Here is a 71,269-nt window from a genome sequence, read left to right as displayed (position 1 = left end):
GGATAGGTTATGATTGAAAATGCAAATATGGGTAACGTTTCTCAGCCTTGTAACGTGACCTGACTGGTCAGCAATGTTAACGTAGCTTGTTTTGGCTTTACTGTTGTGGAAGTGTGTTCTGTCATAGGCATAAATTACATTCTCTGACACAGAACACTCCTTGTAACTTTGTGATGGCCAATATGCATGTGTTATTCTTATGTCAGTAGTGGGCAGATAAAGTTTACAAACTATGGTTAATTTCATTGGTGATAAATTATGATAGCACAAGCCTACTTAAATAAAGTATCTTCATGCACTTTGCTTAGGCTAAGATATTTATAGTTATTATAGATACAGGTCTGGAAAAAATAGCACATTTTCTGTAAAATTCCCTTTAATGTAAACATGTCTAGGGTAAAACCTCTCAGTATTGACAACAAAATATACTTCTTTTCTTTCCTAGTAACATGTCACTGACAAGAGTGATGCTGCTGAAGACGGCGCAAGGGGGCAGGCGCTTAATAAGGTGGCTACAACGCGAGAAACTGTTAGCAAGAAAAAAACGATGCCCAGTGTGCCAGAACCACATGAAATTAAAAAAAAACAACACAACTAAGGATGGATACAGGTGGTAAGGGATTCATTTTGGATCTTCTGAAATAGTGATGTTATTTCCAGTGAAAATGTACACTGTAATAGTGAGGAACAAAATACTACTTGTTAGATCTGTCATTATGTCAATTTGTTATCGAACACTAAAATGGGATTTTCCATGAGATATCCCTTGAGATTTCTGCATGTTGGAACAGGAATGGGCCATCTCCAACTATTCCGACAAAGTACTTCAACAGCAACAGCTTTATTTATTTATTTGTCCCCATATATTAGCCAAAATGTAGTATTAAGAACTAAATACCACAAAATAGACAATTTTGGACAATTTATGCTCCCAAGCTAAGTCTATAAAGACATGAATGAGCAAGTTTGGTGTTGGTGTACACCTGAGGAATGAATTGAAGTGATCCAGGCCTGCTCATCTAATATCAGTGTCTGACCTCACAAATGCCTTTATTGAAGAATGGTCAAAAATTCTCATTAACACATTCATAAACGTGGGGAAAGCCCTCCTAAATGAGTTGAAGTTGTTATAGTTGCAAAGTTTGGACCAACATCATATTACTGTAAATCATAGTTTATGAAAGGGATGCCACTTAAGTTCATATGTGTGGGAAGGCAGGTGGCTCATAACTTTTGGCAATATATCCAAAATGGCCCTGATATGTATTGGATATTTATACTGTTGATGATTTAATATTTTGCAGGATCTGTAGAAGGGCAACCCATCGTGGAAGGGGAATTACAAGGACAATCAGAGAGGGATCGATATTTTCCCGATCTCACATTCCATTAGGGTCATGGATGGCGATTATGCACAGGTTAGATCCTCATACTTTATATTTCTATATTTTCAAATATGAATGAAAGGAAAAATTCAGTGTGAATCAATCCAGACCCCTGTTATATTTCTACTATGCCTATATATTGTAGTTCTAAAATCAGGCTGCATTAAAATCACATACTGACAATTGACATATTTCTTTATATGTTTGTGTGTTTTCTCAGCTTGTCTCAAGGTTTACGGAGGAGGCAAGTGGACATGATTGAGGATGGCATTTGTGGAAGCAGCAAGACGCTCACAAGGGTCACAACAAAGCTGCGGAATGTGTGCAATAGGGGGATAAAAAGACTCGAGAGGAGAGTACAAATGCGCATTGGAGGGAGGAGAGCATTTGTTGCAATCGACGAAAGTAAATTTCGCCACAAAAGAAAGGTATAGCAATTATAGCATTAGAAATGGCTCATCTTCATTTCACCTAAAGTTGTTTCTGCCATGCAAGCTCATATGCTCATAAAATTAAGGGAATACTTGAAAAAATCAGTTGGTAAAGTCATTACCTTGATAATATTTACTTATAATGAGGCTATGACCAATCGGCTGTGTATCAAAATACTTCTGCCCACAATTAGATAGCACACAAAGCTATACCAGATAGACTGATGTGACAAAATCATGCCATTTTAATGAATATATATAGAGCTTGAACGATTAGTTGCAGACACCACTGCAGAGCAAATGAAAATTTGACTGTCTCGATTTCCAGGCTAGGTTGCCACAATGTGATTGGCTGTAACTGTGTACATGAATGATAGGTCAAAATCAGGGTGGATGAATATGAGGGCTTCTATGAACTACCTACATACTGAAACCCCATGAGATTTGGCATTGGCCTGCCCTAGGAAAAAGACAAAGGTCAAAATCTCTTATGATTTGAGATGCAACAACGAGCTAAAGTAAGGATGGGATGGCCTCAAGGCAGGACTTTTGAAAATTGAGAGAGATGCTTGATTATCAAGCCATTCTGTAAGGCCTGTTACATAGCTGACTAGTCCTCATCAGTGACAAGTCTGTTACCAGACTGCCCTCTTTATTTATCTTAACTTCTCTGACTACAAGTCTGAATTACTAACACCTTAAACATTGTAATATTTTCAGTCATGACTGTGGGATGGGTTGTATTCAAATGTAATATTTATCGTTTTGTTTGTCAAGTATGGACGTGGTCGAAGAGGTCCCACCTGGAGGAGACGCTCATGGGTATTCGGCATGATAGAGGTGAAGAGATCTCGCCGCCGGCCCATCCTGAAATTGGTGGAAAATCGATCAAGGGAGCGACTTCTTCCGATTATCGAAAAATATGTCCGACCTGGAAGTAAGGTCATCAGCGATTCTTGGAGGGCCTATAACAACTTGTCGCATAATGGCTATATTCACTACCAAGTGAATCACCATCGGCATTATGTGCACCCAGATACAGGTGCACATACTCAGCATATTGAGAGGGCATGGAGGACCTATAAGGAGAATGTGTACAGATATAGGGGAAACTTGACGGAAAAATCTTTGAAAATGAACTTGCGGTTCATCGAATGGAACCACTGGTTGGCCAAAGACTACCGTAAGGGTACACTGGGGCGCATGTTTAAGGACATACGGGCGTGTTATAGGATGTAGTTATCAACCTTTTGTTCTGAAATAGGAATGTTAAGTAATGTGAGTTCTTTCACAGCACACCTTCTCTTATATACTTGAGAGATTTTATTTAATAGACATGTTTAACCTTGGTTACTTTTTTAGTTTGTCTTAATAAATTGAACTTTTTGATGTAATTCCTTGGTAAGAAATCTTTGTATAACAGCAGTTTGTTTTATTCTCTTGGTAAATAGACATGTTTTACCTGGTAACACTACAGAAAATACATGGTAATGTTGAGAGCGGTCAATATGTAAAACTGAACAGTCTTGGTTTAGTTACATAGTAAGAAACTGGTAATACTGTGGAAAGAAGCCACACTTTCTTTTACAGCACACTTTCATCTTATTTACTTGGTAAATAGACATGTTTTACCTGGTAACACTACAGAAAATACATGGTAATGTTGAGAATGGACAATATATAAAACTGAAGTCTTGGTTTAGTTACATAGTAAGAAACTGGTAATACTGTGGAAAGAAGCCACACTTTCTTTTACAGCACACTTTCATCTTATTTACTTGGTAAATAGACATGTTTTACCTGGTAACACTACAGAAAATACATGGTAATGTTGAGAATGGACAATATATAAAACTGAAGTCTTGGTTTAGTTACATAGTAAGAAACTGGTAATACTGTGGAAAGAAGCCACACTTTCTTTTACAGCACACTTTCATCTTATTTACTTGGTAAATAGACATGTTTTACCTGGTAACACTACAGAAAATACATGGTAATGTTGAGAATGGACAATATATAAAACTGAAGTCTTGGTTTAGTTACATAGTAAGAAACTGGTAATACTGTGGAAAGAAGCCACACTTTCTTTTACGGCACACTTTGATCTTATTTACTTGGTAAATAGACATGTTTTACCTGGTAACACTACAGAAAATACATGGTAATGTTGAGAGGGGTCAATATGTAAAACTGAAGTCTTGGTTTAGTTACATAGTAAGAAACTGGTAATACTGTGGAAAGAAGCCACACTTTCTTTTACAGCACACTTTCATCTTATTTACTTGGTAAATAGACATGTTTTACCTGGTAACACTACAGAAAATACATGGTAATGTTGAGAGGGGTCAATATGTAAAACTGAAGTCTTGGTTTAGTTACATAGTAAGAAACTGGTAATACTGTGGAAAGAAGCCACACTTTCTTTTACGGCACACTTTCATCTTATTTACTTGGTAAATAGACATGTTTTACCTGGTAACACTACAGAAAATACATGGTAGTGTTGAGAATGGACAATATATAAAACTGAAGTCTTGGTTTAGTTACATAGTAAGAAACTGGTAATACTGTGGAAAGAAGCCACGCTTTCTTTTACGGTACACTTTCATCTTGTTTACTTGGTAAATAGACATGTTTTACCTGGTAACACTACAGAAAATACATGGTAGTGTTGAGAATGGACAATATATAAAACTGAAGTCTTGGTTTAGTTACATAGTAAGAAACTGGTAATACTGTGGAAAGAAGCCACGCTTTCTTTTACGGCACACTTTCATCTTATTTACTTGGTAAATAGACATGTTTTACCTGGTAACACTACAGAAAGTTTAAATAACAAGAGGATCCTGATGTCATATTTGCCAGGTAAGTACTGAATAAAACCAGGCATGATAAATGAATGAGCAAAGTAATTACCAGCCAAAACGGCCCTATAACCTAGTAACTAGATGGACAGGTGATATATTGGATTATACTACCAGGTAAATGTGTTGTAATTTCTCTCTTTTTACATAGTAATTGTGTTAGTATTTTACTGTAGTTACCTTCATAATACCGGTTGTAATTACCCATTAATGCAGAGTTGTTTTTTAGTAATAGTTGAGATATTACAAGGCAATTAGTTAGTATTTACTCTATAGTTACCATCATTTTACCAGTGTTAGTTACCTTGTAATTCTGTCTTTTTACCGTGTAATTACACAGTAAATACACAGTAATTAGGGGACTGTAAAAGAAAGGGTTACCTTTTATTGTATTTCTAATATTTCTGCTCCTCTATAAAGTTATATAAATGCTGGAGAAAAAATATTAACACATAACTACAAAACCAGCACAAAGTCGAGGCTCAATATGAACAAACAAAAAATAATTCAGTCAAACATCACACAGGTGTTTTTTCTGATCACTCAGTGTGATTTACAGTACCAACAAAACTAAATTATCTTGGTATTTCAGCAGTGCATTTAACAGAGCAACAGAACACATCACTACCAGCACCATCTCTACTGTTATCAGATCAGTTTAACTCACGCTGACACAAACAGGATGAAAACTGTTGTTACGTTACCTTCTGATGGTGAAAATAATCTACATCACGCTGACGAGTGAAGGTGAAATAAATTCAAACCAACCAGAGAAAGAGCAAACATGTAACTGACAGCAGGAGGTTTTCAAAGGTCTATGGTCTATGTTAAGGAAATATTATCACAGAGCAGCGCTGAACTTTGGAGTGAACTCAAGTTAAACATTAACAGTATAAAACATTATCACAAAGGTCTCATGATATGGTTTTATACTCAGTGACTTATTTCTAACAAAACAATAAAAAGTGGCAGAAAGGTACCAGGGACCGGATTCCTACAGTTTATGAGGACAGTGTCTCTTCCATGTGTTTAGAGCAGATTTATCTACATCTCTATATCTATGAAGGAAACAGAAGGATTTTCATGCAAATATTACTTATCTTTTATGTTAATGTAATTGGTGTGTTAAATGATTCCCCCCTACTGGCTGTGATCTGTAAATGCATTTTAATTATAGTTTTTGTGCTCTTTCTCCCCCAGATGTTTTTGGTTCTGGCCTGATTAAGGCAGAGGATAGTTGAGGACAGTGGATTTGACAACAGGGTTTCTAGAAGACAGTGTGATTGTCTGCAGTGTTCTACAGTAACAGTCGTCCATATGGGTACCGTGGTGTCCTACAGTGTATTTGAGGACAGTGTGATTATCTACAGTGTGTATAAGAACAGTGATCTGTATGGGGATGAACATTTTTTCCATTAAAAGGTGTGGAAAAAAACTAAGAGGACAGTGTTTGTAATTACATGATGTTTGTGAGGACTGTGTGTGTTTAAGTACAAAACATTTGAGAATGGTGGATTTGACAATCGTGTTTCTGAGGAACGTGTGTGTATGAAGGCAATGTGATGGTCTACAGCAGGAATGGGCAACTGGAGGCCTGGGAGCCACATACGGCCCGCACCCTCACTGGAAGTGGCCCTCAGTACAACTACATGCATTTGAGCATGAAATCTTGAAAGTGCAGGGTAAAAATGCACAAAATTACTTCTTGCAATTAATGTTGGTCAACTGTTCTTGCACTGAAAAAAAAAGAAATCACAGTAAGTGGTTATTTTTTATTTGCTTCAAACCTTTTGTATTCCTATTTATACTGTTAAACATGCATTTGAGCATGAAATATGTTAAGTTACTGCACTGGTAACATATTTAAAATTGCAGTTTCATCATATCAAGTGCACGGTCCGAGATGTGGCCCTGTGGTAGTGTCGATGAAAAATTGTGGCCCCCTCCAGCATTTAAGTTGCCCATCCCTGGTCTACAGTGTGTGTAAGGACTCAAGCCTGTATGATGAACATAGTTTCAAAAAGCGTTCATGAGGACAGTGTGTGTGTGAGAGAACAAGTTTGTACTTAAGTAGAAGATATTTGAAGAAGTAGATAAAACAACAATATTGTACTACAAGAACAGTGATCTATATGGGGACTGGGGTTTTATAAGTGTTTATAAGGACATTGTCTTTGCCATTCATTTAGAGTTTAAAAATATATATCTCTATATATAGTGAGGAAACAGAAAGATTTTCATGGTAATGCTACTTATTTTTTTATGTTCATGTTATTGGTGTGTTACATGATCCCCCTACTGGCTGTGATCCCTAAATGCATTTGCCTTATAATTTTAGGGCTCTTTCTGTCATAGGTTTCGTGAGTTTTGGCCTGATTAAGAGAGAGGATATTTGAGGATATGTGTGTTTCGTTAACCTCATTAACTTGTGCACTGCTAATCTTCCTGGGGTTCACATAAAATTATAAGAATACTTAATCAAAGCAGACAGACATACGATAGAAATACAAATACGAGTACAAGTACAAACTAATTTAATATACAGTGTTTTTAAAACTGAAATAGATTTACATTTGTTAAACAAATGGAGTTCAACACAGTTCATACACAACAAGTTCAGGAGATAATTTCACCATTTCTTGGAAAATAACATCTTTAACAACAACATTAAAGGAACAATTACTGAGGTAAGCATTAATCAAAGTGAAGACTTGTCCAACATTTAGACCACAGGACTGGACGTTGTCTCCGTCTTACAGAGGATATTTTTTAAATCATCTCAGAATTTCTTTTTACCCTAAATGTTACAAGTTTGACGACTAACCTACTGTATTTAACATTGTCAAAGTGTTGGGTTGTTATTGCCAGTGTAGAGTTTTGTGAACCTGACTGTTCTTCTTTGTTTTAGGAAGGTCTTAATTAACTCCTCCCATCCAATCAGTTTGTTGTTTAATATGTTTTTTTAATTTAACTATTAAGATGACTTCAGATGAGATGGTTTAATCCATCTTTCTTTTTTCTTTTGTACGTTGCTCCCACACCTAAAAAAAGGAAACTGCAATGTTTACACTTTAAATTGGATACAATCCTGAAAAAATGTAAACCAAATGTATTGTTTGCAATAATAAAAGCCCTGAACTGTTGAACTTTTGTAACATCACAAAATGTATTTTAGGGATAGATGGGCGCAGAGAAAACAAGATCTGTGTCTTTAAATCTTTACGTTATAACAAAACGTGAGACACAAAATTCTACAATTCTACAATTCTACACTGTCATTTATCTGACGCTTTTATCCAAAGCAACGTACCAATAAGAGAATACAACACAAGCAAGGATGAAGTCAAGAAACATAGCAAGAGTAAGTGCCGTGGGTTCAGTTTGAGTCCATTAGGACACAAGTGCTTAATAGGTCGCAAGAGCGGTCAGTGAGATACTTGTCATAGTAGTCAGTGTAGATCAAGAGTGAAGGTGTTCAGTAAAGAGTCGGTCTTCAGTCTCTTCTTAAAGATTGAGAAGGACTCAACGGAACGGATGGAGTTTGGAAGTTGGTTCCACCACCTATCGGGGCTCTACAGAGGAGAAGAGTCTGGTTTGAGACGGAGGAGCATAGTGGACGGGAGGGTTTGTGAATCTGAACAAAGGAGTTCAGATGAGAAGGGGCTGTGCCCGTTGCTATTTTGTAGGCAAGAGACAAGGCTTTGAATTTGATGCTGCTGTGACCAGGAGCCAGTGCAGAGAGATGAGGAGTGGAGTGACATGTGCTCTCCTGGGCTGGTTGAAGACCAGACGGATCATCTGCACTTGGTGGTGCAGCAGAAAGACCTGCCAGTAGTGACTTGCAGTAGTCTAAACGGGATGACACAAGGGCCTGAACCAGGAGTTGTGTCGATTGCTGGGTCAGATAGGGTCTGATCTTCCTGATGTTGTACAGGGCGAATCGACAAGATCTGGCAATTGAGGACACATGAACCTTGAAGACCAGTTGGTCATCAATGATGACACCCAATGTTGCGGCGATCTGGGTAAGGAGCGTCTGTGTGCATGCTGCTGCCTGTATGTGTCGGCGGGCACGCTCTGTGTGCGCGCGTCGGCAGCGCGCATTGGTGCGCTGCTGTGGCGCACCTCACCAGGTGGGCACAATTACCGCAATCAGCGGCACACGCCGGAGTCACACACGCCAGAGACACACATGTCGGTTGGCAGGAGGAGAACGGCAGAGACAGCAGAGACAAAGAGAAAAAGGAAAAGAAGTAAACTCACTTCACAAAACTCAGAACGCATTGGGAAAAGGACTCAAATCAAAAGGGCTACCGGTAAGCTTGTCTCCACTGGACTGTTTGAGTGTTATTGGTCTATGTTGTGTATGGATGACTGATAAGTTGATTATTTATTTTATTAGTCGAGTATTTCTGTTAAAATGGTTGTTAAAATCTACAGTAAAATCAGTTTAAAATGTTTGATTTAATTTAAGGTAAAAAAGTATTAAAATGAGGAAAAAACTGGTTAATTTGAAAGTAAATGATTAAGTGTGTTTTAATTTCTAAGTCACACAGTACTTTAAGTCAATGTATGTTTAAATATACTTTTTATTTTGTATAATGCACTTGCATTGGAATGTACTTACCTTGGTTGATGCTGTATTTTATTTACATCTGTTTATTCTTGTTTGTTTAAAGGTTTTTCACCTTTCTTCATTGGTCATTGGAAAATAAACTAAGAACGAGTGAAATCCATGGTCTGACTGGTCCTTCCTTTTCAAGTGTGGGAAGCCACTGCGTGAAATACACTTGACACCCAAGTTTCGTGCAAAACAAGTTGCATGGATCCAAGCTGAAGATTGGCTGGTATAAGGTCGGACGGGGTGGGATGACAAGGAGCTCCGTCTTTGAAAGGTTAAGCTGGAGGTGGTGTTCTCTCATCCATGTGGAGATGTCCACAAGACAAGCTGAACAGAGACACACATAAAAGATGAGACACAATTTGAGTCATTTTCCAAGTGCCCACAAGGGCCCTGAATGTTGTAAAAACAGTTTTCTCCACATTTTGTACATATTATAATATCTCCTGTCCTCTCCACCCTGCTCTGTGTAAAACAGCCTCTCCTCTCCGCTCTGTACAGAAAGTTTCGTAACTTATGATCCATTCATAGACTGTCGGAAAGTTCAAACTCTGATGATAATGTCTGTTTTTACAGTTTCTTTCTACAATAAATTGTCTATTTTTGCTGAAAAACTAAAGTCACTAAAGTTTATAAATTGATATTGTTTTCATAGAGATCTGCAGGACTTTATATAGACTTTATATACATTTCATATACTGCAGTGAAAACAAGGACACAATAAGGAAACTGTGACACTGAAGGTGTTTGTTTGGTTCAGAGTGTCACCAGAAACCATATATTATATTCTATGAGAAAATATGAACCAGACCTGGACCAAGTCATGGAGAATGAAAAGAATCATCATCAGCTGCAGCAGGAAACACACATCTCTCTGACTGCACCACGCTCATTTATTCAGCATTTATTCACATCTACAATATACGGACAAACGTAATTGGCCACACCGGTTAATTACTGAAATCAGTTGTTTCAATCAGACCCCTTGCCACAGGGGTATAAAGGCAAACACCTAGCCATGCAGTCTCCATCTGCAAACATTAATCAATAATCAGTGAATTTAGAATCATTAAGGGAAACTGGAGGGAAAGTTTATTTCTTTATTTCTATATTCATAAGGGAGCAAAAGTTCTTTAACTTTTACTGAATATACAGTAATTTAGAAACATATTAGAAACATAAAGGCATAGAAACTGGAGGGGAAATTTAAATTATGTCTTCAATTTATGTTTTTAGAAGGGGGAGACTTTTTTCTATTATTTTATTGAAGATAATTCATTTAGAAAAATAAAGTTTATGAGTTTAAGTTTATTCATTTGAGAGTACAAAATAAAGGGGAAAAATAAATACATTTTGAAATAAACTGAAATAGATGTTTGTGATCGAATGTGTAAAAACAGACAGAACATTATTTACTTTTTTAAATTTTTTTATTGATGGTTCAATTTGCATGTTTTAAATGAGGCAATATATATTAATTTGGTGCAAAACAGACCCAAACTCCTTTATCTAAAAATGTGATGTCCAAGGTCAAAGTTTTGCCTCAGTTTCTTCACAAGAGTTCACCAGCAAGTCAGACATCTCAAACACATAGTTTTAACATTCAGTGTCTTAAAAACTGAAATAGATTCATAAAAACAAATGTTCAACACAGTTTGTACACAACAAGTTCAGGACATCGTTTCAACATTTTCCTGCACAATAAAATGTCTGATATTAAAGGAACAATCAGTGAATTATATATTAGCCAAAGTGAAGCCTCGTCCAACATTTAAACCACAGGACAGGAAGTTGTCTCTGTCCTACAGAGGACACAGAGACACTGAGGAGTCATAGTGCAACCCAAACCCAGGATAAAGAGGTTCAGTGAATGTGGTGTTGACGGTGTGGAGGTGGATCAGTGAGTCAGAGGAGACTCTGTAGAAGGACAGAGAGCCAGCAGGACAGTCCACATACACTCCTACTCTACCAGAGGAGGAGGAGGAGGAGGAGGAGGAGGAGGAGGAGAGGACTGTTCTAATGTTATTGTGCCAGACAGAGTAACCATCATCAGAGCAGCTCAGACTCCAGGACTGATCATTTCCTCCAAACACACAGGCATCAATGTCTCCTTTCCTGCTGATTCCTCTGTAACTCACTGCTATACTAACCCATCCTCTCCACTCGACCTCCCAGTAACAGCGACCAGTCAGACCATCTCTACACAGCAGCTGTTGCCAGTCGTCAAATCTCTCTGGATGATCAGGATATGGCTGATCCTCTACAACACATGTCACCTTCCTGTTGTTTTCAGACAGTTCGAGCTCTCTGTGTGCTGTGTTTGTGTCCAGTGTGAGTTGACAGAAATCTGATGGAGAGAAAAAGACACAACACAGCAGCAGTTTATCATCAGACACATCTGAAGGGTTTATTCTTTCTTGGTGTCCTGATGTTGTTCATTTCTATTAAGTTTAATGTTGACACATAAATATCACAACTATTAACTGTGTATTTAAAGCTGTTTTGTCTTTAGTCATTTAGACATCTTTTGTCATTAGTCAAATGTAATCCACACTTACACTTCCTCACACCAGGTGTTAACCTGTGCTCTCCACCATGGTCCACCCTGGAGGAAGAAACACAGTCACAATGATTTTCTATCTACATGAATGGAGTGGAACTGGAATGAAGAATGTATCATAAATACAGTGTTTACAATATTATGTCAACACAGCAATCTGACCGATATTGATATCCTTTAACATGAACTTGAAGTTGGATGAGTTAAATTAAAAAGAGCATCTTTTTATTAAGAAAAAAAAAGAATACTGACCCTGGGTTTTCCAGTGTACAGTTTTCACTCGTCAGTCCAGAAGACAGCTGCTTTACTCCTGGATCCTCCAGGTCGTTGTTACTCAGGTCCAGGTCTGTCAGACTAGAGGACTGGGAGCTGGGGACTGAGGACAGAGCTTCACAGCGTATTGATAATTTATTCATTAGTTCATTCTGTTTTATCCGCTCTAAAACTGTTCTGGCCACGTCAGTTGCATTGTCACTGTAGGTCTTAAACATCTCATCCACGGTTTCCCTCCGGTTTGCATTCTCCAGTTGACCCTTGGGGATGGCTGGGAAGCCTTCTGGCGCCCCTTGCTGCTGCAGGAAACACTTGAATTCTCCAAAGTCCTCATCTCCTAATTCTTTTAAAATTTGGAGGAGGACCCCTCGAGCTGTCGCCATTTTTCTCCCTGCAAAGATACAAAAGCAACATGGTCTCACAGGAATCTGTGAAAAAGACATGGATTCGCTTAACTCAAAATCCGTGGAATAGCCACGGAATCACTCAAATTTCCATGAAACTGACACGGATTTCGCTACAATGCAAGTTAATGACAACATACAAAGTGATTATGTACATTCACTGAGTGAATATTTAGAAAATAAAACATATATTTCTCGCTAGAAATGTGATCAAAATCCATTTTTATGCAGAAACTAAATCAAAATATTGATTTTTTTCACTATCCGCCATGTTTTTTGTTCTGACTGCCGTGACCTTAAAAGTCACGTGACTTGGAACAAACCAATAGGAAAAAATATCCATGGAATAGCCACGGGATATGACTGTCATTAACTTGTATTGTAGCGAAATCCGTGTCAGTTTCACAGAAATTCGAGTGATTCCGTGGCTATTCGCAGCATGACCCTTCTGAAGATGGCAGCCAAGCCAGCTCTTTGTTTGTGAGGTCTGAAATTGAGGTCTGTTTTAAGTCGTCAGATGTCTTCTATTTTATGAAAATTGGGTTTGAATCTGGGATGTTTTGCAAGTTTTTTTTTTATTTTCCCAGGCTGAGATTTCTGGAGCTTATTTTTTGGACACTGTAGTATTAATTTGGCTTTGGTTTTGTTTGAGGCCTAGTCTTCTTCATGGGCTTTTATAGCCTGGAGTTTTTTTGGAACAAACCTGGTGGTGCATGGCCATGCACTGGACTATTTGAACTGCCTGGACAGTTTTAAGCCTTGAGCCTCCACCAGCCCGGCAGCAGCTAGCCTTCACTAGCCTGCAACAGCAAGCCTCCACCAGCCCTTCAGCTGCTAGCCTCCACCAGCCCTGCAGCAGCTAGCCTCCACTAGCCTGCAGCAATTAGCCTCCACCAGCCCTGCAGCAGCTAGCCTCCACTAGCCTGCAGCAGCTAGCCTCCACTAGCCTGCAGTAGCTAGCCTCCACTAGCCTGCAGCAGCAAGCCTCCACTAGCCTGCAGCAACTAGCCTCAACTAGCCTGCAGCAACTAGCCTCCACTAGCCTGTAGCAGCTAGCCTCCACTAGCCTAGCTAGTAACAGCTGACAGTTCTCCAAACTTTCTCAAGCTTTGGATAATTATGTTTTACCAGTGTACCAGTGGGAAATAAGAGAGACACCCTGCATTTAACGAGTTTAAAGGGAGTGCAGTCCTACAACAGTCCCACGAACACAAGAAGGAGGACAGGAGTGATTCAACTGGTCTAACAAGACCGCAGAGACCCTCGCCTCAATCCTAAGATCCCGGAGGAAAAGATGCTGGTCCTCAGCGCCACCAAGAGCTAACTTGTTAGCCATTGACTCGGCTCGGAGCCTTAACACCTTTTGCCTTTGCGGAAAAGAAACTCTATCGAGAAATATTCTCCGCTATTTAAATCAATGACTACATAAATGTAATATTTGCTCTGGCGCTCCCAACATGGGAAGGTCGGAGCAAACGACCATTGAAAGTCTAGCAAAACCACACAATACGACTGGTTGCCCCAGCGTCACCTCTTCGGGGAGGTTGGGGCAATCAATCATCACAACTTCACCAGCCATTTCAAAATTTAAATTAGAATTCGTTCATAAAACACCGTTCGCAAAGAGTGAGTATCCAACATCACCCACACAGGTAATGTGCGTGCCACCTCTAGGTGACCGACTCGGCTCGAAGGAAATTGACACCTCTCCTCCCCCAGCGAATAGACAATCTCTCCCTGCAGAAACACGGTCTCCCCCACCGACAATGAACACTCCATCACCATCACATAACGAAGCGACCGGCCAAGACACAAAGACTGTCTCCCCCTCTGGCAACGAACACTCCATCACCATCACCAGGAGCGACGCTGCCAGCCGAGACAACAACATCGCAAGTGTTCAAACAGGTTATTCGGTCAAAGAATGTCCCATCACTACCGCCGGGATCTGAGCCACAGCCCGTGAGGATGACACTGCCCCCTGCTGGGGAAATGTCAACACAACATCAAATAAGTATTGTAATTAGTTCGGCTGGGACGCACCCTCCCATACGCCAAAGCACAATCACTCCTAAATCCCTCCAAAGAGAACACAAAATTTTTCAAACTGTTAACCACGCCAAAGTCCAAACCAAAAAGGTATCCTTGGAGGTCACCTTAATATTCGTAGCATCCTCCCCAAGCTAGTTCAAATTGAAGCCATGCTCTCAAATATCAATCTTGACTTTATTGCTCTATCAGAAACATGGCTTACCCCAACACTGGACAGTAACATAATCACCTTTCCTGGCTTCCACTTGTTCCGTAAGGATCGCCCTGACAAAAAAGGAGGTGGAATCGCACTCTATGTGAAAAACAACTATCATTGTGAACAAATTGCTCTCCCCGAAGGAATTATTGAATGTTTAGGCGTCAAACTCATCCTCCCCAACAAGATGTCCTTCAACATCATTGCTATTTATAAACCTCCTAAAGAAAATGACAATCAATTTATGCAACTTGCCTCCATCATCAAAACATATGGAGACAAAGAAACTATTATTCTTGGCGACTTCAACATAAATTGGCTCAATAAAAACGCCCGATCGAAACTGAAGCTAACATGCTCCAAAAAGGGGTTCTCTCAACTCATAAACGCCCCTACGAGAATTACTAAAACCTCCAGCACCATCATCGATTTAATCTTCACGAATAAACCGGAGAGAGTCACAAAGACATACAACCTAATCACAGGTCTCTCCGACCACAATATGACCCTAATAAATAGAAAATTAAAGAAGACCAAGAAAAAAGCCAAATTCACAAACACGAATAATACCTATGTACCCCTCAAAGATATTACTAAGATGGACAACTATTTTGAAGGAATTACTTGGGATGATATTGTATCCGAACCCAGCTGCGACTCTATCTGTGACACCATCATTGCCAAAACCACAAACATTATTAAAAAATATGCAAGAGCTCCAAGAATAAACAAAAATCAAAAAAACCTACCATGGTTCGACGACAACCTAAAGACTATTATGAAAAAACGAGACCAAGCTCTCAAGCAGTATATTAAAACTAAAAGACATTCCGATCACCTAGCATTCAAATCACTAAGGAGCAAAACAGTAAACGCCTTTAGATATGCCAAAGCAAATTATTTCCTAACGCTCATCCATGCAGCCAACGGAAACAGTAAAAAACTCTGGCAACAAATTGACTTGCTAATGGGAAAGCATTTCATTAACAAACCATTCCAATTATCTAATGGCAATGATTTAATCACAGATAGCGTCCAGATCGCGAACACATTCAACGCACACTTCCTAAACATTGTGCCACTACCCACCACAACCTACACCTTAGCCATCCCCATCAATCACGCCACCCCCTTTCAACTTAAACAAGTTACCCAATTAGAAATACTAAACACCATCTCATCCCTATCAAATTCCAAGGCAAAAGACATATATGGTCTGGACGCTGTCCTATTACAACAAAATCGTGTTCACCCCTCCCTTTACGACCCTCACCAACAAATCCATTGAAAACAATACCTTCCCCGTCTCGCTGAAAAAAGCAATTGTAACGCCAATATTAAAAGCTGGGAACCCCCAGGATGTCAACAATTACAGACCCATCAGCATTCTGCCAATTTTCTCTAAAATTATCGAGAAATCAGGAGCCAAACTACCAATTTCCTAGAAAAAAATAACCTGCTCCATAAATTGCAGTTTGGTTTCTGCCCGCACCACTCCACAGAGATGGCATGCTGCCATCTAGTGGAGCATATCAAAAACAACCTTGATAAAGGGCTAAAAGTAGGCGCCTTATTTATTGACCTTAGAAAGGCCTTTGACACTGTAAATCATAACTCTCTCATTGAAAAACTAAAATTATACAATTTCTCTGACAACACTAGAGATTGGCTCGCCTCCTACCTAAGAAACAGATCCCAATGTGTACTTATCAACGGCAGCACATCATCCCAAGGTGGCTGCCACATGGGGGTTCCGCAAGGCTCCACCCTGGCCCCCCTTTTATTTAGCATGTATATTAATGACCAACCATCCATTTGCCCTAACATCGCGATACAGATGTACGCTGATGATACAGTCCTTATCGCCCAAGACAAAAATATAAACAAAATATCAGAAACACTAAATATAGCCATGGACAAAATCGCAAATTGGCTCGAACTGAACCACCTCTCCCTCAACGTGAAAAAAACCATGGCCATGCTATTCTCTATAAAAAATCTGGCCCCCAACCAAAACCTAACTCTCGTGGTTAGAAATGAGACAATACAAAACGTAACTGAAACCAAATACCTAGGGCTGATTATTGACAGCCAACTAAAATTCCACAAACATGCTAAAAGTCTCTCCAATAAACTAAAACTTACTCTGAACACTTTTAAACAAATCAGAGACTCTCTCTCCACCACAGCGGCCAAAACATTTTACAACGTGCTAATTATCACCAGAATTACCTATTGTATTTCTACATGGGGCTTTGCAACCCTCGACTCCATCAATACAATTGAATCACTACACAAAAGAGCTCTCAAAATTCTTGATAAAAAAAACCTAACAAATCACCACTGCAAAATACTTGGAAAATATAATCTCTTATCCTTGAAAAACTTAACCGCACAACCTCACCCTAGCATACAGAATAACCCAAAAGGAAGCCCCGATCCCATTCCACACACCCTTAATAAAGCCAAATAATACTCTCTCCACTCTCCAACGGCAATTACTGTCTACCTAAGAAATGCACCGCTCACGGCCAAAACAGCTTCTCCTACCAAGGTGCCAAACTATGGAAAAACTCTTCCACCAATTATCAGGGCCTGCTCTTCTACCAAACAGTTCTCCACGGAGACCAAACACCATCTGCTGATGCAGCAAGCTTGCTTGCACCAGCACGATTTATCCTGACACCAGCCTTATAACATAACAATTTTAAACAACTTTATTATATCAAAAAGCATTTTGAAGTTAGCAAAATCTCTTACGAGTGGCCAGCTGCACCGGCGCTACCATGACGGTAAGGTCGGCGCAACCTACCATTGCTAAATTTGCTATTTTATAATCATTGACAATTTTACAAAAACAGTTACACAAGTGGCCAGTTGCACCGGTGCTACCATCAAGGTAGGGTCGGCCCAACCAACCACTGAACGCTGTTTTATAATATCAAAAAAGGCATTTTAAATTTAGCAAAAATTGCTATTTTAATAATATAACAAGATATTTTAATCTTACAAAAACATCTTGCCTACCCAGGTCTCTTCACGGACAGCTGGGTAAAATATAGCAATTCTGCTAAGCCTGTTTGTACAACCATCTTATCATGTCTCATGTTTCATGTTGCAATGTTTAATGGCTCTGTACTGTCTGTCCTAAAATAAAATTCATTCATTCATTCATTCCACGGATTTTGAGTTAAGCGAATACGTGGCTATTTCACGGATTCCTGTGAGACCAGGTTCTACAAAAGATACCAAGAGGAAATAGTTACTTTTAAAATATAGACTTTATTTTGGGAAAGATGGTTTCATTAGTTTTAAGCAGTGGCACATTGTCAGGAGAGACAAACAAACAAAGTCAAGAGACAGTTAGTAATAGGGTTGCCAACCGTTGCTTGAAAAACTGAATTGTCCCGTATTTAGAAACAAAAGCACCCGTCCCGTATTGAGCTGAAAAGGGACGCACTTTGTCCTGTAGGCGCTTTATATGATAACTTATGGTAAACTTGTTCCCAGGCCCCGTCCTGCTCTGTGAACAATGAGATGATCTGAAACGACATGCTTCCAGTACTGCGGTTACGCTATCTGCGCTTTAAATTCTAGTGCACAATTACATTGTACTTCACGGTAGCCGGTTTGCCACGCAGCTGCATGACTCCAAAATAGCCAGTCAATTGTATTAATTTTGCTCCAATAAAATAAGTAAATCAAATTGTTATCAGCAAACTGCAGTTGAAGACCAGGTCCCCATGTGTTCATGACATGAATTTCATGTCTTTTTACTGCAAAATTTGGAATTATGAGATGCCAAAATCCATGGCCATTCAATTGCACACATGCTGCATTTTAAAAGCCAATGAAAGGATTAAATCAAATTGTTATCAGCAAACTCCACTACATCTTTGAAGACCAGGTGCCCATTGTTATTTTGTATTAAAGTGAATTACTGGATAATAATTTGTTTTCCATGTATTCATGTCACACAAAAACATGCATCTAATTCAATTCAGGTTTGAGTCAAATTGTTAAAAAACTGTTTCACTCACAAAAAAGGGGCTAAAAAAATTCACCACGCCAGGAAGGGTGAAGGCAATCGGGTCGGCCGGCCCTGCCAATGAGGGGTCCCTTATTTATTTTTCAGGGAGTTGGCAACCCTAGTTAGTAAGGATGCTCAGCTACCTGTAACTGTCAGACAGATGTTTTGTTTGGGGCTCCCCAGAGTTGAGGATCACTTCTGGTTTTCAGTACAAGCTGATCAACATTGATGTGGAAATCTGTGCTCAACAAATGACTAATTTAGGAACATGGATAACTAAACCAAGATAACATGTTCTTAAAATATAGATTTGGTTAAACAATCCAGGCAAAGAAATTCAATGCAAAACATTTTTTTTCTTTTGTTTGTTTTCTTTCGTGTTAAATCAGAGTTGCAGCCATCAGTGGACTATTGCCAGCTATTGTGATAATTAATGAATGGTTAGGTAAATTGTTTTCATGCAAAATACATGAGTACTCTACTGCTAGCATGCTAACGTTAGCGGGCTAGTGTTAGCTTACAACAAAGTCCAACATTACAACTTATGTTCAGTGTTTATAATAATTTAATTGCCATCCATAGCAATCAAGATGTGCATCACAGATGTGTTGTACATGTCGTGTTTGGATGCCAACGTAGGCTCAAAGCCAGGAGCAACATTTGTAAAGGGAAGATGTAGTCTGTTGTTGTTGTTATTTACAAAAGTAAACAGTGACGTAATGACGTGGCTCCGGAGCCTGTGGAAAAGCTAGCAGGTTCAGAGCTGATTCACAAGTTGAACCAACCCATGAACTGCTTTGGTCAAAGAGGGGTGTTTGTTATAAAATCCCCAGACTCCCATTGTTCCCTCTCTTTCTCTGCTGGGACTTTCAGAGAACAGGGGTCGTAGCCACAGAGGGTCGCCCTTCCCTCTCTGGACCTCTCCTACCTGGACTGCTCCACTCTCTTTGATTTCTATGACCTACTCAGACAGTAGCCATGATGAAGCTGAAATTACCATTCTTGATAAGTTGATGGTTAGTTTACACACTGTTAGCTATGCTTGCTTTACACACACACACACACACACACACACACACACACACACATTCTTTGTTCTGACCTCAACACCTGAACAAACTTTCCCTCTTTCTGACATCTTTGTTTCATCCTCTTTTGTCTGTAAGCCTTGTGGCCATGTTGAGAACTCAGGTGGCAATACGGCATTTGTAGGAAAATCCGACAGTAGAAGACAATCAGCTAGAGAGAAAAAAGCAGAAGAGGAAGAGATTGATCTGAGAGAAATAAAAAAAGAGGAATAGAAACAGGCGTGAGCCAAGTGGATCCAAGCTGTAAGCAGAGAACAGGAAGCGACACACAAACTCTGTGACTGCACTGACAGAGCACACACACACACACACACACACACACTTAAAGTGAACGCACACACCTACAGGAATGACACACAAACAATATGACGGCAATCACAGAGCATGCACACACACACACACACCCGACCCTACAACTTCATGTCAACTGTTATGCAACGTTTTTTCTAAGGCAGAAGGTTAAGAGCTCACTATTAAAATATAGTTATACAATCATGGAATTTAATGAGCAGATAAACCTACAATAAGCATTTTAATCAAGTCCTAGAACGGTTTAGATTAATGCCAGGCTATGAACTGAATGCAAGCTGACAGACATCTGTTTAGTTAGAATGACAATGATGATTCTAACATCACATGAGATACTACTGGGTCCCTCTAAAGGACCCTCGCTGGAGCAGTCACAAGCTGAGATAACATGACAACAGCAAGCCAGAGATCAATCAGTCTAGAGGAAGAGAGAAGGGGAAGTTCTGGCAGTTAAACAGTGACGCAGCACGACAAACAACAACTGTAAAACATTTACAGATTCCTCTGGTAGGATTCTCACCTGCTGAACTCACTTCAGGTCCACTTACAGACACTTTCCACCTTCATGTGTCGAAGAAACTCTGGGAGAGAAGAAGCTGCTCGTTTCTTCTTCTTTCTTGTGTGTGTGAGCGTCTGAGCTGAGGAAGTCCCACCCTCAACACTTCACAGTGACGTGTTTCAGAGAGTAAACAGGATGTAGTTCTACTATCTGTCCACTAGATGGTGCTGACTAACCATCTAAGGAGATAAAGAAAGATGTAAAGGACAAACAGTCTCACCAATGAGACAGTTTGAGTCATTTTCCAAGTTCCAACAAGTGTCCTGAATGTTATAAAAGCTTTCTCCACACTTTGTACATGTTGAAGTATTGTCTCCTGTCCTCTCCTCTCTGCTCTGTGTAAATGTGACCGTTGGTCTCAGCAGAATCAATCATGTCTTCAGTGTGTCTGAGGAGCAGAATTTAATGTTTTTAACAGGATCTGATTTATTTTAAATGACACATGGAGAATAAAGACATTCTGACACAAATATCAACATTTAACACAAGTTTTGGTAATTTTTCATAACTGATGATCCATTCAAAGACTGTCAGAAAGTTCAAACTCTGATGATAATGTCTGTTTTTACAGTTTTCTTTCTACAATAAATTGTCTATTTCTGCTGATTTCTTAAGAAAAACATACTTTGAGGTTCAGAGAGTTAATCCAATAATATATTTGGAGTATTTTTACTTTTGATACTTTCAGTACATTTTGATGTTGATGCTTGTTTACTTTTACTTAAATAATAATAATGCAGGACTTTTACTTGTAGTGGAATCATTTCACAGTGTGGTAGTTTTTGGTGAAATAAGGGATGTGAATTCTTCTTGTAACTCATGAAATGTAATAATAATAAATGTTCAGCTGTTCATGTTGACGACTCTGAAACATAAAAATAAACCCTCATGAAACGTGTTCAGGACTCACATCCACTTGACTGAAAAACTAAAGTCATGTTGTTTATAAATTCATATTAGTTTCATAGAGAGCTGCAGGAACTTATATAGACTTTATATACATTTCATATACTGCAGTGAAAACAAGGACACAATGAGGAAACTGTGACCCTGAAGGTGATTGTTTGGTTCAGAGGGTCACCAGAAACCATCTATTATATTATATTATAACATATTATATTATATTATATTATATGTATTGAAGACTTTATTTTTTGTATTTTTAAAGGAGGTAAAAATTTTAATTGAAGATCATTTCGAAACATTTGAACATTTATTTATTTATAAGGGAGGAAACTTATTTTTAATTATTTATTTTTATTTTTATTGAAAGTTATTAATTTAGAAACATTAAGGGAAACATTTTAAATATGTATTTATATTTTGTTTTTATTTAAGGTAATTTCGAAACAAAGTCATAAAAACTTGAGGAAAAGTTTCTATTTATTAATTTTACTTTTGTTACTGAAGATAATTTAGAAACCTGAAGACATAGAAATAGAAATTTAATTAATTTATTGTTTTGCATTTTTATATTGAGGATAATTAAATTAGAAACAGGAACATAATAATAATAATAATAATAATAATTGTGAAATGCAGCTTTTCTCTTTTTTTCAAGAAAATTAATTTAGAAACATGAACATAACAATAATGATAATAACAAGAAAAATAATAATGATAACAACAACAATAATAATAATAATAATTATTATTATTATTATTATAACTGTGAGGTGCAGCGCTCCTCTGGGAACTGGAGCCTGGAACACACTGGGAAGCAGCATATATATATATATATATATATATATATATATATATATATATATATACATATATATATATATATGTATAGTGAAAACAAGGACACAATGAGGAAACTGTGACCCTGAAGGTGTTTGTGTGGTTCAGAGCGTCACCAGAAACCATCTATTATATTATATTATATTATATTATATTATATTATATTCCAGGAGTGGGCAACCTTTACTAACTAAAGAAAAAAAAGAAAAAAAATGAGAGAAAATCGCGGAATTGAGCCGCAAACCTTACATTTTGTCTAAAATGAAAATTAAACAGCCTAATAAGTCTAAATGAGCCTACCAACATTATTAATAGTCATACTGTGCATTTATTAATATGATTTTGAAAACTAGTCTATCTCTGGGAACTCAAAACTAAACTCAAAGTTGGCAGAACGTAAAGGTTAAGGCGCCGGGCCGGAGACTTCCGTAAGCTATGAAACACATTTTAGTTGACTCAAATGTCTAAACTTTTTTAATATGCTGTAAAAAGGCGATACAATTTTACAATTGAAGAATACAAATAGTTTTTGGTCTACACCATTGATAAATGAACATTTAATGTAAAAGTATACATATAATTTTTTTGTCTCAGCCACGGGGAGGCCCTTCTTATATATATATATATATATATATATATATATATATATATATATATATATATAAGAAGGGCCTATATAAATTTATATATTTATATATATATATATATATTTATATATTTGTGTCTCTCCCACACCATGTCAACTCTGTAGCCCTTCTAAATCAGATAAGATCATAAAGTTTTTCTAGTTTTAAAAATCTCTATTGTCTTTAGCATCCCAACAACTCTGCTTTAAAAAAATAAAAAATCACTCACTTTGACTTTGGTGTGAAATTATTAAAGAAAATAACATTTTGTCAAATTGTATTTAAAAAAGAAATTACTCTCTGGACTACAAGTTAGAAGCTTTAATAACCAAGACTTTGATCTTTTCAAATATATTTTTACAGGACAATCAAAGATTAAAAAAAAAAATTAAATAAATAAATGAAGTGATGCAGTTTATATATATTTTTGATGGTTTGTTGAGTTTTTATTATTTTTATTATTTGTTAATCATTTCTATAATTTCATATTTTTTACTTATGCTCCTGCACCTTATTTGTATCTATTTCATTTTTGTTTATATATGTGGCCATGAGTATGTAAATAAAACATATATAAATAACTTAAATTGTTATGTCACTGTTTTATTGTGAAAACATGTTTAAATAACTAAACATTTAAAAAAAGGAATAAAATGACAAATTTAAAAACAGGAAGTGGTTGGTTTGTAAAAAAGCGTCCAATTTCTAATAATAATAATAATAATAATAATAATAATAATAATAACAAAAATAATAAAAGTTAAATGCAGCTTTTCTCTTTTTTTGATAATAAATTTAGAAAAATAAACATAATAAAATCGTAATAATAATGATAACAATAATAATTATAGTAATAATAATAACAGTAATAATGATGATAATAATAATAATATCAATAAACAATAACAACAGTAATAATAATAATAATAATAGTTAAATGCAGCTTTTCTCTTTTTTTGAAAATTCATTTAGAAACATAAACATAATATCATAATAATAACAATAATATAAATAATACTAAAACTAACAATAATAACAGTTATAATAATAATAATAAAAATAATAATAATAATAGTAATAATAATAATAATAATAGTTAAATGCAGCTTCTCTTTTTTTTAAATTAATTTAGAAACATAAACATAATAATATCGTAATAATAACAATAATATAAATAATAATAATACTTACAATAATAACAGTTATAATAATAATAATAATAAAAATAATAATAATAATAACAATAATAATAATAATAATAGTTAAATGCAGCTTTTCTCTTTTTTTGAAAATTAATTTAGAAATATAAACATAATAATATCGTAATAATAACAATAATATAAATAATACTACTACTAACAATAATAAGTTATAATAATAATAATAATAATATCAATAATACTACTACTAACAATAATAACAGTTATAATAATAATAACAATAATAATACTAATCAGGCCAGCTGACAGTCTTGCCTGGGCCCTAGATTATCTTAGATGGGCCCCCCGCGCCCAGATCTCTCCTTTTCTCTTGTTGTTCCTCTCCTCTCCTCTTTCTTTATAAGCCATGACTAAATGTGCAGCTATTTACCCTGCAGATTATGAGTGTATATTTTGAAATAAGGGGCTAATTCCCATCTTTCAAGTATAATATCCCTGATTTACAAAAAGCTTTTTTGCAGATAGCCTATTTGTGCAATTAACTTTATGTATCTATTTTATTCTTTGAAATAAATTATTTTCTTCTTCTCGTCTTCTCTTTTCTTTCCGTTTCTGAGCACCGGACTTGTGTTTACCGGACATTTTGAGCGAACTTCAAATCAAACGGCAACATCAAAGTTTGATCAGTGGCCAAACCATTTTTGTGTTGGGGGGGGGGTTCTTGACCACTAGTTCAAGGACAATTAGGAAGAAAACAAATAAAAAGCTTTTAACTTAAATATTACATTTTTTTTCCACAAATAGGCCTATTTCATTTTATTTTTTTAATCATTCCATAATTTAATGAGGGCCAGTTCTGGGCCCCCCCCCTACCCTGGGCCCGGGACAGCAGACCCGTTCGTCCCCCCCTATCGGCGGCCGTGATACTAATACTAATAGTAATAATAACTAGAAAATTTCCTCTGGGGGAAATTTTGAAAGGGCCACGGGGGCTACTGCCGGTGTGTGTACACTATGATGAGATTCTTCAGAGATTTCAAACAATTAATACTAGTAATGTTATGATACTATTCCTCTTCAAGTATTTATTTATACAGCAACCTATGCCCTTTAACCTCAAAATGTGTGTGTGTGAAACATTTGTATCTGGAGGAGTGTGCGCGCTTACGCGCGCATATGTGTGTGTGTGTGTGTGTGTGTGCGTGCGTGCGTGTATCTTTAACTGTTATTACATTAAATGACCAGTGTGTGTGTGTGTGTGTGTGTGCGTGCGTGTATCTTTAACTGTTATTACATTAAATGACCAGTGTGTGTGTGTGTGTGTGTGTGCGTGTATCTTTAACTGATATTACATTAAATGACCATTGTGTGTGTGCGTGCGTGTATCTTTAACTGTTATTACATTAAATGACCAGTGTGTGTGTGTGCGTGCATGTATCTTTAACTGTTATTACATTAAATGACCAGTGTGTGTGTGTGTGTGTGCGTGCGTGTATCTTTAACTGATATTACATTAAATGACCAGTGTGTGTGTGCGTGCGTGTATCTTTAACTGTTATTACATTAAATGACCAGTGTGTGTGTGTGTGCGTGTATCTTTAACTGTTATTACATTAAATGACCAGTGTGTGTGTGTGTGTGTGTGTGTGTGTGTGTGTGTGTGCGTGTATCTTTAACTGTTATTACATTAAATGACCAGTGTGTGTGTGCGTGCACGTATCTGTAACTGTAATCACATCAAAGCATCAAAGCGTTGGGGTCGACCAATCAGAGCAGAGCAATCAACGGAATTAACAGCTGTGGAATCTTCTGGCAGAGTGAAAGCAGCCAGAGGTGGGCAGAGTGAAATTTCTGGCCTCGAACAGAAAGCATTTTTGGCAAAACCATAATACCTATCATTGATCCGACTTCACTTTGAGTGTCCTGAGTTCTTCCTGAACCTCTACATATGTTTTTTTTTTAAAGAAAAATGAAAAAATAGCTTTGTTAGAGCGATCTAAAAAAACAGTTAAATCTCACTTTTTCCGAAATCTTCCTGCGTTTTTAATATGGGACCCAATGAGGCTGTTGGTGGTTTTGGTGGCGCATCTTTGCGTCGTACGCCCAAATTATAACTCTGACAGCTTTACCAGAGGATTGTGAGTGAGAAGGCAAATTTTCCTACATTTCTATGTATAAATGATTTCTGTAGAGTGGAATTTGCGGCCTGGAGCGCAGTTTTCAAATTTATTTTTTGACAGTTTTACCTCTCCCTCTACACTCTGAGTGATGACATCACACACTCTGACATGAACATTCCGTGCAATACAAACCCATTATAATCTCAGAATTTCTCCAAAAATGATCATGGTGATTGAACAGGGATTGATAAAAAACTATATGACCTATCGAAACGCAAAGTAATGCACCAATACACAAGACTTGTGTCTACTGTTTAAAGTTTAAATGGAGTCTCTAGGTGAAATTATGCCGGAGAAGTAGACGTCTGAAAATCTTCAATTACTGTTCTTTTTTGCTCATTTTCTTTCGGCCGTCCCATTCATTTCAATGCAAAATTTTGGGCAGTTTTTCGCGACTTACGTCGCGAAAAATTCATATTCCATAGAGAAAAGTAATAGCACACCGATCCCGATCAAACCGCACGTTTTGATATATAATTTGTCCTGCAACTCGACGAAATTGCATCCGGAAGAGGAATAAGAAGAAATCCACAGTATAACAGTAGTGCTCGGGGCTCCTACAGCTATTGCTGTATGGGACCAGTGCTCGGTGCGATTGCCCCGAGGCCCTAATAACGGTGCGGTGCAGCTCTCCTCTGGGAACCGGAGCCTGGAACACACCGGGAAGCAGCAGACATGTCCAGCCGGCCCGCAGAGCCTGAGCCCGGGTTACCTGGACTCTCGCCGGGTCCCGGGGGAAGTTGAAGAACCTCTTCGGCGGCCGGTTGAAGACTCTCCGGCTCACCATGCGGTTCGGACACGCGGAAACGACACACTTCACCATGGTCCCGGTCCGGTCCGGTCTCTGCTCCGAGAAGACTCACCGCCAATAAAACACGTGCTCGGTTTGTTTATGTCACGTCTCAAGGTGTGCTCTCACACCGGAAAGAGAAGTGTGTGACCCGGATGTACAACCACGGAAGATTTTTATTATTATTATAATTTATTTTATTATTGAAGATCATTTAGAAACATTAAGGGAAAACGGAGGGAAAGTTTATTTATATATTTACAAGGTTTACAAATAAACTTTTTATTTATTTATCATTATAGTTTTCTTTATTTATTTATTAAGAAACATGAAGGTATAGAGATTTGAGGGAACGTTTATTTATTTTATTTATATTTGTTTATTCATTAATTGAATCTTTAAGGGAAACTGGAGGGCAAGTTTATTTCTAAATGTCAATATTTATAAGGAAGGAAACCGTTTCATTTATTATTATTATTATCATTATTATTATTATTATTATTATTATATATTTAATTATTGAAGATAATTTAGAAACATTAAGGGAAACTGAAGGGAAATTATTTATATATTTACAAGGTTTACAAATGAACTTTTTTATTTATTTATCATAATAGGTTTTTTTTTTTTTTTTTGCAGATCTAATCTTAATTTATTAAGAAACATAAAGGCATAGAAACTGGAGAGAAAGTGAAATGATGTCTTTAATTTATGTTTTTATATTATGATGATCATTAAATTAGAAAAATAAATCATTAAAACTGGAGGGAAAGTTTATTCATTTAAGAGTAAAAAATAAAGGGAAAAAACAAATAAATTATGAAATAAAATTGAAACTGAACTGTCAAAACTGTCATGTTTAAATATGCAAATGATGTGTGAACTTAAATATATGCAAATTATCTATTTCCAGGACATAAATCTTTTTTTTTTTTACTAATTCGATTCAAAATTTTTTACTTTTATCATTTCATGAATCAGAAAATCCTGAAGATAAACATAAGACTACATCTGGTTTTGAACATAAGAAAATGACTCTGGATTGTGAAGGTAATGTCTTTATTCCTCTTTAAAACAGAATCAGATTTACATTTGTTAGAAGCTGCTGTTCTCGTGAGTCTTTAAACCTTTATTGAGATCAATCACGACAGACATTAGCAGCTACAAGACGCTGCTCCAAAAAAAACTGGATTCAAGAGAAAATCAGAGTTCAGCCCTGAGATCATTTCACCATTTATAAGAAGAAAACATTTGAGACATTAAAGAAACAATCAGAGAATCAAATGTTAAACAAAGTGAAGCTTCATCCAACATTCAGACCACAGGACAGGAAGTCGTCTCCGTCCTACAGATCACACAGAGACACCGAGGAACCAAGGGACATGAACACAAACCCAGGATAAAGAGGTTCAGTGAATGTGGTGTTGAAGGTGTGGAGGTGGATCAGTGAGTCAGAGGAGACTCTGTAGAAGGACAGAGAGCCAGCAGTACAGTCCACATACACTCCTATTCTACCAGAGGAGGAGGAGAACAAGGAGGAGAACAAGGAGGAGAAGGAGGAGGAGGAGGAGGAGGAGAGGACTGTTTCTCTGTTATTGTGGCAATATACATAGTCACCATCATCACAGCACCACAGACTCCAGGACTGATCATTTCCTCCAAACACACAGTCCTTACTGTTTCCTTTCCTGCTGATTCCTCTGTAACTCACTGCTACAGCAACTCCTCCTCTCCACTCGACCTCCCAGTAACAGCGACCAGTCAGACCATCTCTACACAGCAGCTGTTCCCAGTGGTCAAATCTCTCTGGATGATCAGGATATGACTGATCCTGTTTAACATATGTCACCTTCCTGTTGTTCTCAGACAGTTTGAGCTCTCTTTGTACTGTGTTTGTGTCCAGTGTGAGTTGACAGAAATCTGATGGAGAGAAAAAGACACAACACAGCAGCAGTTTATCATCAGACACATCTGAAGGGTTTATTCTGTCTTTGTGTCCTGATGTTGTTCATTTCTATAAAGTTTAATGATGACACATGTTGATAAATATCACAACTATTAACTTTGTATTTAAAGCTGTTTTGTCTTCATTAGTCAAATGCAATCCACACTTACACTTCCTCAGACCAGGTGTTAACCTGTGCTCTCCACCATGGTCCACCCTGGAGGAAGAAACACAGACACAATGATTTTCTATCCAACATGAGTCCTAACTGTTGTTCAACATGAAGCAGAGCTCCTCAGTTTGTCAGTGTGACAGAGAAACAGGCTGAAACTCTTCTGAGTCAACTGTCTGCATGATTTCTGAGAGAAAAGACAAGAAAAGAAGAAGAAGAAGAAGAAGAAGATTTTATTTTTAAACAGCACTTTATTTACAGTTGGCACATAACAAAACAAACAGTTACTTATTCAAAAAATCAGTTATTGTTACTACCCAGGAGCGGACCAGCGCACCCTGTACTTTAGTGTCCAGCAGGTTGACTAACGCCATCTTTTTAGTCTTGAGGATTTCAAAATATCCTCAATTTCCTGTGGACTCACTTTTCACACTCGAGATCCACAATATCTGATAGATCTGCTGCTGACATAAAAGCTTAATTTGAAACTTTCCATGGTCCCACCACTGCCTCAGACTGACAAACTCGCTTTTCCTCTGTTTAAAATCGTCCCAAAAAAAACTTAAAGCCTCCTTGAAAGATTTATCAACAGTTAAAACTGAGTTAAAATGCCAATAGGCGCTTTTGGATAAAATATTTCTAATAAAAACACTACTTAAAACCAGAGAATGATCAGTAAAACCAACTTGTAAAATTCCACACATTTTCACAGCACTTATTCTGTGCTTAAAAACATAAAACCGATCTAGTCTAGCCGAGGAGATTCTGTTTTCACTAACGTGGGACCATCTATACTGTCTGCAGCCTGTGTGCATCCTTCTCCACACGTCCACCAGGCCATGGGAGGAGACCAGCTGCCTCAAGGCATGCTGGGATACTGGATGAGGCTCTGCATGGTAACCATCTAAAGTCTCATTTTCAGTACAATTAAAATCCCCACCCACGAATAAATAATCCTCCGAGCTAAGGCCATTTAAAATATCATTCAGACTCTCAAAGAAGTGCTTCCTCTCTGTACCTTTGTTTGGAGCATAAATATTGATAAAAACATAATTAAAATATTCAAAAACAGCCTTTACTAAAAGGCCCCTCCCCTCCACAACATGTCTGACCTCCAGGGAGGTTGGAGTAAAACCTTGCGAGAACAGGAAGCCCACTCCTCCACTGAGGGTGGAATTATGGCTTAAAATGAGTTCTCCTTCCCATTCTCCGCTCCAGTCTGCCTCATTACCAACATCACTGTGTGTTTCTTGTAAAAACAGGACATCCATATGTTTCATTTTGGTCATTTCAAACATTAATGCTCTTTTTCTTGTTTCTCTGGCATCATTGACATTCAGACTGCCTATTTTAAAACTACCCATTATAATGGAAATGCTAAAAAACAGGCAAAAAACAATCAAATAAATAAATAAAAATAAGATCTGTACATTCATCATCATTAAAAACCAAGTTGTTTCCTGACTTTAATCATCTGTTTTCTCAGTCTGAACACTTCTTGGTCCGTCAGGTCTGACTCTGATCTGTGTTTTATAATATGCCTGACTGAATTATAAAAACCCTGCAAATCAGGGAAGTGCTGTTCCAACATTAACCTCTTCATCCCTTTGGTCTGTTTTAAAAAGGACTTCAGTGTATCAGCAGGATACACCTGAGCAGCAGCCTGCTGAGTGTGAGACAGGTCACTGCTGTCAGACAGAACCCTTCTGTTCTCTGCAGCACTACGTTTACCTGCCAGACGTCCGGCCTTACCACCGGCCACCACAGTCAGCAAGTTTCTCCTCTTGCTGCGCCGTTTAAGAGGAGCAGACCCCCACTCAGCCTCACAGGCCTCCACCTCTCTAGCTTCAGTTACTGCGCTTCCCTCACACAGCTCACCTGATAAAAGTCTTTCACCTGACTCACCTGTCACCTCACCTACTTCTCCCTCTTTACCTGCTTCACACTGGATATCTGCAACCTCAAACTCTTCACAAGGCTCACCTGTTATTTTACCTGCCTCACTCACCTCGCCTACATCCTCACCTGGTTCACCTACCTCCTCTAGCTCACCTGATACTTTATTTTCTTTGCCTACTTTAATAGCAACCTCACCTGCTTCTCTCCCCTCACCCGTCTCACCCACATCCACCAACTCACCTTCCACTTTACCTGAAGGCTCACCTGTCACCTCCTCCCTCTCACCCCTCACCTCAGAGCTTCCTCCAGCCTGGCTCTGCATCTCTTCACCTGGCTGTTTCTCTGTAGCTCCTGTATCTTTTTCCCTCCACCCGCGACCGCAGCCGCATGCCGCGCTGCCGGAACCGGTTGGCTGCCTGCAGCGGGGGTGCAGCCGGAGCATCACGATTAGAACAGGCTTTAATCAAATGTCCCTCTCCACCACATCCAAAACACAAAAGAGAACATATTCAAAATCATCTATGCGGACACAGAAGCGGTAATCAAACTCTTCGTCTTTGTTGTTTAACAACATGAAGAGCTGTCTGCGGTGAGAGACTATGTGTCTCAGCAGGGGGGATTTGCAGTCTGATAACACCTTCCTTATAGGTGACACCACTTTTCCATGTCTTGAAAGTTGTTTGATTAAGAACTCATCACTGATGAATGGAGGGACGTTTGACAGGGTGATTTTAGTGGCCGGCTGCGTCAGCGGCAGCACCGGCTCAAACATCCCATTCCCTGTGATGCCTGTCTCCACCAACCTGTTCACCTGTTCTAGTTTTTCTAAGAACAGGACCACGACACTGTTCATACGGGCAGCGGACTTCACAGAGCCGTGCCCGATGATTTGGCCAACTGCCAGTGCTACCTCCTCCACGCTGCACGGAGAACCGGCTCCAATTTTAATGCCGTGCTTCAGTGTCACCCTGGAGAAAACGCTGCTGGACGCCATACCGGCGTCTGAGATGCCTCAGCTCCTCTGAGCGTGGCTGACAAAACAAGTAACAAACAAGCACGAAGCTAACCAAAAACTAACCAAACTTAACACCAAACCAACACAACTACATTCACAAACCCATCACGACAGAAAAACACAGAAAAATTAAACAAAAATAGAGAAAAAAACACAACTTCACTCAGCTCTTCCACTCACACCCCTCCCACACAGAGAAGAAAAAGAATATTGTGTAATGTACACATATTAGGAGAGCATAGTCATCATTAATCTGCTTTCTTTTTATTGATGTCCTCTCATATAATAAACATAACAGAGCAAGCACAAAGCCCACACTGTCAATAACTGCACTCTCTGAATCCATTTTTTGATAAAAAAAAAGTCTGTAATCTCAGTGCTGGGTTTTTTTTTAAGCCGTCCACCACCCCTCCCACTCGCCCTAAACTGAATTTTCTATATTCATACTCCATCACCTCACTTTGCTCTCTCTCTAATTACAACAAAAAAAAAAAACATTTGAGCAGTAAAAAGCTTCATGCAAAAACAAACAATGGTGTTTATTTTTTTGGGGACAGTGTCCGCTTTAAAAAAAGGCTTTTTTCCCCCAGCAGAAAACCATTTATAATGTAATTGGATGCATCTAATATTGATGACTCATACATATATTCTCCAGATATATATTTAATTTTTTTTATTGAAAGAATCTCTGTCCAGAGGTTGAAACCACAACACATGGCATTCAAATTATTATTGTCAAGATCAATAATGAACTTCGGTATGAAAGCTTGTTTTCACGGTTCCTGTTAGCTTAAGAAAATCTGACACAATATTATTAATAACTTCAAAGAAAGAGTTGAAGAAAATGTAAATCAAGAAACTGGAGACACCTGCAGTGTGAGCTCTTGTTGTCTGTCCATACCTGAGAGTCTCCAGTCTGCAGTGTGGATCCTCTCGTAGAGAAGACAGCTGATTCTCTCCTGAGTCTCCTGGATGATTGTAGCTCAGGTCCAGCTCTCTCAGATGGGAGGGGTTGGAGCTCAGAGCTGAGGCCAGAGAAGCACAGCCTTCCTCTGAGATCAGACAGCCTGATAGACTGCAATTAAGAAAAAATCAGAGCAGGAACAGCAGGAAATTCAAAAGATGTTGACAGTCTTCCCAAACATGAGCCTAAAGAAGGATGAGCGGAAGAAAAAAGATTAACTGTTTGGGGGTGGTCGGTAGCGTAGTGGGTTACGCAGGCGCCCCATGTGTAGAGGCTACAGTCCTCACTGCAGCTAGCCCCGGTTCGAGTCCCGCATCGGACGGCCGTTTTCTGCATGTCATTCCCCTCTCTCTGCCCCCTGCTTCCTGTCTTTCAGCTATCCAGCTATCCTTCAGCTATCCTGTCCATTAAAGGCATGAAAAAGCCCAAAAAAATACATTTTAAAAAAGATAAACTGTTTACATACAGACACTCACCTGAGAGTTTTCAGTTCACATAATGGACTCTTCAGTCCAACAGACAGCTGCTTCACTCCAGAATCCTGCAGGTCATTGGTACTCAGGTCCAGTTCTCTCAGACTAGAGGATTGGGAGCTGAGGACTACGGACAGAGCTTCACAGCTACTCTCTGAGAGCTTACAGCCAGTTACCCTTAAAATAAATGTACACATTCATCAGCATTGGTTTAAATATTTAACTTGTTTGGACATGTTTTCAATGATCCAAATTTCCTATTTTAGCGTGTCAATTTATTTTTTAAATTTTAGCTAAGACACATTTGTCTGTGCAGATTTGTGTTTGACAGTCAGCTTGAACAGAGATGTACATGATTTAAATTACTGGGCTTTAACTTTAATTTGATTGTTACCTGTGATATTTATTTCAGTGTGCTAATAATGAAAGAAAGAGCCCCCAAAAAGCATGTAGATTTGAGGTACTTTAAAATAAGTTTAATACTGACCTGAGAGTTTCCAGTTCACATAGTGGACTCTTTAGTCCAACAGACAGCTGCTTCACTCCGAAATCCTCCAGGCCGTTGTTACTCAGGTCCAGGTCTCTCAGACTAGAGGACTGGGAGCTGAGGACTGAGGACAGAGCTTCACAGCTTTCCTCTGAGAGCTCACAGCCCGTTACCCTTAAAAGAAATGTACATATTCATCAGCATTGGTTTGAATATTTAACTTGTTTGGACATGTTTTCAATTATCCACATTTTCTATTTTAGTGTGTTAATTTTATTTTATTTTTTGAGCAAAGAGACATTTGTCTGTGCAGATTTGTGTTGGACAGTCAGCTTTAACAGAGCTGTACATAATTGAAATTACCGTGTTTAAAATGTAATTTGATTATCATCTGTGTCTTGTTTTTCAGTTTGCCAATGACAAATAACACAAACAAACAAACAAACAACAAAAAAAAAACAAGCCGAAGATAAGCAGGTAGATTTGAGATTTTTCTGTTTCAATGAAATTGAAGATTAACTAAAGGAAATGGCTCTTCAAAACCAGTGTGATACTTTAGAAGACGTTCAATACTGACCTGAGAGTTTCCAGTGTACAGTTTGGACTCTTCAGTCCAGAACACAGCTGCTTCAGTCCTGAATCCTCCAGGCCGTTGTTACTCAGGTCCAGGTCTCTCAGACTAGAGGACTGGGAGCTGAGGACTGAGGACAGAGCTTCACAGCTTTTCTTTGAGAGCTTACAGCCCATTACCCTTAAAAGAAATGTACACATTCATCAGCATTGGTTTGAATATTTAACTTGTTTGGACATGTTTTCAATTATCCACATTTTCTATTTCAGTGTGTTAATTTTATTTTATTTTTTGAGCAAAGAGACATTTGTCTTTGCAGATTTGTGTTTGACAGTCAGCTTTAACAGAGCTGTACATAATTGAAATTACTGTGTTTAAAATGTACTTTGATTATCATCTGTGTCTTGTTTTTCAGTTTGCCAATGACAAATAACACAAACAAACAAACAAACAAAAAACAAGCCGAAGATAAGCAGGTAGATTTGAGATTTTTCAGTTTCAATGAAATTGAAGATTAACTAAAGGAAATGGCTCTTCAAAACCAGTGTGACACTTTAGAAGAAGTTCAATACTGACCTGAGAGTTTCCAGTTCACATAGTGGACTCTTCAGTCCAGAAGACAGCTTCTTCACTCCTGAATCCTCCAGGGCGTTGTTACTCAGGTCCAGGTCTCTCAGACTAGAGGGATGGGAGCTGAGGACTGAGGACAGAGCTTCACAGCTTCTCTCTGAGAGTTTACAGTTATTCAGCCTGAGGAAAAGAAACTGTTGAGTACAAATACAATTTTAAGTTTTCATGTATGAAATAAAGATATTTGAAATTATTGATATATCCACTCACAGAGCTTTGTTGGAGGCTTTGACCACTGGCAGCAGCCTCAGAAGAGCCTCCTCTGAAGCAGAGTATTTCTTCAGGTCAAACACATCCAGATCTGTTTGTGATGACAATAAGATGAAGACCAGAGCTGACCAATGAGCAGGAGACAGTCTATCTGAGGAGAGACTTCCTGATCTCAGGGACTGTTGGATCTCCTCCACTAGAGAACGATCATTCAGTTCATTCAGACAGTGGAACAGGTTGATGCTTCTCTCTGTTGAGAGATCCTCACTGATCTTCTTCTTGATGTACTGGACTGTTTCCTGATTGGTCTGTGAGCTACTTCCCGTCTGTGTTAGCAGATCGCGTAGGTGATTCTGATTGATCTCCAGTGAAAGACCCAGGAGGAAGCGGAGGAACAAGTCCAGATGTCCATTTGGACTCTGACAGGCCTTGTCCACAGCACTCTGGTAGAGATGTTTTGGTTTGTCACTAAAGACTTTAGGCCACCAACTTGCTTCTGCCATCAGATTGACTCCAGAGTTGATGAAGGTCAGATGGACATGAAGAGCAGCCAGAAACTCATGAACACTCAGATGGACGAAGCAGAACACCCTGACCTCGTACGGTCCTCTCTCCTCCCTAAAGACCTGTGTGAGCACTCCTGAGTAACCTGAGGCTGCTGTGATATCGATGCCACACTCTGTCAGGTCTGAGTCATAGAAGATCAGGTTCCCTTTCTGCAGCTGATCAAAAGCCAGTTTTCCAAGTGACTCAATCATCTTCCTGCTCTCTTGACTCCAGTGTGGATCTCTCTCAGATCCACCATCATACTTGACGTTCTTCAGCTTGATCTGAACCACCAGGAATTCAATGTACATCTCAGTCAAGGTCTTGGGTAGCTCACTTTCCTCTCTGGTTTTCATCAGCTTCTCCAGAACTCCAGCAGAGATCCAGCAGAAGACTGGGATGTGGCACATGATGTGGAGGCTTCGTGATGTCTTGATGTGGGTGATGATTCTGCCGGCCTGCTCCTCATCTCTGAATCTCTTCCTGAAGTACTCCTCCTTCTGTGGGTCAGTGAACCCTCTGACCTCTGTCTCCATGCCAACACAGTCAGTAGGGATCTGATTGGCTGCTGCAGGTCGTGTGGTTATCCAGAGGCGAGAAGAGGGAAGCAGTTTCCCCCTGATGAGGTTTGTCAGCAGCACATCCACTGAGGTGGACTCTGTGACATCAGTCAGGACCTCAGTGTTGTGGAAGTCCAGAGGAAGTCGACACTCATCCAGACCGTCAAAGATCAACACAACGTGGAACTCTTCAAACCTGCAGATTCCTGCTTCTTTGGTTTCAGGAAAGAAGCGATGAACAAGTCCCACCAAGCTTAACTTTCTCTCTTTCAGCCCATTCAGCTCTCTGAAAGTGAATGGAAATATGAAGTGGATGTCCTGGTTGGTTTTGTCTTCAGCCCAGTCCAGAGTGAACTTCTGTGTTAAGACTGTTTTCCCAATGCCAGCCACTCCCATTGTCAGCACTGTTCTGATTGGTTCATCTCTTCCAGATGTGGCTTTAAAGATGTCTTCTTGTCTGATTCTTGTTTCTGGTCTCTCTGGTTTCCTGGATGCTGTTTCAATCTGTCTGACCTCATGTTCATTATTGACCTCTGCAGTCCCTCCCTTTATGATGTAGATCTCTGTGTAGATGTCATTCAGAAGTGTCCGGTTTCCTGCTTTAGCGATCCCCTCAAACACACACTGGAACTTCTTTTGTAAATTGGATTTTAGTTTTGGCTGGCACCGAGGAAGAATCTCTGAATGAATAGAACAATGAAACCAATTAGCGGTTGTCTTAGCGAATGTGAGTCAAACTGAATTGCCCTATTTGGGGTAAATAAAGTTGTTTGAATTGAATTGAATTGAATAATTCATTTTCATTTTCAATTTCATTTTAATTCATTTAACAAGTGTACACATTTTAACCAGCTAGAAGCAACCAAAAAAAAGGATTGTCTGCCTCTGGTTCATCATTTTTGTTCTCTGATAGACTTTAATTTTATTTCTCTGCTGGATGTGTTTTTGGGTGCTTGGTTCTATAATCCAAAGAGCAACAAGACATACATGTCTATATTTGTAGATCAGAGAGAGTTTGTTAAAGTCTCTGTAACCTACAACTTCAATCTTTGTTACATCCATTTTTATAATGAATAACGATTCTGACTTACCTTCAAGTTTGAGGGGGGGGTTTGATAATTTCTGATTTATCTTCTCTTTAACTGTTCTGGCCACGTCAATCGCATTTATACTGTAAGTCTGAATCATCTGATCCACGGTTTTAATCCGGTTTGCATTCTCCAGTCGACTCTTTGGGATTGCTTCGATGCCTCCTAGCGCCCCCTGCAGGAACCACTTGAATTTTTCAAAGTCCTCATCTCCCAAATCTTCTAAAATTGATAAGATTTCCTCTTCAGGTGTCGCCATTTTTTGTCCCTGCAAAGATCCAAAAGATACCAAAAGGAAAAAGTTCATTTTAAAATATAGACTTTGTTATGATGAAGATGGTTTCATTTGTTTTAAGCAATCATCAGGAGAGACAAACAAACAAAGTCAGGAGACAGTTAGAAAGGACGGTCAGCTACCTGTAACTGTCAGACAGACATTTTGTTTGATTCTCCCCAGAGTTGAGGATCACTTCTGGTTTTCAGTACAAGCTGATCAACCTTGATGTGGATATCTGTGCTCACACATGAGTAATTTAGGAACATGGATAACTAAACCAAGAGAACAGATTCTTAAAATATGGATTTGGTTAAATAATCCAGGCAAAGAAATTAAATGGCAAAAAAATATTGCCAGTTTTCTTTTGTGTTAAATCAAAGTTGCAGTGATCAGTGGACTATTGCCAGCTATTGTGATAATTAATGAATGGTCAAGTACTCTGTTTTGTTTTAAGGGCTAAAACATGGAGAATTCCTTTTTTCTCTGTTTTCTAACATTAAAACAAAATATCGATATTTTAGGCTGATAAAACCAAACATTTAAAGACATCACATGGACTTTGACTAATTGGACTTTATTTCATATTATTTACATCATAACATTGATAATCTGCATTTCTTTTTATTTAGCTCTTAATTAGTTTATATTATCTCAGGGAAAATTAACAGTTACAGTTACAACAGGTAACAATCACATGCTACAGACATACTGTATTATTATTATTATTTTTTTTTTTAAGTTTGTGTATTTTAAGCCTCTGGACAGTTGAGACCTTGACTGTGCTAAATGGTCCTCAGTTAAACCAGGTCTCAGTGCTGGAAGATGTCTGCATTTGACCACTTTACACTTAATTTATACTCATAACTTCAGAGTATTAACAGAAAGAAATATAAACACACCTGAGCCGAGTGGATCCAGGCTTTCAGACCAGTTCAGACACACCCTGCATGTTTCACTGATGATCACAATCAAACTGTTGATTCTACCTGAGAAACACAAACAACATTGAGTAATTCTGCAGAGTAAATCATAAATATACATTTGAAAACAGCCAATCAGCATCAAGAAACATTCCTGCTACATAGGATTTATTACACTCCAGAGAAACGACACAAACTGAACAGTGAGATGTCATTTCTCTGCTGGCGCTGTAAGAAACAAAAAGGAACATTTCGTCATATGTTTTGGTCTTGTGACTCACTTTCCTTTTTTTGGAAATCTATTATTGAGTTGATATCTCAATGTTTACAAGTACCTATTCCATTGTCACCTCGTTTATGTCTTTTGGGAACTAGTCTGTCTGACAAGTGGAATAAACACCATAGCAGATACATAGATCTTGTTATGCTGGCAGCCAGGAAATGTATAACTTTAAAAAGGAAAGCAAACGAACCCCCTGCAATAGCTCACTGGTGGAATGAACTTTCAAGCTATCTTACACTGGATATTATATATTACATGAGTAAAGGCAGATCCTCAGTCTTTTTAAAAATGTGGCAATCTCATATGGAATTTGACTTTAAGAGCATTCTGGGTCAATATAAGGCATAGTAAAAATGGCAAGACCTGAGCATAATAGTTTCTGGTGTTGTGTTTTTTTTTTTTTTTTTTTTTTTCTCATCTGTTTTATTTGTTCCTTATTTATGCTGTGTAACAATGTCTGTTGTGTGTTGAGGGTATAGGTTTGGATAATATTTTGGTTCTCTGAGTGTGAAAGGGACCAGCCCCCCGGTTAGGATTGGAAGGTGTCTCGCTTTCTCTGATAAGTTTTTGACTTTGGCAAGATTGTGTTTCCGTGCATCTTATTAGAGTTATTTTAATTTAACCTATGTGAGGGAATATGAGTTGTTGGGGTTGGAGTTGTGTGTATATCCTCTGTAACCTGTTGATTAAATGTGAAAAAAAAGAAACATTCCTCCTGTGCAGTTAAACAGTGACGCAGCACGAAGTGATCAAAGTGATCCTGATGATGAAACATTTACAGATTCCTCTGGTAGGATTCTCACCTGCTGAACTCACTTCAGGTCGACTTACAGACACTTTCCACCTTCATGTGTGGAGGAAACTCTGGGAGAGAAGAAGCTGCTCGTCTTCGTCTTCATCAGTCCTGGTGTCTGTGAGCGTCTGAGCTGAGGACGCAGTCACACCCTCACAACTTCACAGTCCAAGTCTAAACATAAAACAACAGAGTGACGTGAAAACCAGTCCAACCAGTGGGAGAAACCCAGTCAGAGAGAGATAAATCAGATGGTGTAGTTCTACTATCTGTCCACTAGATGGTGCTACTAACCATCAGATGAAATTAAGCTCAGCTTGTGTGTTTGAGTGTGAAAATAATAGTTGTAAGAATGTTTTTTGTCTTGTGTTTGTGGGAACATTGTGTCAGATATTGGTATTTGTCACATTATATATGACTTATATAAATTATGAAATAAATGTTAATATAAATGTATAAAAAGTCAAAACAGTTCAGTAGTTTTATTCTTTTATTAAATAAAATAATGAACAAAATCCAATAAAATGAATTAATGCATAAAAAAACATAATAAATAAAATATATAAATATATAAATTATAATGACAATTATATTAAAAGATTATGAAAAAAGTCCCCTGAAATGAAATATTTTCCTATGCATTCATATCTACCGATCTGATAAATAAATGAATAAATGTATTTAAAATAAATTCTGTAAATAAGGGGCAATACACACAAAATATAAACTTTTTACGTTTTATTCATTAAGAACAAACAAATAAATAAATATGACTAAAAAAAGTCAAATAAAAAAGAGGCAAAGCGTTTAATAATTATTAAATGTAGATATAAATACAGTACATGAAGTTAAAGTATCAGCAGTAAAAGTACATGAAGTTAAAGTATCAACAGTAAAAGTACATGAAGTTAAAGTATCAGTAGTAAAAGTACATGAATTTAAAGTATCAGCAGTAAAAGTACATGAAGTTTAAGTATCAGTAGTAAAAGTACACAAAGCTAGAGTATCAGCAGTAAAAGTATCAGCAGTAAAAGTACATTAAGTTAAAGTATCAGTTGTAAAAGTATTGTGTAATTATCAGACCGCCATTACATTTTTCATCTCGCGCCCCCCCAGCAGCAGTCCGTGCACCCCCTGGGGGTCCGCGCACCACACTTTGGGAATCCCTGCTGCAGGCTAATCCGTCAGTACAAGAGATAGAGATTAAAGAAAACTAAAAAAGAGAAAGATAAACACGCCTGAGCCAAGTGGATCCAAGCTGTAAGCAGAGATAAGGAAGTGACACACAAACTCTGTGTCTGAGCGCGCGCACACACACACACACACACACACACACACACACACACCCCACCCTACAACTTCATGTCAACTGTTATGCAACGTTTTTTCTAAGGCAGAAGGTTAAGAGCTCACTATTAAAATACAATCATGGAATTTAATGAGCAGATAAACCTACAATAAGCATTTCAATCAACTCCTATAACGGTTTAGATTAATGCCAGGCTATGAACTGAATGCAAGCTGACAGACATCTGTTTAGTTAGAAATGACAATGATGATTCTAACATCACATGAGATACTACTGGGTCCCTCTAAAGGACCCTCGCTGGAGCAGTCACAAGCTGAGATAACATGACAACAGCAAGCCAGAGATCAATCAGTCTAGAGGAAGAGAGAAGGGGAAGTTCTGGCAGTTAAACAGTGACGCAGCACGACAAACAACAACTGTAAAACATTTACAGATTCCTCTGGTAGGATTCTCACCTGCTGAACTCACTTCAGGTCCACTTACAGACACTTTCCACCTTCATGTGTCGAAGAAACTCTGGGAGAGAAGAAGCTGCTCGTTTCTTCTTCTTTCTTGTGTGTGTGAGCGTCTGAGCTGAGGAAGTCCCACCCTCAACACTTCACAGTGACGTGTTTCAGAGAGTAAACAGGATGTAGTTCTACTATCTGTCCACTAGATGGTGCTGACTAACCATCTAAGGAGCTAAAGAAAGATGTAAAGGACAAACAGGCTGTGTCCCAAAGTCAAGGAAGGATGCTCAAACGGCTGGATTTGAAGGACACTACGTCATCGACATCCGCTGAAGGACTGTCCCAATGTCCAGGATGCTCCAGAGGACAGAGTCCTTCTTCTGCCCAAACTCCAAGGATGCATGTGTGTATCCTCCGTGCGCTCCGACTACCCATAAAGCATTGCGCACACCGGTCTACCGGGAGATTTAAAAATGCCGAGCGTAGAAACAGCGACGCCGGCGGCGCAATATGCATTTAAATATGTAGATATTTTCAGTTTACACTGAATGTTGTCACATAACTTACAAAACGTGTGTTCAAAGTCAAGCAAAAACATATGAATAAGCATATGCCAGAATATTAAGCTTAAAGATAATAAACGTCATCTTGATACATTGCCGGTTAAGTTAATTAATGCTGTCTCAGTTGCTAAAGTTATTGTTTATTAATTTATATGCAGATGATGATGTATTATGTGCAACTATGCCATTCAGAAAGTTATACGTTTCTTTATTGTGTTTACAGGGACCGAAAGTCCGCTATTATCCGTTATTGTTATTTATAAATAACTGTTATTGTACTGTACTGTAAAATAAAAAATAAAAAATCACAGAACATATTTCCATGATGAATTATGCGCCGCTGCATTCATGGCACTAAGTAGCGGCCGAATTCAGCCAGGATCAGTTAAATATTTAGGTTTAATCCACTTTATGGTTTTTACTTGATAAATCGTGAAGATTCAACCTTAAAGCATCTTCTTCCATTTTCACAAATATAATAATAATTATATAATATGTGTCAGAGTGCTGATGCCAGAGACACATTCATGTCGTGAACTGATTTTGAAATTGCGGCGCTGAATTTATTCATTTATTTATTTTTTATTAAACTGATAAGAACAGATACTACACTTGATCTTAGCCAAAGGGCCGAGAGCGGCGCTGAAGTTAAGCAGGACGTCCAATTACACAATGACGCACAGCTGCACACTCCGAAGGCTGTCCCATTAGTAGTTACACCAGTCAAAGGAAGGACTCTGGCCTTGCCTCCGGAGGACCCGACTCTGAAGGAAGGATCCTTGACATTGGGACACAGCCACAGTCTCACCAATGAAACACAGTTTGAGTCATTTTCCAAGTTCCAACAAGTGTCCTGAATGTTATAAAAGTTTTCTCCACACTTTGTACATGTTGAAGTATTGTCTCCTGTCCTCTCCTCTCTGCTCTGTGTAAATGTGACCGTTGGTCTCAGCAGAATCAATCATGTCTTCAGTGTCTCTGAGGAGCAGAATTTAATGTTTTTAACAGGATCTGATTTATTTTAAATGACACATGGAGAATAAAGGCATTCTGATACTAATATCAACATGTAACACAAGTTTTGGTAATTTTTTATAACTGATGATCCATTCAAAGTCCGTTGGAAAGTTCAAACTCTTATGATAATGTCTGTTTTTACAGTTTCTTTCCACAATAAATTGTCTATTTCTGCTGATTTCTTAAGAAAAACATACTTTGAGGTTCAGAGGGTTAATCCAATAATATATTTGGAGTATTTTTACTTTTGATACTTTCAGTACATTTTGATGTTGATGCTTGTTTACTTTTACTTAAATAATAATAATGCAGGACTTTTACTTGTAGTGTTTTGGGTGAAATAAGAGATGTGAATTCTTCTTCTAACTCATGAAATGTAATAATAATAAATGTTCAGCTGTTCATGTTGACGACTCTGAAACATAAAAATAAACCCTCATGAAACGTGTTCAGGACTCACATCCACTTGACTGAAAAACTAAAGTCATGTTATTTATAAATTCATATTAGTTTCATGGAGAGCTGCAGGAACTTATATCGACTTTATATAAATTTCATATACTGCAGTGAAAACAAAGACACAATGAGGAAACTGTGACCCTGAAGGTGATTGTTTGGTTCAGAGGGTCACCAGAAACAATATATTATATTCTATAAGGAAATATGAACCAGACCTGGACCAAGTCATGGAGAATGAAGAGAATCATCATCAGCTGCAGCAGGAAACACACATCTCTCTGACCGCACCACGCTCATTTATTCAGCATTTATTCACATCTACATTATACGGACAAAAGTAATTGGCCACACCTGTTTTAATTACTGAAATCAGTTGTTTCAATCAGACCTCTTGCCACAGGGGTATAAAGGCAAACACCTAGCCATGCAGTCTCCATCTGCAAACATTTGTGATGCAGAATGTTTCATTCTGAAGAGCTCAGTGGCTTCATGTGTGGTACTGTGATAGGATGCCACCTCTGCAATAAGACGGTGTCGGAAATTTCATCCATGCTGGATATTCCACGGTCAACTGGAGGTGATATCATTAGAAAGTGGAAAAGTTTAGGAACAAAAGCAACTCAGCCACGAAGCAGAAGACCACGTAAAATCACAGAGCGGGGTCAATGACTGCTAAGGCTCACGGTGTGTAAAAGTCACCAACACTCTGCTGATTCCACAGCTGAAGAGTTCTGAACTTCCACTGCCATTAATGTGAGCACAAAAACTGTGTGGCGGGAGCTTCATGGAAGAGTTTCCATGTCCGAGCAGCTGCATGCAAGCTTTACCTCACCAAGTCCAATGCCAAGCATCGATGGAGGGTGTAAAGCACATCGTCACCGGAGCATTGGAAACGTCTCCTATGGAGTGACGAATCATGCTTCTCTGTTTGGCATTCAGATGGTCAGTCTGGGTTTGGCGGATGCTGGAGAACGTTACCTGTCTGACTGCATTGTGCCCACTGTGAAGTTTGCTGCAGGAGGGATAATGGTGTTGCTGTTTTTCAGGGTTTGGGCGAGGCCCCTTATCTCCAGTGAAGGGCTGTGTTAATGCTTTGGCATAACAAGACATTTTGGACAATGCTAGGCTTTCAACTTTGTAGATTATTATTATTGGTATAATGGTCAGGCGTCCAAATACCATATAGTGAACATTATATTCACATGGTGAGGTGCTGCAGAGACCACCGACAAATCATTTCCACACACTGGAGACAGAATCCTTGTTTGGTACAGATCCTCATGAAAAACACACACATAAAAACACCCGAGCCATGATCATTTTAAGATATCTTCAAATTAAAAAATATAAAAATAGACAAAGATTTCCTCCAGTTTCATGAATCATCAATATCAACAATAACAGACAAATATAATCCCACTCAGATAAACTAACTTTTATTCTCTAAAAGCTCAGAAAATATTAATATTAGCCATGGTGCATCTGCTGTTGATGAACTGATCAACACATTGACTAACTGCACCGATTGAAACATTATCTGCCTGGAACAACTTCCGTAAGCTATGAAACACATTTTAGTTGACTCAAATGTCTAAACTTTTTTAATATGCTGTAAAAAGGCGATACAATTTTACAATTGAGGAATACAAATAGTTTTTGGTCAACACCATTGATAAATGAACATTTTAATGTAAAAGTATACATATATTTTTTGTCTCAGCCACGGGGAGGCCCTGCAGGCGGCCTGAAGAGCCACATGAGGGTCTGGAGCCACAGGTTGACCACCCCTGGTATATTCTATCAGGAAATATGAAGCAGACCTGCTGTGGTGGATCTGGAGCCTCGTCCCCACTTCCCTCGTCCTCGCAGTCTGCGGGGACCCAGCGCTCCTCTTCCTCGGAGGACTCGGCCCCCCAGGGGCTGACGAGGCCCAGCGAGCCGTCCAGGAAAGGGGGCATGATGGGGACGGCGCCGCTGGTGATCCCGCCGGCGGAGAGGTCCTCCGGCAGGAAGTGGTCCTCACAGATGAAGTGCTGCTCCGTGGAGTCGTGCTGCCACGACTGCCTCAGCGCCGCCAGCCAGACCTGGAGCGAGTCATGGAGGATGAAGAGGACCATCATCAGCTGCAGCAGGAAACACACATCTCTGACCGCAGCACGCTCTTTTATTCTGCACTTATTCACATCTACTTTATATTCACATGGTGAGGTGCTGCAGAGACCAGCCAGCAAATCATTTCCACACACTGGAGACACAATCCTTGTTTGGTACAGATCCTCATGAAAAACACACAGAAAAACACCCGAGCCATGATCATTTAAGATATTTGTAAATGAGGAAAAATGCAAAAATAGAAGAAGATTTCCTCCAGTTTCATGAATCATCAATATCAACAATAACAGACCAATATAATCCCACTCAGATAAACTCATTTTCATTCTCTAAAAGCTCAGAAAATATTAATATTAGCCATGGTGCATCTGCTGTTGATGAACTGATCAACACATTGACTAACTGCACCGATTAAAACATTATTAACATTATTTGGTTCAATACTGACATCAGAGTTATTAACACCATTACTCAGCCACTTCTGCTGTTTAATGGAAAATAACTTTCTTGAATATATATATATATATATATATATATATATATATATATATATATATATATATATATATATATATATATATAAACATGAAGGTATAGCATAGAGAGTAGAGGGAACCATTATTTTATTTATATTTACTTAATTATTGAAGATAATTTAGAATCATTTAAGGAAACTGGAGGAAAAGTTTATTTTTTTTATTTCTATAATCATAAGGGAGGGAAACATTTTATCTATGTCTTTATTTTTTACGGAATATAATTTATTTAGAAACATAAATGCATAGAAACTGGAGAGAAAGTGAAATTATGTCTTTAATTTATGCTTTTATGAGGGAAGGACATTATTTTTTTTTTCTATTATTTTATTGATGATCATTAACTTAGAAAAATAAATCATTAAAACTGGAGGGAAAGTTTATTCATTTAAGAGTAAAAAATAAAGGGAAAAAACAAATAAATTATGAAATAAAACTGAAACTGAACTGTCTAAACTGTCATGTTTAAATATGCAAATGAGGTGTGAACTTAAATATATGCAAATTATCTGTTTCCAGGACATAAATCTTTTTTTTTTTGACTAATTCGATTCAAAATTTTTGACTTTTATCATTTCATGAATCAGAAAATCCTGAAGATAAACATAAGACTACATCTGGTTTTGAACATAAGAAAATGAGTCTGGATTGTGAAGGTAATGTCTTTATTCCTCTTTAAAACAGAATCAGATTTACATTTGTTAGAAGCTGCTGTTCTCGTGAGTCTTTAAACCTTTATTGAGATCAATCACGACAGAGTTCAGCCCTGAGATCATTTCACCGTTTATAAGAAGAAAACATTTGAGACATTAAAGAAACAATCAGAGAATCAAATGTTAAACAAAGTGAAGCTTCATCCAACATTCAGACCACAGGACAGGAAGTCGTCTCCGTCCTACAGACCACACAGAGACACTGAGTCACCAGGGAACGAGACCATAAACCCAGGATAAAGAGGTTCAGTGAATGTGGTGTTGAAGGTGTGGAGGTGGATCAGTGAGTCAGAGGAGACTCTGTAGAAGGACAGAGAGCCAGCAGGATAGTCCACATACACTCCTATTCTACCAGAGGAGGAGGAGGAGGAGGAGGAGGAGGAGAAGAAGAGGGCTCTTCCGCTGTCATTGTGCCAGACAGTGTAACCAACATGAGAGCACCTCAGACTCCAGGACTGATCATTTAATCCAAACCCACAGTCAGCACTGCCTCCTTTCCTGCTGATTCCTCTGTAACTCACTGCTACAGCAACTTTTCCATCTCCTCTCCACTCGACCTCCCAGTAACAGCGACCAGTCAGACCATCTCTACACAGCAGCTGAGGATAGTAGTCAAATCTCTCTGGATGATCAGGATATGACTGATCCTCTCCAACACGTGTCACCTTCCTGTTGTTTTCAGACAGTTTGAGTCCTCTGTGTGCTGTGTTTGTGTCCAGTGTGAGTTGACAGAAATCTGATGGAGAGAAAAAGACACAACACAGCAGCAGTTTATCATCAGACACATCTGAAGGGTTTATTCTTTCTTTGTGTCCTGATGTTGTTCATTTCTATAAAGTTTAATGATGACACATGTTGTCAGTCATGTTTTAATGAATAAATATCACAACTATTAACTTTGTATTTAAAGCTGTTTTGTCTTCATTAGTCAAATGTAATCCACACTTACACTTCCTCAGACCAGGTGTTAACCACTGCTCTCCACCATGGTCCACCCTGGAGGAAGAAACACAGTCACAATGATTTTCTATCTACATGAATGGAGTGCAACTGGAATGAAGAAAGTATCATAAATACAGTGTTTACAATATTATGTCAACACAGCAATCTGCCAGATATTGATATCCTTTAACATGAACTTGAAGTTGGATGAGTTAAATTAAAAAGAGCATCTTTTTAGGAAAAAAATAAAATAAAAATACTGACCCTGGGTTTTGCAGTGTACAGTTTTCACTCTTCAGGCCAACAGACAGCTTCTTCATTAGTTCATTCTGATTTATCTTAACTAAAACTCTTTTGGCCACGTCAATTGTGTCGTCACTGTAGGTCTTAAACATCTCATCCACGGTTTCCATCCGGTTTGCATTCTCCAGCTGACACTTTGGGATTTCTGGGAGGCCTTCTAGCTCCCCCGGCTGCTGCAGGAACCACTTGAATTCTTTAAAGTCCTCATCTCCCAAATCTTTTAAAATTCCTAAGAGGACCGCTCGAGTTGTTGCCATTTTTTCTCCCTGCAAAGATCCAAAAGAAACCAAAAAGAAATAGTCACCTTTAGAATAAAGATTGAGTTATGATGAACATAGTTTTATTAGTTTCTAAGCAGCAGCAGGAGAGACAAACAAACAAACAAAGTCAAGAGACAATTAGTTAAGTAAGTAATTAAATGCAAAAAATAATGCCAGTTTCCTTCTGTTTTAAATCAGAGGTGCAGCCATCAGTGGACTATTGCCAGCTATTGTGTTAATTATTGAATGCAAAATATAAGAGTAGTCTGTTTTGAGGTCTAAAACATGGAGAGGTCCTTTTTTCCCTCTGTTTTCTATCATTTAAACTAAATATCTGTGTTTTCGGCTGATAAGACAAGCATTTAACCACATCACATAGACTTTGACAAATTGGACATTATTTAATTCTATTCACATCATAACATTAATAATCTGGATATTTTATTTTGATTTAATTCTTAATTAATTTATATTATCTCAGGGAAAAACAAAAAACAAATATTAAAACAGGTAACAAGCACATGCTACATACATATTGTATTTTAAAAAAAAAATTTAAGTTTAATTTTTTTAAGCCTCTGGACAGTTGAGACCTGGACTGTGCTAAATGGTCTTCAGTTAAACCAGGTTTCAGTGTTGGAAGATGTCTGGATTTGACCACTTAACACTTCATTTATCCACATAACTTCAGAGTATTAACATTTAAGTAATATAAACACACCTGAGCCGAGTGGATCCAAGCTGTCAGACCAGTTCAGACACTCCAGACGTTTTTCACCGATGACGTGAACTCAGATTACAATCAAACTGTCGATTCTACCTGAGAAAAACAAACAACATTACTTTTAAATATCTATAAAACCATTGTTCTTTAACTCTTTTAAAAAAAAAGTAATTATGCTGAGTAAATCATAAATATACTTTTTAAAACAGCAAATCAGCATCAAGAAACATTCCTCCTGTGCAGTGAAACAGTGACGCAGCACGATGTGATCAAAGTGATCCTGATGATGAAACATTTACAGATTCCTCTGGTAGGATTCTCACCTGCTGAACTCACTTCAGGTCGACTTACAGACACTTTCCACCTTCATGTGTGGAGGAAACTCTGGGAGAGAAGAAGCTGCTCGTCTTCGTCTTCGTCAGTCCTGGTGTCTGTGAGCGTCTGAGCTGAGGACGCCGTCACACCCTCACAACTTCACAGTCCAAGTCTAAAGATAAAACAACAGAGTGACGTGAAAACCAGTCCAACCAGTGGGAGAAACCCAGTCAGAGAGAGAGATAAATCAGATGGTGTAGTTCTACTATCTGTCCACTAGATGGTGATACTAACATCTGATGAAATTAAGCTCAGCTTGTGTGTTTGAGTGTGAAAATAATAGTTGTAAGAATGTTTTTTGTCTTGTGTTTGTGGGAACATTGTGTCAGATATTGGTATTTGTCACATTATATATGACTTATATAAATTATGAAATAAATGTTAATATAAATGTGTAAAAAAGTCAAAACAGTTCAGTAATTTTATTCTTTTATTAAATAAAATAATGAACAAAATCCAATAAAATGAATTAATGCATAAAAAAACATAATAAATAAAATATATAAATATATAAATTATAATGACAATTATATTAAAAGATTATGAAAAAAGTCCCCTGAAATGAAATATTTTTCTATGCATTCATATCTACCGATCTAATAAATAAATGGATAAATGTATTTAAAATAAATTCTGTAAATAAGGGGCAATACACACAAAATATAAACTTTTTACGTTTTATTCATTAAGAACAAACAAATAAATAAATATGACTAAAAAAAGTCAAATAAAAAAGAGGCAAAGCGTTCAATAATTATTACATGTAGATATAAATACAGTACATGAAGTTAAAGTATCAGCAGTAGAAGTACATGAAGTTAAAGTATCAGTAGTAAAAGTACATGAATTTAAAGTATCAGCAGTAAAAGTACATGAAGTTTAAGTATCAGTAGTAAAAGTACACAAAGTTAAAGTATCAGCAATAAAAGTACATTAAGTTAAAGTATCAGTTGTAAAAGTATTGTGTAATTATCAGACCGCCATTACATTTTTCATCTCGCGCCCCCCCTATCAGCAGTCCGTGCACCCCCTGGGGGTCCGCGCACCACACTTTGGGAATCCCTGCTGCAGGCTAATCCGTCAGTACAAGAGATAGAGATAAAAAAAAAAAAAAAAAAGAGCAAGATAAACACGCCTGAGCCAAGTGGATCCAAGCTGTAAGCAGAGATAAGGAAGTGACACACAAACTCTGTGTCTGAGCGCGCGCACACACACACACACACACACACACACACACACACACACACATACACACACCCCACCCTACAACTTCATGTCAACTGTTATGCAACGTTTTTTCTAAGGCAGAAGGTTAAGAGCTCACTATTAAAATACAATCATGGAATTTAATGAGCAGATAAACCTACAATAAGCATTTTAATCAACTCCTAGAACGGTTTAGATTAATGCCAGGCTATGAACTGAATGCAAGCTGACAGACATCTGTTTAGTTAGAAATGACAATGATGATTCTAACATCACATGAGATACTACTGGGTCCCTCTAAAGGACCCTCGCTGGAGCAGTCACAAGCTGAGATAACATGACAACAGCAAGCCAGAGATCAATCAGTCTAGAGGAAGAGAGAAGGGGAAGTTCTGGCAGTTAAACAGTGACGCAGCACGACAAACAACAACTGTAAAACATTTACAGATTCCTCTGGTAGGATTCTCACCTGCTGAACTCACTTCAGGTCCACTTACAGGCACTTTCCACCTTCATGTGTCGAAGAAACTCTGGGAGAGAAGAAGCTGCTCGTTTCTTCTTCTTTCTTGTGTGTGTGAGCGTCTGAGCTGAGGAAGTCCCACCCTCAACACTTCACAGTGACGTGTTTCAGAGAGTAAACAGGATGTAGTTCTACTATCTGTCCACTAGATGGTGCTGACTAACCATCTAAGGAGATAAAGAAAGATGTAAAGGACAAACAGGCTCCCAATGTCAAGGAAGGATGCTCAAACGGCTGGATTTGAAGGACACTACGTCATCGACATCCGCCGAAGGACTGTCCCAATGTCCAGGATGCTCCGGAGGACAGAGTCCTTCTTCTGCCCAAACTCCAAGGATGCATGTGTGTATCCTCCGTGCGCTCCGACTACCCATAAAGCATTGCGCACACCGGTCTACCGGGAGATTTAAAAATGCCGAGCGTTGAAACAGCGACGCCGGCAGCGCAATATGCATTTAAATATGTAGATATTTTCAGTTTACACTGAATGTTGTCACATAACTTACAAAACGTGTGTTCAAGGTCAAGCAAAAACATATGAATAAGCATATGCCAGAATATTAAGCTTAAAGATAATAAACGTCATCTTGATACATTGCCGGTTAAGTTAATTAATGCCGTCTCAGTCGCTAAAGTTATTGTTTATTAATTTATATGTGTCCGATGATGATGTACTATGTGCAACTGTGCCATTCAGAAAGTTATACATTTCTTTATTGTGTTTACAGGGACCGAAAGTCCGCTATTATCCGTTACTGTTATTTATAAATAACTGTTATTGTACTGTACTGTAAAATAAAAAATCACAGAACATATTTCCATGATGAATTATGCGCCGCTGCATTCATGGCACTAAGTAGCGGCCGAATTCAGCCAGGATCAGTTAAATATTCAGGTTTAATCCACTTTATGGTTTTTACTTGATAAATCGTGGAGATTCAACCTTAAAGCATCTTCTTCCATTTTCACAAATATAATAATAATTATATAATATGTGTCAGAGTGCTGATGCCAGAGACACATTCATGTCGTGAACTGATTTTGAAATTGCGGCGCTGAATTTATTTATTTATTTTTATTTTTTATTAAACTGATTAAACTGATAAGAACAGATACTACACTTGATCTTAGCCAAAGGGCCGAGAGCGGCGCTGAAGTTAAGCAGGACGTCCAATTACGCAATGACGCACAGCTGCACACTCCGAAGGCTGTCCCATTAGTGGTTACACCAGAGAAAGGAAGGACTCTGGCCTTGCCTCCGGAGGACCCGACTCTGAAGGAAGGATCCTACCAAGGAAGGATCCTTGACATTGGGACACGGCCACAGTCTCACCAATGAGACACAGTTTGTGTCATTTTCCAAGTCCCAACAAGTGTCCTGAGTGTTATAAAAGTTTTCTCCACACTTTGTACATGTTGAAGTATTGTCTCCTGTCCTCTCCTCTCTGCTCTGTGTAAATGTGACCGATGTAACTGATGATCCATTCAAAGTCCGTTGGAAAGTTCAAACTCTTATGATAATGTCTGTTTTTACAGTTTCTTTCTACAATAAATTGTCTATTTCTGCTGATTTCTTAAGAAAAACATACTTTGAGGTTCAGAGGGTTAATCCAATAATATATTTGGAGTATTTTTACTTTTGATACTTTCAGTACATTTTGATGTTGATGTTTGTTTACTTTTACTTAAATAATAATAATGCAGGACTTTTACTTGTAGTGGAATCATTTCACAGTGTGGTAGTTTTTGGTGAAATAAGGGATGTGAATTCTTCTTCTAACTCATGAAATGTAATAATAATAAATGTTCAGCTGTTCATGTTGACGATCATAACATTTTTCTAGTTTTAAAAATCTCTATTTTCTTTAGCATCCCAACAACTCTGCTTTAAAAAAATAAAAAATCACTCACTTTGACTTTGGTGTGAAATTATTAAAGAAAATAACATTTTGTCAAATTGTATTCAAAAAAGAAATTACTCTCTGGACCAACTTGTGGTCCAGAGAGTATTTTCTTTTTAATAAAGGTTTTTAATGAAGGTTTAATAACCAAGACTTTGATCTTTTCAAATATATTTTTACAGGACAATCAAAGATTGAAAAAAATAAATAAAATAAAAAAGAAGTGATGCAGTTTATATATTTTTGATGGTTTGTTGAGATTTTATTTTTTTAAATTATTTTTTATTGTCCAGTACAGTTTATTGTACAGTTTATTGTCCAGGATGAGTCAGAGGTATTTGATGGACTCCACAATTTCCACGGATTCAACATTAATCACTGTGGGGTTATGGGTGAGGTTGTGTGCTGAGCTGTGGGTTCTGGAGGTGTTGAGGATCAGTTCTTCTTGACATAAAGTTTGAGGTAATTGTTTATGCACCATTGTGAGAAGTGGGAGATGGAGTCCTGTAGTGCAAGTATGGCAGTGTCGTTGCAGTATTTGATATATGTAGTGACAGGTGAGGGACTGGTGCAGTCGTTAGTGTAGAGGGTGAACAGAAACGGGCTCAGGACACAACCTTGTGGGGCTCCTGTGTTGGTGATGATGGTGGAGGATGAAGAAGACGTTCCCACTCTGTAGTCTGTGGTCTGTGGCTGAGGAAACTGTGGACCCAGTGGATGACGAGTGGAGGGATGCTGAGGTGGTGGAGTTTCCTGATCATCTGATGTCGCTGGATGGTGTTGAAAGCTGAACTGAAATCGATGAACAGGATTCTGGTGAAGTTGCTGGATGATTCCAGGTGCTGTAGGAGGGAGTGAAGCTTGTATATCTATATATCTATTGAGGAAACTGAAGGATTTTCATGCTTATATTACTTAATTTTTCATGTTAATGTTACTGATGCGTTACATGATTGTGGGGATCAAAGACAGTGTCTTTGCTTTGTTTTTACAGCTTCTATATCTCACTGTATATAAAGAGGAAACAGAAGGATCTATCTATCTATCTATCTATCTATCTATCTATCTATCTATCTATCTATCTATCTATCTATCTATCTATCTATCTATCTATCTATCTATCTATCTATCTATGCGTTTCTTTAACCTCATTAGATTGTGCACTGCTAATCTTCCTGGGTTCCACATAAAATGATAAGAATACTTAATGACAAGAATACTTAAAGGAACCAGAACGACAGACATATGATAGAAATACAAATGTTCTTGTTTTTTATTAAAAAAAAAAAATTTCACATACAGTGTTTTTTAAAACTGAAATAGTTTTATATTTGTTAAACAAATGGATTCAACACAGTTCGCACACAAGTTCAGGAGACCATTTCACCATTTCTTGGAAAATAACATCACTGACATTAAAAGAAAAATCACTGAGGTAAACATTAATCAAAGTGAAGCCTCATCCAACATTTAGACCACAGGACAGAAAGTTGTCTCCGTCCTACAGACGACACAGAGACACTGAGGAACCATGAATACCAAACCTAAACCCAGGATAAAGAGGTTCAGTGAATGTGGTGTTGAAGGTGTGGAGGTGGATCAGTGAGTCAGAAGAGACTCTGTAGAAGGACAGAGAGCCAGCAGGACAGTCCACATACACTGCTACTCTACAAGAGTCAGGGTGGGAGAAGGAGGGAGGAAGGACTGTTTCTCTGTTATTGTGGCAGGCAGAGTAACCATCTTCAGAGCACCTCAGACTCCAGGACTGATCATTCCATCCAAACAAACAGTCAACATTTTTTCCTTTCCTGCTGATTCCTCTGTAACTCACTGCTACATTCACTCTTCCTCTCCACTCGACCTCCCAGTAACAGCGACCAGTCAGACCATCTCTACACAGCAGTTGAGGCCAGTAGTCAAATCTTTCTGGATGATCAAGATATGACTGTTCCTCTGTCATCCTTGTCACCTCCTTGTTGTTTTCAGATAGTTTAAGTTTTCCATTTATTGTGTTTGTGTCCAGTGTGAGTTGACAGACATCTGATGGAGAGAAAAAGACACAATACAGCAGCAGTTTATCATCAGACACATCTGAAGGTTTTATTCTTTCTTTGTGTTTAATGTTGACACATGAATATCACAACTATTATCCACACTTACACTTCCTCAGACCAGGTGTTAACCACTTCTCTCCACCATGGTCCACCCTGGAGGAAGAAACACAGTCACAATGATTTTCTATCCAACATGAGTCCTAACTGATGTTCAACATGAAGCAGAGCTCCTCAGTTTGTCAGTGTGACAGAGAAACAGGCTGAAACTCTTCTGAGTCAACTGTCTGCATGATTCCATCACTTTGCCTGAAAGAAAACTGGGCTTCGCCCTTCAGAAAATTTGGAGATTTAAACACTTAATTTTGTGCATTCTGGTGAGTTTATTTTTATGCACCAATTTATGGTGGAAATATTTTTATACATGAAAAAGTAAACACAAAAGTGTCATGCTATAAAAATAATGCAGTGAGACTTTTAGGCATTCTGTCTTGCTTCAACTATTCTCATTTAATTTTATCTCTGCAGAGACAAAACAAAGGTAAAAACAACTTCTTGTTCCATTGCATTTTTGTGTCGAAGCAACCTCTTTAAATGTGCTTGTGGCACCTGTTCATGTAAATGACAATAATAAATGTGTTCGAAAAGCTGTTATTGCTCTGCCGTTATGGGCACATTTCCTGTCTGATATACATGACCACGTTTGGGACTCTCTGGATGAGACAAAGCTCGGAGACACTCTAAAAATCATGAATAAAGTGATGTATAAATAAAAGAGCATACAAAACACTGATCTGGTTTGGATTGTATTAATGTCCTTCCACATGCTTTGCTTTACCAAATTTTACTAGTGATGCAGTGGGAAACCCAGAATGACTTCCAGACTCATGATCACAAGGAATAAGAGATCCTTAATGATGACGGACCAGAGTGGAAGGAGGTGAAAGTAGATAAAGTTAGATGCAACTGCAGAGTGGAAGCTATTGGTGTTTTTAACGTGCCTTAGATTCTCCAGTCTCCAATCTGGATCTTCCAGTACAACAGACAGTAGCTTCACTCCTGAGTCTCCTGGATGGTTGTAGCTCAAATCCAGCTCTCTCAGATGGCAGGGGTTGGTGGTCAGAGATGAAGCCAGGGAAGAACATCCTTCCTCTTTTATCTGACAACCTGACAGACTGGAATTAGGCAAATTTCGCAAAGTCAGTTTTAGAAAATGATGTCTACAAAATACTACAGATTTTGACCATACTCATTACATAAACTTAAAGCCAGAAGATCAGAATTCAAAAGACCAACTGTTTAGAAATTGTTAAATACTGACCTGAGATTTTTCAGTTTACAGTTTGGACTCTTCAGTCCAGTCGACAGCTGCTTCACTCCTGAATCCTGCAGGTCGTTGTTACTCAGGTCCAGGTCTGTTAGACTAGAGGACTGGGAGCTGAGGACTGAGGACAGAGCTTTACAGCTTCTGTCTGACAGGTTACAGCCACTCAACCTGGATGATTAGTGATGAACAGAACAAAATGCTTTATTTGTATTGTATACAAATAAACATAATTGATAGGGTTTTTTAATCCACTCACAGAGCTTTGTTGGAGGCTTTGACCACTGGCAGCAGCCTCAGAAGAGCCTCCTCTGAAGCAGAGTATTTCTTAAGGTCAAACACGTCCAGATCTGTTTCTGATGACAATAAGATGAAGACCAGAGCTGACCACTGAGCAGGAGACAGTTTATCTGAGGAGAGACTTCCTGATCTCAGGGACTGTTGGATCTCCTCCACTAGAGTACGATCATTCAGTTCATTCAGACAGTGGAACAGGTTGATGCTTCTCTCTGCAGAGAGATCATTGGTGATCTTGTGCTTGATGTACTGGACTGTTTTCTGATTGGTCTGTGATCCACTTCCTGTCTGTGTCAGCAGACCTCGTAGGAGTCTTTGATTGGTCTCCAGTGAAAGACCCAGGAGGAAGCGGAGGAACAAGTCCAGGTGACCATTTGAACTCTGTAAGGCCTTGTCCACAGCACTCTGGTAGAGATGTTTTAGTTTGTCTTTGAAGACGGTAGGCAAACAGGATATTGATTGTTCTTCTGCCATCAGATTGACTCCAGACTTGATGAAGGTCAGATGGACATGAAGAGCAGCCAGAAACTCCTGAACACTCAGATGGACGAAGCAGAACACCCTGTCCTGGTACAGTCCTCTCTCCTCCCTAAAGACCTGTGTGAACACTCCTGAGTACACTGAGGCTGCTGTGATATCGATGCCACACTCTGTCAGGTCTGAGTCATAGAAGATCAGGTTTCCTTTCTGCAGCTGATCAAAAGCCAGTTTTCCCAGAGACTCAATCATCTTCATGGTCTTTGGACTCCAGTGTGGATCTGTCTCAGCTCCTCCATCATACTTGATGTTCTTCACTTTGGACTGAACCACCAGGAAGTGGATGTACATCTCAGTCAGGGTCTTGGGCAGCTCTCCTCCCTCTCTGGTTTTCATCAGCTTCTTCAGAACTCCAGCAGAGATCCAGCAGAAGACTGGGATGTGGCACATGATGTGGAGGCTTCGTGATGTCTTGATGTGGGAGATGATTCTGCCGGCCTGCTCCTCATCTCTGAATCTCTTCCTGAAGTACTCCTCCTTCTGTGGGTCAGTGAACCCTCTGACCTCTGTCACCATGTCAACACAGTCAGCAGGGATCTGATTGGCTGCTGCCGGTCGTGTGGTTATCCAGAGGTGAGCAGAGGGAAGCAGTTTCCCCCTGATGAGGTTTGTCAGCAGCACATCCACTGAGGAGGACTCTGTGACATCAGTCAGGACCTCAGTGTTGTGGAAGTCCAGAGGAAGTCGACACTCATCCAGACCGTCAAAGATCAACACAACGTGGAACTCTTCAAACCTGCAGATTCCTGCTTCTTTGATATCAGTAAAGAAGTGATGAACAAGTTCCACCAAGCTGAGCTTTCTCTCTTTCAGCACATTCAGCTCTCTGAAAGTCAATGGAAATATGAAGTGAATGTCCTGGTTGGTTTTGTCTTCAGCCCAGTCCAGAGTGAACTTCTGTGTTAAGACTGTTTTCCCAATGCCAGCCACTCCCTTTGTCAGGACTGTTCTGATTGGTTCACCTCTTCCAGGTGGGGCTTTAAAGATGTCTTCTTGTCTGATTCTTGTTTCTGGTCTGCCTGGTTTCCTGGATGCTGTTTCAATCTGTCTGACCTCATGTTTATCATTGACCTCTGCAGTCCCTCCCTCTGTGATGTAGAGCTCTGTGAAGATCTGATTCAGAAGAGTCTGGTTTCCTGCTTTAGCGATTCCCTCAAACAAACACTGGAACTTTTTCTTCAGGTTAGACTGAAGGTTACGACGGCACACTGCAGCAACAGCTCCTGAATGGACAAACAAGAAATGTGATAATAAAATAGGATGCTTCAATAAATCCATTAAATCTAAACTTAACAACATCAAGGATGGTTTTTGATTTCTTCCTTCAAAATCACAGTAAAATAAAAAAGTTAGGGTTAATGTCAGATGTCAAACTTCTCTAATGTTTCCTCCATTTCTTGTTTCTTTCATGTTTAATTTGTTAAAATCCTCTTACTGGTCTGCAGACAGTCAGCCAGCTCCTCCTGCTTCATTCTCCTCAGGAAGTTCAGTGTGATCTTCAGAAATGCCACTCTGCTGCTCCTCCTCTGCTCCTCATCCTCACCATCCAACACCCCCTCATCCTCCCTCTGACTCTCCAAGCATTCTGGGTAATCTGGACTCAGGAGTCTCTTGAACTTCTTCAGCTCGTTCTTCACAAAACTGACAATGTTCTCCTCCAAGAGCTGGAACAGAATAAAATATAGCAGATTGTGAAGACTGGATCAGAATTGTATTTAGTATTTAGTTTGTGATTGTTATTTACACACCATAAACATGGAGTCCAGGTCTGTCTGAGGCTGCTGAGCAGTGGAATCCTCTGAACTCTGCTGATGAACTCTGAAGAAAACAAACACAAAGAAGTTGTTTCTGTCAGAACAAGTTTAGGTAGAATCACAAAATAAACACTCCTTCTGCACACAGATTCTGCATACATTTTTGGATTTAATGTTTTTCAAATTTGCAATTTATTCAACAGACCTTTTAAGTGCCTCACTAAAACATATATAAGACATAAGACGGATCCATAAACCTCAACAGTGACCACCCACTTCAGTCCCACATCTTTTGGATGTGTAGACAAACAGAACTTTAAATAACATTAATTTCTTAAACAATTGGTCTTACTCTGGAGATTTAAAAAAACAAAAACAATGGAGACCTGCTGCACTGCGTCTCTCTGAAGACACATTTATCTTTGTGGTTAAATGAGTCCAATCTATTGAAAACAACAGCACAAGCCCAAGTACGCATCAGATTGGGAGAACTTTGAGTGCATTTATAGTCTGCCACTTGGAAAATTGCGATCATGTGTAAAAAAGGAGGCAAATTACTCTCAGCTTCAAAGGTTTATGGTGCAGTTTCTGTCATAATATAAATAGCACAAGATCTTTAGTGAATTAGTCGAAGACAGGGCAGATAGTTTTTGCAAGTGATGCGCAATTCATAGTGCCACCATTCTTTGTGAATTCACCACTCAGTCTCTTCCACCTCATCCTGGTCTTTCCATTTTCTCACCAAACCCAGACTGTGGCCTTTCATATTTGATCCAAATAGATCAAATCACAAAAACTGATACATGCAAAGTTATGTTGAAAATATTTTGTTCCTTGAATGTGTTAGTTAGGATAACTGAAAGATAAATGATTACTTTTGATGTCCATCTTTTAAGTAAATAGGTTCTTGAATAGACTGGTGACTCTTCATGGACACACAGCTGGATCCAGGACCATGTGCAGGTCCAGGTCCAGGTCCAGGTCCAGGTCCAGCAGACTGTGGTTTTTCATGTTTGATCCTGATAGAATCACAAAAACTGATAAATGCAATGTTACACATCAATCATGTTGAAAATATGTTGAAGGTTAACTGTGAGATAAATCCATACTTTTGGTGTCCATCTTTAAAATAAATAGGTTCTTGTTTTGAGTTGTTACTCTTCATGGATACACAGCTAGATTCAGGAGAATCCTGTTTCCGCTGACGGATCCTGATGGAAACAAAGAACAGTTTTAATTTGGTTGCCTCAGTACAGAAAGTTCTTAAATCTGAAATCCTGTCTTATCTCAGTTAAGGATGACAGTTAGAATTTTTGTTATTATGGAAACATGTTTTCTAACTTAATTTCTGTTTTTTATGATTTAGCTATAACAGAACCATCCTTACTTTGTGTTTTCCCAAGTTAAGACTCCTACGTTAGGATGGCATTGACCCTGTTCTTATTCAAAATATCTACCAAATAATGGCATTTAATGTCCTGTACTGTTGATAGGTCTGCAAGGCGCTAAAAATTAACATGAACACTGAAATATAATGATTGAAGGCCACTCAAGGCACAGCTGCACTACTGCCCCTGTGACAAGCTGTTCTACCCCTAAAATTACAAATGAAGCACATGAAGCCTATCACTGCTGTCTCTCAGTGTCTTCCACCTCCTCCTGGACTCTCCATATTTTCACCAGTTTGAGATAAACAAGTAAAGAGTAAAAAACAAAGTGATCAAGACAAAGACATAAAACGAGGATGGATAGTTACAGAAACAATCACTTTATATTCATACCTTTGGTCAATGCAGGAGTATCGACTTTTGAAATCAATCAATCTGTCTATAGACGACTCACTCTCTGCACGGCAGGGTCCAGGTCCAGCAGACTCTGGTCTTTCATGTTGGATCCTGACAGAATCACAAAAACTGATAAATGCAAATTTACACAGAAATCATGTTGAAATTATTTTGATTGTTAAATATTGGATAACTGGATAACTGTGAATAAATCATTACTTTTGGTGTCCATCTTTGAAGTAAATAAGATCTTCCATGGACTTGTGACTATTGATGGACACACAGCTTGGTTCAGGTTCAGGTTCAGGTCCAGGAGAGTCTGGTCTGTTCAACACAAACACACACAGAGCTTTGAGTGTGAATAATGATGGTGGAGTGATTTGAGTGCTGAAGAGTCCTGGACAGTTAGAGATCCTCATCTCACCTCTGAGCTTTGGTCTGGCTGTCATGTTCCCCACAGAGAGTGGTTTTAGAGGGACGGACTCCCTCCTCTCTGTCCTCACACTGATCCATAGCAGAGTCCACACCTTCACACAAACACAACAACATGCTCAGTCATTACAACAAGCTGCACATCACAGGACACATTTGTTCTTTTACTGTCAATACCAAGACACAGAAACCATGACGGAGGTCTGAACAGGATGTGATAACCCCAACATGTGACACACAGCCCCCAGGTTCTCCCATAAATACATTCTGTTGACCACAAATTTTTTTTAGATATATTACATTGTGTTGGTTTGTTACAGTGCACCCCAAATGTTACAAGTTGGACTAGTATTTTATTTTACATTTTTCAAAATGTATCCTGTCCAATCAATGTGTTGTTTACAATTACTTTAAAAATATTGTTAATAAGATGATTTTATTTTAATGGTGTATCCCCACCTTGAAAAGGAAACTACAGCTCATACAGGACAAAAAATGCATTAATTGTATTAGTGTGTCCACAAATGTATTGTTCTCATGGATTTAAAAAAATGTTATGATGAACTACCCCAAACTTTTGTAACATCCTGAAGACAAAATGCATTTTAGGGGTTATGGGTGCTGAGAGAAAATAAAGAACTATGTCGTTAAATCTCTAAGTTATGACAAAATATGAGACTCAAGAGCTGAACAGAGACACAGATAAAAGATAAACACACCTGAGCCAAGTGGATCCAAACTGTCAGACCAGTTCAGACATTCCAGACATTTTTCACTGATGACGTGAACTCAGATTACAATCAAACTGTTGATTCTACCTGAGAAACATGATCATTACTTTTAAATCTTTCTAAAAACCATTGTTCTTTATCTCAGAGAGAAATTCTGCAGAGTAATTCATATACATACTTTTTAAAACAGCCAATCACCATAAAGAAACATTACTCCTGTGCAGTGAAACAGTGACGCAGCACGATGTGATCAAAGTGATCCTGATGATGAAACATTTACAGATTCCTCTGGTAGGATTCTCACCTGCTGAACTCACTTCAGGTCGACTTACAGACACTTTCCACCTTCATGTGTGGAGGAAACTCTGGGAGAGAAGAAGCTGCTCGTCTTCGTCTTCGTCAGTCCTGGTGTCTGTGAGCGTCTGAGCTGAGGACGCCGTCACACCCTCATAACTTCACAGTCCAAGTCTAAAAATAAAACAACAGAGTGACGTGAAAACCAGTCTAACCAGTGGGACATGTCAGCCGATTAAAGTGTTTTTATTTCCTTGTTCCACTCCCTTACCTGCCTGAGGTGTTTAGCTAATGCATGTTGTTGTTACTCACATTTAGCGAATGTTGTAGATGTATATATGTTTCTTGTTCATTATGCTTTCTGAATGAACATCATTTTTCATTGTGTCTTCAGACGGTGTCTTGTTCTTACCTGTATAATACTATGTCCCAGAAACAAAATCAGACAAATCACTGATAAGATGGTATAATTCTACAATCAGTCCACTATATGGTGCTCACTGACCTTCTGATGGTCAGAAAGATGTAATGGAGGTTCAGCAATTTGGATTAGAAACACAGACACAGTGTGATAACTACAGTATAAGTATTTATTTCTAAATGTACCATTTAAAATAAAACATTCTGTGAATTTTGTGAGCAGCGGCTTGTAAAAGTTTACAGCATCCACACTCAGAACAATGAGTGTGAACCTGACAAATAAACAAAACATAAAATAAGAATAAATCAGTCAACAAGAAAGTGAAAACGGTGTCGTATCTGAATATCTCATCTGATCACAAACAGACCATCATCAAACTGAATAATTCAGATCAAACTCAATGTTCCATCAAACTGTTTCAAACACACAGAAAGATGAATCACATGCTCGTTAATGAGACACAATGTGAGTTGTTGTGACCACAGCTACAAAGGTTTTTGTTTATTGGTGCATCTTTGACTGATTTTAATGCAAGTATGCTGTATATTTTTGTGTTGTGTTATGTCCAACTTGTGTCTTCGTGTACTGTTAAATGTTTTATGTTAAGTTCCACACTTGGCTGACCAAATGTGAGCAGGAACTTCAAGGCGATCATCATTTTACTCACCTTTTTATGGTTGATTTGTGACGGCCTTACACTGCTGTCAGACACTAACTACCAGCCACTCACTTATGGCCGCGATGAGCTCCTCCTCCATCACACTACTACCATCAGAGCTCCGGTCGAGGAAGAGAGGAAGCCGTGGAGGCGTCAGCAGCAGGGTAAGGAATGATCCATTTAAACCACCACTTCCTTCCATCATACTGTCTAATGTCCGCTCACTACTATAATAATATAATATAAAACTATAATACTACAATACTGATATCATATGAAACTAGAAGATCTGAGGAATCCATTGATACCAACCACACTGAAGCCCCTAGTGGAAAGCAGTGAAACTTCAACAGGTTTTAATTTTAAACATTGTGAATTATATATTATATGAAACTTTTTCATAATTATATATTAAAATGTAATGACTAGACATTACTTAGAATACTGTGAATAATGTATAGGTAATATAATATGAGTTACTCTCAAAATATATTTTTATTGTGACCTTAAAATTAAAATAAAAAAATATGCAGAATTCCATAAACAATGGGTTATGACTGAATGTTTGAGAAAAAATGAAGGTAAAAATCACTTCCAATATCAAGAAGAATAATTATTATCAGCATATCTAAAGTAAAATGTTAAAATGTATTTTAAAACAATTTTTTTTTCATACTTGTTGTGCGTGTGTGCTAGTGCATGTGTGTGTGTGTGTGTTTGTGCGGATGTATTTTTGCGTGTGTGTGGGTTTTTGTGTGTTTGACTGTGTTTGTGTGTGTCTTTGTGCGTGTGTCTTTGTGTATGTCTGTGTGCATGTTTTTTGTGTGTGTGTGCATGATTGTGCAAGTGTGTGTGTGTGTGTGTTTGTGCGTGTGTATTTGTTTGTGTGTGCGAGTGTTTGTGCGTGTGTGTCTGTCTGTGGGTTTGTGTGTGTTTTTGCACGTTTGTGCGATTGTGTCTGTGTGTGTGTTTGTGTGTGTGATTGGGCGAGTGTGGATGTTTGTGCATGTATTTGTGCAAGTTTGTGTGTGTGTGTGTGTGTGTGTGTTTGTGCGAGTGTGTGTTGGTGCATGTGTGTGTCCGTGTGTATGTGTGTGTGTGCATTTGTTTGTGCGAGTGTGTGTTAGTTTGTGTGAGTCTGTTTTTGCAAGTGTGTGTTTTTGTGCGTGTGTGTGTGTTTTTGCGTGTGTATGTTTTTGCGAGTGTGTGTGTTTGTGCGTGTGTGTTTGTGCATGCGTGTGCGTTTTTGTGTTTGTGCGTGTGTGTATTTGCGCAAGTGTGTGCTTGTGCATGAGTGTGTGAGTTTGTGCGTTTGTGTGTTTGTTTTTGTGTGCCTGTGTGTATTTGTGCGAGTGTGTGTTTGTGCGTGTGTGTGTTTGTGCGAGTGTGTGTAAGTTTGTGCGAGTGTTTGTGCGTGTCTGTCTGTGCTTTTGTATTTATTTGTGCATGCTTGTGCAAGTGTGTGTGTTTGTGAGAGTGTGTGTTTGTATATGCGTTTGTGTATTTGTGTGTTTGTGTGTGTGTTTGTGCGAGTGTGTGTAATTTTGTGTCTTTGCATGTGTGTTTTTGTTTGTCTGTGTGTGTGTGTGTGTGTGTGTTTGTGCGTGTTTGTGTGTGCATGTATGTGAAAGTAGTTGTGAGGTTGTTGTCTGTGTGAAAACCCGATTTGTTAAACCATTGTGTCAGAGATTCATATTTGTGAAGTTTTTTTGTGCAGAGTACTCATGGGGACATAGTCTCTGTAGAGTGATTGCGAGGACATTCAGCGTGAGACAGTGTGTGTGTGGGTGGGTGACAGTATTTGTGTGTATAATACTATAATTTTAGTTAAGTAACACAAAAGATAATCAATTAATAATTAAAATTGTGGTGTGGTGATGTGTAATGCACACTGGAGCCCCTAGTGGAAAGAAGTGGAACTTCAGAAAGTTTTAACAATAAATGTATATCCCCCTGGTGTTCCTATGTCCTGTGCTGTTGTTTTCTTCCAGAGGCTGTAGCGCGATCAATTTTAAAGCTATAGAGACAATACTGATATCATATGAAACTAGAAGATCTGAGGAATCCACTGATACTTTTTATAATTATATATTAAAATATAATGACTAGACATTACTCAGAATACTGTGAATAATGTTTAGGTAATATAATATGAGTTACTCTCAAAATGTATTTTTATTGTGACCTTAAAATGAAAAAAAAAATATATGCAGAATTCCATAAACAATGGGTTGTGGCTGAATGCTTGAGAGAAAATAAAGGTAAAAATCACTTCAAATATCAAGAAGCATATTTATTATCAACTTATCTAAAGTAAAATGTCAAAATGTATTTCAAAACAAACATTTTTTTCATACTCAATAAGCCATGAAAAGCATTCAGTTACAATGCACAATTTAAAATGACTATCATAAAAATCCTTCAACTGTTAAGAAAACAAACTTCAGAGAAACATTTCAGATAAATTAAGGAAGAATTAGCTCTTATGTCAAAAAACAATGATATTGACTTTCAAATTTGAACTCCATCTTTTGAGAGGTTTGCTCATATTTACAGTGTATTACAATGACCATTAATGTGTAAATGCATTGTAAGACAGATATTTCTCTCATATCTAGAATTTTTTTAAACAATTCCAATAGATTTCTTGTGAAAGAAACCTTGAATATAACCATGTGGAATTTAAAGTCATAACCTTTTCAATCTTTATGAATGCTGATATAAGGGAAGTCTGCGGAATATGGAGACATCAGGAGGGTTATCAAATATATACATATACACAAATATACACATGATAATATACAATGGATTATCTTCAGCTTTCTGATGGTGATTGGTGTCGACAGGACTTTTTACACAGCACTTCACCTCACAAATCCCAAATAAGTCCACAGACAACTTGCAAATTCAAGTTAGTCAAATATCATTAATCATTAATATGCTGTTGGGAGCTGTACAATCTGTACAGTATACAACACCCTCTATCCTTTGATGTTCTCTTCGCATGAGAAAAACTGTCCCAAACAATCAACTGAGGCGGTATCAGCCTCCCAGGGACAGACACACAAAAAGGATAGAAAATAAACTGAATGACTGAGAGTTATGGATCAGATTAACAGGAGTAGATTGTTTCACCATCTTAACTTAAAACATCTCAGACATTAAAGTAAAAATCAGACTGTAAAATGTTAACCATACTGAAGCTGTGTCCAACATTTTAACCACAATACATAAAGTTATCTCCATCCTACAGAGGACACAGAGAAGCTGAGGAGTCAATCAAATACAACCCTAAACCAGGATGAAGAGGTTCAGTGAATGTGGTGTTGAAGGTGTGGAGGTGGATCAGTGTGTCAGAGGAGAATCTGTAGAAGCACAGAGTGCCAGTAGGACAGTCCACATACACTGCTACCCTACCAGAGGAGGAGAAGGAGGAGGAAGGGTAGGAGGTGGAGGAGAAACTTACTCTGTCATTGTGACAGACAGTGTAACCATAATCAGAGCACCACACACTCCAGGACTGATCATTTCTTCCAAACCTACAGTCAAAACTGTTTTCTTTCCTTCTGATTCCTCTGTAACTCACTGCTACACGAACTTTTCCTCTCCACTCTACCTCACAGTAACGACCAGTCAGACCATCTCTACACAGCAGCTGATGCCAGACTTCAAATCTCTCTGGATGATCAGGATATGACTGATACTCTCCAACATGTGGCACAAAACTAAAGCCTTGTCCAACATTTAAAACATAGGACAGCAAGTTGTCTCTGTCTTACACAGGACAAAGAGACACTGAGGACTCATAGGACGAGAACCCAAACCCAGGATAAAGAGGTTCAGTGAATGTGGTGTTGAAGGTGTGGAGGTGGATCAGTGTGTCAGAGGAGACTCTGTAGAAGGACAGAGAGCCAGCAGGACAGTCCACATACACTGCTACTCTACCAGAGGAGGAGGAGGACAAGGAGAACAAGGAGAAGGAGGAGGAGGAGAGGACTGTTCTAATGTTATTGTGCCAGACAGAGTAACCAACATCAGAGCAACTCAGACTCCAGGACTGATCATTCCTTCCAAACACACAGTCAGCACTGTATCCTTTCCTTCTGATTCCTCTGTAACTCACTGCTACATTAACCTCTCCTCTCCACTCGACCTCCCAGTAACAGCGACCAGTCAGACCATCTCTACACAGCAGCTGTTCCCAGTAGTCAAATCTCTCTGGATGATCGGGATATGACTGATCCTCTATCACATGTGTCACCTTCCTGTTGTTTTCAGACAGTTTGAGGTTTCTGTTTACTGTGTTTGTGTCCAGTGTGGGTAGACAAAAATCTGATGGAAAAAAAAAAGAAATATGACACAACACAGCAGCAGTTTATCATCAGACACATCTGAAGGGTTTATTCTATCTTTGTGCCCTGATGTTGTTCATTTCTATAAAGTTTAATGATGACATGCTGTCAGTCATATTTTAATGAATACATGTCACAAATATTAACTTTGTATTTAAAGCTATTTTGTCTTTATTAGTCAAATGGAATCCACACTTACACCTCTTCACACCAGGTGTTAACCTGTGCTCTCCACCATGGTCCACCCTGGAGGAAGAAACACAGTCACAATGATTTTCTATCCAACATGAGTCCTAACTGCTGTTCAACATGAAGCAGAGCTCCTCAGTTTGTCAGTGTGACAGAGAAACAGGCTGAAACTCTTCTGAGTCAACTGTCTGCATGATTTCTGAGAGAAAAGACAAGAAGAAGAAGAAGAAGAATGTGTAATGTACAAATATTAAAAGACCACAGTCATCATCAATCTGCTGTCTTATTATGATTTACTCTCAGATAATAAACAAAACGAAGCAAGCACAGAGCCCACACCGTCAATAACTGCACTCAGAGAACACATTTTTTGGAAAAAAAATGTCTGGGCTCAAAGAGCTGGATTTGTTTGATCTGTCCACCACCCCTCCCACTAGCCCTAAATTGATCTTTTTCATATTTACACTCCATCACCTCACATTGCTCCCTCTTTAATGACAACAAACAAAAAACCCATTTGAGCTGGAATAAGCTTCATGCAAAAACAAACAATGTTTTTTTGGGACAGTCACTGTATTAAAAAACAGCTTTTCTTTCAGCAGAAAACCATAATTTATAATGTAATTGAATGCATCTAATATTGCTGACTCGTACATATATTTTCCAGGTATATATTTGATTTTTTTCCTTGGAAGAATCTCTGTCCATGGTTGAAACCACAACACATGGCATTCAAATTATTATTTTCAAGGTCAACAATGAACTTTGCCATGAAAGCTTTTTTTCCAGGGCTTCTGTGTCATAAAGACTTTTGCTGAACTGAAAAAAAAATCTGAAAATGATAAATCACAAAGTTATTATGAAAAAAAATACAATATTAATACTAACTGCTAAGAAAGAGTGCAAGAAAATGTAAATAAAGAACCTCAAGACACCTGCAGTGTGAGCTCTTGTTGTCTGTCCATACCTGAGAGTCTCCAGTCTGTAGTGTGGATCCTCTCGTAGAGCAGACGGCTGCTTCTCTCCTGAGTCTTCTGGGTGATTGTCGCTCAGGTCCAGCTCTCTCAGATGGGAGGGGTTGGAGCTCAGAGCTGAGGCCAGAGAAGAACAGCCTTCCTCTGAGATCAGACAGCCTGACAGACTGCAATTAAGAAAATATCAGAGCAGGAAGAGCATGAAAGTCAAAAAATGTTGACAGCCCTCCCAAACAGGATGAGCCGGATTAGTGGAAAAAAAAAAAGATGAACTGTTTACATACAGACACTGACCTGAGAGATTTCAGTTCACATAGTGGACTCTTCAGTCCAACAGACAGCTGCTCCATTCCTGAATCCTGCAGGTCGTTGTTACTCAGGTCCAGGTCTCTCAGACTAAAGCAGTGGGAGCTGAGGACTGAGGACAGAGCTTCACAACTTCTCTCTGAGAGCTTACAGCCACTTACCCTGTAAAGAAATGTGATTTAAAGCATTCAATGATGCAATATTTTCCATTTTTGCGTGCTTTAAAAAAAACATTTTTTCATTTGTGTTCATCAGTCAGCTTTAACAGAGATGTATATGATTTAAATTACTGGGCTTTTTCGTTCAGTGTGCTAATGACAAATGAAATAAAGAGACCCCCAAAAGCATTTAGATTGGACATATTTGTCTTTCCATGAAACTGAAAAACAAAACAAAAACAAAAACAAACAAACAAACAAACAAACAAACAAACAAACACAAAACCCTCTAGAGACATGGCTCTTCAAAATCAGTGTGGTATTTTAAAAGAAGTTTAATACTGACCTGAGGATTTCCAGTGTACAGTTTGGACTCTTCAGTCCAACAGACAGCTGTTTCACTCCTGAATCCTGCAGGTCGTTGTTGCTCAGGTCCAGGTCTCTCAGACTAGAGGACTGGGAGCTGAGGACTGAGGACAGAGCTTCACAGTTTCTCTCTGACAGGTTACAGCCAGTTACCCTTAAAATAAATGTACAGATTCATCAACATTTGTTTATATATTTAATTTGTTTGACACACATGTTTTCAATTATGCAATGTTTCCTATTCTAGTGTGTAAAATTTAATTTTTAATTTATAGCTTAAAGACATCCGTCTGTGCATATTTTTGTTTGAATGTCAGCCTTAACAGAGATGTACATCATTGAAAGAAACTGGGCTTAACACAAACAAACAAACAAACAAACAAACAAACAAACAAACAAAAAGGCCCAAGATAAGAAGATTTCCAGAGGCGAGCAGAGGGAAGCAGTTTCCCCCTGATGAGGTTTGTCAGCAGCACATCCACTGAGGTGGACTCTGTGACATCAGTCAGGACCTCAGTGTTGTGGAAGTCCAGAGGAAGTCGACGCTCATCCAGACCGTCAAAGATCAACACAACGTGGAACTCTTCAAACCTGCAGATTCCTGCTGCTTTGGTTTCAGGAAAGAAGCGATGAACAAGTCCCACCAAGCTGAACGTTTTCTCTTTCAGCGCATTCAGCTCTCTGAAAGTGAATGGAAATATGAAGTGGATGTCTTGGTTGATTTTGTCTTCAGCCCAGTCCAGAGTGAACTTCTGTGTTAAGACTGTTTTCCCAATGCCAGCCACTCCCATTGTCAGCACTGTTCTGATTGGTTCATCTCTTCCAGGTGAGGCTTTAAAGATGTCTTCTTGTCTGATTCTTGTTTCTGGTCTGTCTGGTTTCCTGGATGCTGTTTCAATCTGTCTGACCTCATGTTCATTATTGACCTCTGCAGTCCCTCCCTCTGTGATGTAGAGCTCTGTGTAGATCTGATTCAGAAGGGACTGATTTCCTGCTTTAGCGATCCCTTCAAACACACACTGGAACTTCTTCCGAAGGTTAGACTGAAGGTTACGACGGCACACTGGAGCAACAGTTCCTGAATGAACACACAGTTATGTAATAAATATGTTGTTGCTGCAGTAATCTGATGAACATAAACTTCATAA

General features: G+C 38.5%; 4 protein-coding genes, 2 long non-coding RNA genes, 1 other non-coding gene and 1 pseudogene across 8 annotated transcripts in view; all 8 read right to left on the bottom strand.

Moving 5' to 3' along the window:
- Positions 1 to 10,718: 10,718 nt before the first annotated feature.
- Positions 10,719 to 21,051, bottom strand: LOC131991085 (stonustoxin subunit beta-like). The gene is made up of 4 exons (XM_059356384.1): positions 20,734 to 21,051; positions 12,114 to 12,525; positions 11,860 to 11,906; positions 10,719 to 11,648 (listed from the first exon to the last, which is right to left on the bottom strand). The coding sequence occupies exons 2-4, from the start codon at positions 12,515 to 12,517 to the stop codon at positions 11,104 to 11,106; spliced, it is 996 nt and encodes a 331-aa protein (XP_059212367.1). The 5' UTR covers positions 12,518 to 12,525; positions 20,734 to 21,051; the 3' UTR covers positions 10,719 to 11,103.
- A 7,258-nt stretch (positions 21,052 to 28,309) lies between these two features.
- LOC131991079 (NACHT, LRR and PYD domains-containing protein 12-like) lies at positions 28,310 to 38,354 on the bottom strand. Of its 2 annotated transcripts, XM_059356376.1 has the most exons (9): positions 37,835 to 38,354; positions 35,638 to 37,423; positions 35,374 to 35,547; positions 34,804 to 34,977; positions 34,227 to 34,400; positions 33,743 to 33,916; positions 33,204 to 33,377; positions 29,387 to 29,433; positions 28,310 to 29,191 (listed from the first exon to the last, which is right to left on the bottom strand). In XM_059356376.1, exons 1-9 carry the CDS (start codon positions 38,136 to 38,138, stop codon positions 28,617 to 28,619), a joined length of 3,582 nt encoding a protein of 1,193 aa, XP_059212359.1. In that variant the 5' UTR covers positions 38,139 to 38,354; the 3' UTR covers positions 28,310 to 28,616. The 2 variants fall into 2 exon arrangements, with proteins under 2 accessions (XP_059212359.1, XP_059212360.1); XM_059356377.1 differs by lacking the exons at positions 28,310 to 29,191; positions 29,387 to 29,433 and adding an exon at positions 29,531 to 29,575.
- A 399-nt stretch (positions 38,355 to 38,753) lies between these two features.
- LOC131991089 (uncharacterized) lies at positions 38,754 to 43,220 on the bottom strand. Its single transcript, XR_009396101.1, has 3 exons — positions 41,869 to 43,220; positions 40,115 to 40,278; positions 38,754 to 39,094 (listed from the first exon to the last, which is right to left on the bottom strand). It is a non-coding gene; the product is annotated as an uncharacterized LOC131991089 (long non-coding RNA).
- On the bottom strand, positions 42,874 to 43,069 carry LOC131991752 (U2 spliceosomal RNA). The gene has a single exon (XR_009396184.1). It is a non-coding gene; the product is annotated as a U2 spliceosomal RNA (small nuclear RNA).
- Positions 43,221 to 47,204: 3,984 nt separating the features above from the next.
- LOC131990760 (NACHT, LRR and PYD domains-containing protein 4-like) lies at positions 47,205 to 61,753 on the bottom strand. Its single transcript, XM_059355877.1, has 11 exons — positions 61,665 to 61,753; positions 61,306 to 61,351; positions 60,332 to 60,453; positions 59,451 to 59,520; positions 59,138 to 59,366; positions 57,128 to 58,925; positions 56,866 to 57,039; positions 56,546 to 56,719; positions 55,654 to 55,700; positions 55,201 to 55,533; positions 47,205 to 47,647 (listed from the first exon to the last, which is right to left on the bottom strand). The coding sequence occupies exons 1-11, from the start codon at positions 61,751 to 61,753 to the stop codon at positions 47,445 to 47,447; spliced, it is 3,285 nt and encodes a 1,094-aa protein (XP_059211860.1). The 3' UTR covers positions 47,205 to 47,444.
- LOC131991087 (uncharacterized) lies at positions 49,237 to 53,246 on the bottom strand. The gene is made up of 3 exons (XR_009396100.1): positions 51,542 to 53,246; positions 49,815 to 49,978; positions 49,237 to 49,587 (listed from the first exon to the last, which is right to left on the bottom strand). It is a non-coding gene; the product is annotated as an uncharacterized LOC131991087 (long non-coding RNA).
- Positions 52,635 to 52,745, bottom strand: LOC131991727 (U2 spliceosomal RNA; annotated as a pseudogene).
- A 5,798-nt stretch (positions 61,754 to 67,551) lies between the features above and the next one.
- LOC131991083 (NACHT, LRR and PYD domains-containing protein 12-like) overlaps positions 67,552 to 71,269 on the bottom strand; it is a 17,969-nt gene continuing 14,251 nt past the window's right edge. Inside the window, exons 4-8 of the mRNA XM_059356382.1 lie at positions 70,102 to 70,275; positions 69,586 to 69,759; positions 69,285 to 69,458; positions 68,328 to 68,374; positions 67,552 to 68,108 (exon numbers count right to left, since the gene is read on the bottom strand). Of these exons, the coding sequence (XP_059212365.1) occupies positions 67,552 to 68,108; positions 68,328 to 68,374; positions 69,285 to 69,458; positions 69,586 to 69,759; positions 70,102 to 70,275 (1,126 nt within the window). The remainder of the gene's footprint in view (positions 68,109 to 68,327; positions 68,375 to 69,284; positions 69,459 to 69,585; positions 69,760 to 70,101; positions 70,276 to 71,269) is intronic.

This window comes from Centropristis striata, chromosome 18 (genome assembly GCF_030273125.1).
Source record: "Centropristis striata isolate RG_2023a ecotype Rhode Island chromosome 18, C.striata_1.0, whole genome shotgun sequence".
Taxonomy (NCBI): Eukaryota; Metazoa; Chordata; class Actinopteri; order Perciformes; family Serranidae; genus Centropristis; species Centropristis striata.
This window is presented reverse-complemented; position numbering and strand designations above follow the sequence as displayed.

Excerpts from the sequence above, each read along its gene's own strand:
- LOC131991085 (XM_059356384.1), bottom strand. The coding sequence starts at position 12,517 with ATGGCGACAGCTCGAGGGGTCCTCCTCCAAATTTTAAAAGAATTAGGA. Across the intron at positions 11,907-12,113 it reads TGTACACTGGAAAACCCAGG|GGTGGACCATGGTGGAGAGC; the intron begins GTCAGTATTCTT and ends TTCTTCCTCCAG. Across the intron at positions 11,649-11,859 it reads AACACCTGGTGTGAGGAAGT|ATTTCTGTCAACTCACACTG; the intron begins GTAAGTGTGGAT and ends TCTCTCCATCAG.
- LOC131991079 (XM_059356376.1), bottom strand. The coding sequence starts at position 38,138 with ATGAACTTTTTCCTTTTGGTATCTTTTGGATCTTTGCAGGGACAAAAA. Across the intron at positions 34,978-35,373 it reads TGTGAACTGGAAACTCTCAG|GGTAATGGGCTGTAAGCTCT; the intron begins GTCAGTATTGAA and ends ATTTCTTTTAAG. Across the intron at positions 34,401-34,803 it reads TGTACACTGGAAACTCTCAG|GGTAACGGGCTGTGAGCTCT; the intron begins GTCAGTATTGAA and ends ATTTCTTTTAAG.
- LOC131990760 (XM_059355877.1), bottom strand. The coding sequence starts at position 61,753 with ATGGATCAGTGTGAGGACAGAGAGGAGGGAGTCCGTCCCTCTAAAACC. Across the intron at positions 60,454-61,305 it reads CTGGACCTGGACCCTGCCGT|TCTGCTGGACCTGGACCTGG; the intron begins GCAGAGAGTGAG and ends GAAAAACCACAG. Across the intron at positions 55,701-56,545 it reads TGGAGACTGGAGAATCTAAG|GGTGGACCATGGTGGAGAGA; the intron begins GCACGTTAAAAA and ends TTCTTCCTCCAG.